Source organism: Capricornis sumatraensis, unplaced genomic scaffold (genome assembly GCF_032405125.1).
Source record: "Capricornis sumatraensis isolate serow.1 unplaced genomic scaffold, serow.2 scaffold7, whole genome shotgun sequence".
Taxonomy (NCBI): domain Eukaryota; kingdom Metazoa; phylum Chordata; class Mammalia; order Artiodactyla; family Bovidae; genus Capricornis; species Capricornis sumatraensis.
Window position 1 is genome coordinate 2,761,990 of NW_027184618.1, and position 71,898 is coordinate 2,833,887.

Genomic DNA, 71,898 nt, shown 5'->3' on the forward strand with positions numbered 1-71,898 from the left:
GAGAGGAAGCACGATGGTCCCGCCCACATCCAGAGGAGCCCCGTTTCCCCCTCGTAGCTCGAGATGAGGGATCCTTTCCCTGGTTTCACCGGGAAAGAATTCCCGGCGTTCCCGTCGCATCTCAAGAGGAGGCACTCTCAACAGGAAAGGCGAGAGGAACTCCATGGTCGTACCACCATTCCAAGAGTCCCCCTGATGTCTCAGTCCATTCCAGAGGAACCTCTTTGCCCTGCACTGGCTCATCTTTCACGCCGAGGATCGACTCACACCACGGTGGCACGTGGGACAGCCCTGTGGGAAAGCCTCGAGGGAAAGCCTCGAGGGAAAACCACAGATCCTTTGATCCACGCGACGGGAAGCGTGACATTGCTGCTACAGCCTGGAAGGAAAGCGCACGTGCATGCCCCCACTCGAGACGAGGCCTGACTCCCCTGGGGAGACTCCAGAAGTACCCAAAGATCCATGTCAGCCCCTGAGAGGAATCCTCGGTTCCGGCCCTGACTCCACACAAGCTTTTTGGCCCCGGTATCGACGGGAGAGGAATCCCGAGAGGCCCCCTAGCAACTCGCATGGGGACTGGCCTCTCCTGAGGCCACCAGGGCCGGTCCCTGAGGTCCCCGTCGTAATTCGAGAACACCTGCCACAACTCGAGAAAATCCAGGAAGTTCTCCCTTCCAGGCGAGATGAGGCTTATTTCCGATGAGGCGTCTGGAGACTAATGACACCTAAACTCTGGAACTTCGAAAGGGTCTTTCACACCCTTGCTGCAACTCAAGAAGTTCACCACCATACCCGTCTCCACTCGAGAGGAAGCACGATGGTCTCGACCACATCCAGAGGAGCCCCGTTTCCCCCTCGTAGCTCGAGATGAGGGATCCTTTCCCTGCTTTCAACGGGAAAGAATTCCCTGCGTTCCCGTCGCATCTCAAGAGGAGGCACTCTCAACAGGAAAGGCGAGAGGAACTCCATGGTCGTGCCACCATTCCAAGAGTCCCCCAGATGTCTCAGTCCATTCCAGAGGAACCTCTTTGCCCTGCACTGGCTCATCTTTCACGCCCAGGATTGACTCACACCACGGTGGCACGTGGGACAGCCCTGTGGGAAAGCCTCGAGGGAAAGCCTCGAGGGAAAACCACAGATCCTTTGATCCATGCGACGGGAAGAGTGACATTGCTGCTACAGCCTGGAAGGAAAGCGCACGTGCATGCCCCCACTCGAGACGAGGCCTGACTCCCCTGGGGAGACTCCAGAAGTACCCAAAGATCCATGTCTGCCCCTGAGAGGAATCCTCGGTTCCGGCCCTGACTCCACACAAGGTTTTTGGCCCCGGTATCAACGGGAGAGGAATCCCGAGAGGCCCCCTCGCAACTCGCCTAGGGACTGGCCTCTCCTGAGGCCACCAGGGCGGGTCCCTGAGGTCCCCGTCGTAACTGGAGAACACCTGCCGCAACTCGAGAAAATCCAGGAAGTTCTCCCTTCCAGGCGAGATGAGGCCTATTTCCGATGAGGCCTCTGGAGACTAATGACACCTAACCTCTGGAACTTCGAAAGGGTCTTTCACACCCTTGCTGCAACTCAAGAAGTTCACCGCCATACCCGTCTCCACTCGAGAGGAAGCACGATGGTCCCGCCCACATCCAGAGGAGCCCCGTTTCCCCCTCGTAGCTCGAGATGAGGGATCCTTTCCCTGCTTTCCACGGGAAAGAATTCCCGGCGTTCCCGTCGCATCTCAAGAGGAGGCACTCTCAACAGGAAAGGCGAGAGGAACTCCATGGTCGCACCACCATTCCAAGAGTCCCCCAGATGTCTCAGTCCATTCCAGAGGAACCTCTTTGCCCTGCACTGGCTCATCTTTCACGCCGAGGATCGACTCACACCACGGTGGCACGTGGGACAGCCCTGTGGGAAAGCCTCGAGGGAAAACCACAGATCCTTTGATCCACGCGACGGGAAGTGTGACATTGCTGCTACAGCCTGGAAGGAAAGTGCACGTGCATGCCCCCACTCGAGACGAGGCCTGACTCCCCTGGGGAGACTCCAGAAGTACCCAAAGATCCATGTCAGCCCCTGAGAGGAATCCTCGGTTCCGGCCCTGACTCCACACAAGGTTTTTGGCCCCGGTATCGACGGGAGAGGAATCCCGAGAGGCCCCCTAGCAACTCGCATGGGGACTGGCCTATCCTGAGGCCACCAGGGCGGGTCCCTGAGGTCCCCGTCGTAACTCGAGAACACCTGCCGCAACTCGAGAAAATCCAGGAAGTTCTCCCTTCCAGGCGAGATGAGGCCTATTTCCGATGAGGCGTCTGGAGACTAATGACACCTAACCTCTGGAACTTCGAAAGGGTCTTTCACACCCTTGCTGCAACTCAAGAAGTTCACCGCCATACCCGTCTCCACTCGAGAGGAAGCACGATGGTCCCGCCCACATCCAGAGGAGGCCCGTTTCCCCCTCGTAGCTCGAGATGAGGGATCCTTTCCCTGCTTTCAACGGGAAAGAATTCCCGGCGTTCCCGTCGCATATCAAGAGGAGGCACTCTCAACAGGAAAGGCGAGAGGAACTCCATGGTCGTACCACCATTCCAAGAGTCCCCCAGATGTCTCAGTCCATTCCAGAGGAAACTCTTTGCCCTGCACTGGCTTATCTTTCACGCCGAGGATCGACTCACACCACGGTGGCACGTGGGACAGCCCTGTGGGAAAGCCTCGAGGGAAAGCCTCGAGGGAAAACCACAGATCCTTTGATCCACGTGACGGGAAGCGTGACATTGCTGCTACAGCCTGGAAGGAAAGCGCACGTGCATGCCCCCACTCGAGACGAGGCCTGACTCCCCTGGGGAGACTCCACAAGTACCCAAAGATCCATGTCAGCCCCTGAGAGGAATCCTCGGTTCCGGCACTGACTCCACTCAAGGTTTTTAGCCCCGGTATCGACGGGAGAGGAATCCCGAGAGGCCCCCTAGCAACTCGCATGGGGACTGGCCTCTCCTGAGGCCACCAGGGCGGGTCCCTGAGTTCCCCGTCGTAACTTAAGAACACCTGCCGCAACTCGAGAAAATCCAGGAAGTTCTCCCTTCCAGGCGAGATGAGGCCTATTTCCGATGAGGCGTCTGGAGACTAATGACACCTAACCTCTGGAACTTTGAAAGGGTCTTTCACACCCTTGCTGCAACTCAAGAAGTTCTCCGCCATACCCGTCTCCACTCGAGAGGAAGCACGATGGTCCCGCCCACATCCAGAGGAGCCCCGATTTCCCCTCGGTGCTCGAGATGAGGGATCCTTTCCCTGCTTTCAACGGGAAAGAATTCCCGGCGTTCCCGTCGCATCTCAAGAGGAGGCACTCTCAACAGGAAAGGTGAGAGGATCTCCATGTTCGTACCACCATTCCAAGAGTCCACCAGATGTCTCAGTCCATTCCAGAGGAACCTCTTTGCCCTGCACTGGCTCATCTTTCACGCCGAGGATCGACTCACACCACGGTGGCACGTGGGACAGCCCTGTGGGAAAGCCTCGAGGGAAAGCCTCGAGGGAAAACCACAGATCCTTTGATCCACGCGACGGGAAGCGTGACATTGCTGCTACAGCCTGGAAGGAAAGCGCACGTGCATGCCCCCACTCGAGACGAGGCCTGACTCCCCTGGGGAGACTCCACAAGTACCCAAAGATCCATGTCAGCCCCTGAGAGGAATCCTCGGTTCCGGCCCTGACTCCACACAAGGTTTTTGGCCCCGGTATCGACGGGAGAGGAATCCCGAGAGGCCCCCTAGCAACTCGCATGGGGACTGGCCTCTCCTGAGGCCACCAGGGCGGGTCCCTGAGGTCCCCGTCGTAACTCGAGAACACCTGCCGCAACTCGAGAAAATCCAGGAAGTTCTCCCTTCCAGGCGAGATGAGGCCTATTTCCGATGAGGCCTCTGGAGACTAATGACACCAAACCTCTGGAACTTCGAAAGGGTCTTTCACACCCTTGGTGCAACTCAAGAAGTTCACCGCCATACCCGTCTCCACTCGAGAGGAAGCACGATGGTCCCGCCCACATCCAGAGGAGCCCCGTTTCCCCCTCGTAGCTCGAGATGAGGGATCCTTTCCCTGCTTTCAACGGGAAAGAATTCCCGGCGTTCCCGTCGCATCTCAAGAGGAGGCACTCTCAACAGGAAAGGCGAGAGGAACTCCATGGTCGTACCACCATTCCAAGAGTCCCCCAGATGTCTCAGTCCATTCCAGAGGAACCTCTTTGCCCTGCACTGGCTCATCTTTCACGCCGAGGATCGACTCACACCACGGTGGCACGTGGGACAGCCCTGTGGGAAAGCCTCGAGGGAAAGCCTCGAGGGAAAACCACAGATCCTTTGATCCCCGTGACGGGAAGCGTGACATTGCTGCTACAGACTGGAAGGAAAGCGCACGTGCATGCCCCCACTCGAGACGAGGCCTGACTCCCCTGGGGAGACTCCAGAAGTACCCAAAGATCCATGTCAGCCCCTGAGAGGAATCCTCGGTTCCGGCCCTGACTCCACTCAAGGTTTTTGGCCCCGGTATCGACGGGAGAGGAATCCCGAGAGGCCCCCTAGCAACTCGCATGGGGACTGGCCTCTCCTGAGGCCACCAGGGCGGGTCCCTAAGTTCCCCGTCGTAACTTAAGAACACCTGCCGCAACTCGAGAAAATCCAGGAAGTTCTCCCTTCCAGGCGAGATGGGGCCTATTTCCGATGAGGCGTCTGGAGACTAATGACACCTAACCTCTGGAACTTCGAAAGGGTCTTTCACAGCCTTGCTGCAACTCAAGAAGTTCACCACCATACCCGTCTCCACTAGAGAGGAAGCACGATGGTCCCGCCCACATCCAGAGGAGCCCCGATTCCCCCTCGTAGCTCGAGATGAGGGATCCTTTCCCTGCTTTCAACGGGAAAGAATTCCCGGCGTTCCCGTTGCATCTCAAGAGGAGACACTCTCAACAGGAAAGGCGAGAGGAACTCCATGGTCGTACCACCATTCCAAGAGTCCCCCAGATGTCTCATTCCATTCCAGAGGAACCTCTTTGCCCTGCACTGGCTCATCTTTCACGCCGAGGATCGACTCACACCACGGTGGCACGTGGGACAGCCCTGTGGGAAAGCCTCGAGGGAAAGCCTCGAGGGAAAACCACAGATCCTTTGATCCACGCGACGGGAAGCGTGACATTGCTGCTACAGCCTGGAAGGAAAGCGCACGTGCATGCCCCCACTCGAGACGAGGCCTGACTCCCCTGGGGAGACTCCAGAAGTACCCAAAGATCCATGTCAGCCCCTGAGAGGAATCCTCGGTTCCGGCCCTGACTCCACACAAGGTTTTTGGCCCCGGTATCAACGGGAGAGGAATCCCGAGAGGCCCCCTAGCAACTCGCCTAGGGACTGGCCTTTCCTGAGGCCACCAGGGCGGTTCCCTGAGGTCCCCTTCGTAACTCGAGAACACCTGCCGCAACTCGAGAAAATCCAGGAAGTTCTCCCTTCCAGGCGAGATGAGGCCTATTTCCGATGAGGCGTCTGGAGACTAATGACACCTAACCTCTGGAACTTCGAAAGGGTCTTTCCCACCCTTGCTGCAACTCAAGAAGTTCACCGCCATACCCGTGTCCACTCAAGAGGAAGCACGATGGTCCCGCCCACATCCAGAGGAGCCCCGTTTCCCCCTCGTAGCTCGAGATGAGGGATCCTTTCCCTGCTTTCAACGGGAAAGAATTCCCGGCGTTCCCGTCGCATCTCAAGAGGAGGCACTCTCAACAGGAAAGGCGAGAGGAACTCCATGGTCGTACCACCATTCCAAGAGTCCCCCAGATGTCTCAGTCCATTCCAGAGGAACCTCTTTGCCCTGCACTGGCTCATTTTTCACGCCGAGAATCGACTCACACCACGGTGTCACGTGGGACAGCCCTGTGGGAAAGCCTCGAGGGAAAGCCTCGAGGGAAAACCGCAGATCCTTTGATCCACGCGACGGGAAGCGTGACATTGCTGCTACAGCCTGGAAGGAAAGTGCACGTGCATGCCCCCACACGAGACGAGGCCTGTCTCCCCTGGCGAGACTCCAGAAGTACCCAAAGATCCATATCAGTCCCTGAGAGGAATCCTCGGTTCCGGCCCTGACTCCACACAAGGTTTTTGGCCCCGGTATCGACGGGAGAGGAATCCCGAGGGGCCCCCTAGCAACACGCATAGGGACTGGCCTCTTCTGAGGCCACCAGGGCGGGTCCCTGAGGTCCCCGTCGTAACTCGAGAACACCTGCCGCAACTCGAGAAAATCAAGGAAGTTCTCCCTTCCAGGCGAGATGAGGCCTATTTCCGATGAGGCGTCTGGAGACTAATGACACCTAACCTCTGGAACTTCGAAAGGGTCTTTCACAGCCTTGCTGCAACTCAAGAAGTTCACCGCCATACCCGTCTCCACTCGAGAGGAAGCACGATGGTCCCGCCCACATCCAGAGGAGCCCCGTTTCCCCCTCGTAGCTCGAGATGAGGGATCCTTTCCCTGCTTTCAACGGGAAAGAATTCCCGGCGTTCCCGTCGCATCTCAAGAGGAGGCACTCTCAACAGGAAAGGCGAGAGGAACTCCATGGTCGTACCACCATTCCAAGAGTCCCCCAGATGTCTCAGTCCATTCCAGAGGAACCTCTTTGCCCTGCACTGGCTCATCTTTCACGCCCAGGATTGACTCACACCACGGTGGCACGTGGGACAGCCCTGTGGGAAAGCCTCGAGGGAAAGCCTCGAGGGAAAACCACAGATCCTTTGATCCACGCGACGGGAAGAGTGACATTGCTGCTACAGCCTGGAAGGAAAGCGCACGTGCATGCCCCCACTCGAGACGAGGCCTGACTCCCCTGGGGAGACTCCAGAAGTACCCAAAGATCCATGTCAGCCCCTGAGAGGAATCCTCGGTTCCGGCCCTGACTCCACACAAGGTTTTTGGCCCCGGTATCAACGGGAGAGGAATCCCGAGAGGCCCCCTCGCAACTCGCCTAGGGACTGGCCTCTCCTGAGGCCACCAGGGCGGGTCCCTGAGGTCCCCGTCGTAACTCGAGAACACCAGCCGCAACTCGAGAAAATCCAGGAAGTTCTCCCTTCCAGGCGAGATGAGGCCTATTTCCGATGAGGCCTCTGGAGACTAATGACACCTAACCTCTGGAACTTCGAAAGGGTCTTTCACACCCTTGCTGCAACTCAAGAAGTTCACCGCCATACCCGTCTCCACTCGAGAGGAAGCACGATGGTCCCGCCCACATCCAGAGGAGCCCCGTTTCCCCCTCGTAGCTCGAGATGAGGGATCCTTTCCCTGCTTTCCACGGGAAAGAATTCCCGGCGTTCCCGTCGCATCTCAAGAGGAGGCACTCTCAACAGGAAAGGCGAGAGGAACTCCATGGTCGCACCACCATTCCAAGAGTCCCCCAGATGTCTCAGTCCATTCCAGAGGAACCTCTTTGCCCTGCACTGGCTCATCTTTCACGCCGAGGATCGACTCACACCACGGTGGCACGTGGGACAGCCCTGTGGGAAAGCCTCGAGGGAAAACCACAGATCCTTTGATCCACGCGACGGGAAGCGTGACATTGCTGCTACAGCCTGGAAGGAAAGTGCACGTGCATGCCCCCACTCGAGACGAGGCCTGACTCCCCTGGGGAGACTCCAGAAGTACCCAAAGGTCCATGTCAGCCCCTGAGAGGAATCCTCGGTTCCGGCCCTGACTCCACACAAGGTTTTTGGCCCCGGTATCGACGGGAGAGGAATCCCGAGAGGCCCCCTAGCAACTCGCATGGGGACTGGCCTCTCCTGAGGCCACCAGGGCGGGTCCCTGAGGTCCCCGTCGTAACTCGAGAACACCTGCCGCAACTCGAGAAAATCCAGGAAGTTCTCCCTTCCAGGCGAGATGAGGCCTATTTCCGATGAGGCGTCTGGAGACTAATGACACCTAACCTCTGGAACTTCGAAAGGGTCTTTCACACCCTTGCTGCAACTCAAGAAGTTCACCGCCATACCCGTCTCCACTCGAGAGGAAGCACGATGGTCCCGCCCACATCCAGAGGAGGCCCGTTTCCCCCTCGTAGCTCGAGATGAGGGATCCTTTCCCTGCTTTCAACGGGAAAGAATTCCCGGCGTTCCCGTCCCATATCAAGAGGAGGCACTCTCAACAGGAAAGGCGAGAGGAACTCCATGGTCGTACCACCATTCCAAGAGTCCCCCAGATGTCTCAGTCCATTCCAGAGGAAACTCTTTGCCCTGCACTGGCTCATCTTTCACGCCGAGGATCGACTCACACCACGGTGGCACGTGGGACAGCCCTGTGGGAAAGCCTCGAGGGAAAGCCTCGAGGGAAAACCACAGATCCTTTGATCCACGTGACGGGAAGCGTGACATTGCTGCTACAGCCTGGAAGGAAAGCGCACGTGCATGCCCCCACTCGAGACGAGGCCTGACTCCCCTGGGGAGACTCCACAAGTACCCAAAGATCCATGTCAGCCCCTGAGAGGAATCCTCGGTTCCGGCACTGACTCCACTCAAGATTTTTGGCCCCGGTATCGACGGGAGAGGAATCCCGAGAGGCCCCCTAGCAACTCGCATGGGGACTGGCCTCTCCTGAGGCCACCAGGGCGGGTCCCTGAGTTCCCCGTCGTAACTTAAGAACACCTGCCGCAACTCGAGAAAATCCAGGAAGTTCTCCCTTCCAGGCGAGATGAGGCCTATTTCCGATGAGGCGTCTGGAGACTAATGACACCTAACCTCTGGAACTTTGAAAGGGTCTTTCACACCCTTGCTGCAACTCAAGAAGTTCTCCGCCATACCCGTCTCCACTGGAGAGGAAGCACGATGGTCCCGCCCACATCCAGAGGAGCCCCGTTTTCCCCTCGGTGCTCGAGATGAGGGATCCTTTCCCTGCTTTCAACGGGAAAGAATTCCCGGCGTTCCCGTCGCATCTCAAGAGGAGGCACTCTCAACAGGAAAGGCGAGAGGATCTCCATGTTCGTACCACCATTCCAAGAGTCCCCCAGATGTCTCAGTCCATTCCAGAGGAACCTCTTTGCCCTGCACTGGCTCATCTTTCACGCCGAGGATCGACTCACACCACGGTGGCACGTGGGACAGCCCTGTGGGAAAGCCTCGAGGGAAAGCCTCGAGGGAAAACCACAGATCCTTTGATCCACGCGACGGGAAGCGTGACATTGCTGCTACAGCCTGGAAGGAAAGCGCACGTGCATGCCCCCACTCGAGACGAGGCCTGACTCCCCTGGGGAGACTCCACAAGTACCCAAAGATCCATGTCAGCCCCTGAGAGGAATCCTCGGTTCCGGCCCTGACTCCACACAAGGTTTTTGGCCCCGGTATCGACGGGAGAGGAATCCCGAGAGGCCCCCTAGCAACTCGCATGGGGACTGGCCTCTCCTGAGGCCACCAGGGCGGGTCCCTGAGGTCCCCGTCGTAACTCGAGAACACCTGCCGCAACTCGAGAAAATCCAGGAAGTTCTCCCTTCCAGGCGAGATGAGGCCTATTTCCGATGATGCCTCTGGAGACTAATGACACCAAACCTCTGGAACTTCGAAAGGGTCTTTCACACCCTTGGTGCAACTCAAGAAGTTCACCGCCATACCCGTCTCCACTCGAGAGGAAGCACGATGGTCCCGCCCACATCCAGAGGAGCCCTGTTTCCCCCTCGTAGCTCGAGATGAGGGATCCTTTCCCTGCTTTCAACGGGAAAGAATTCCCGGCGTTCCCGTCGCATCTCAAGAGGAGGCACTCTCAACAGGAAAGGCGAGAGGAACTCCATGGTCGTACCACCATTCCAAGAGTCCCCCAGATGTCTCAGTCCATTCCAGAGGAACCTCTTTGCCCTGCACTGGCTCATCTTTCACGCCGAGGATCGACTCACAACACGGTGGCACGTGGGACAGCCCTGTGGGAAAGCCTCGAGGGAAAACCACAGATCCTTTGATCCACGCGACGGGAAGCGTGACATTGCTGCTACAGCCTGGAAGGAAAGTGCACGTGCATGCCCCCACTCGAGACGAGGCCTGACTCCCCTGGGGAGACTCCAGAAGTACCCAAAGATCCATGTCAGCCCCTGAGAGGAATCCTCGGTTACGGCCCTGACTCCACACAAGGTTTTTGGCCCCGGTATCGACGGGAGAGGAATCCCGAGAGGCCCCCTAGCAACTCGCATGGGGACTGGCCTCTCCTGAGGCCACCAGGGCGGGTCCCTGAGGTCCCCGTCGTAACTCGAGAACACCTGCCGCAACTCGAGAAAATCCAGGAAGTTCTCCCTTCCAGGCGAGATGAGGCCTATTTCCGATGAGGCGTCTGGAGACTAATGACACCTAACCTCTGGAACTTCGAAAGGGTCTTTCACACCCTTGCTGCAACTCAAGAAGTTCACCGCCATACCCGTCTCCACTCGAGAGGAAGCACGATGGTCCCGCCCACATCCAGAGGAGCCCCGTTTCCCCCTCGTAGCTCGAGATGAGGGATCCTTTCCCTGCTTTCAACGGGAAAGAATTCCCGGCGTTCCCGTCGCATATCAAGAGGAGGCACTCTCAACAGGAAAGGCGAGAGGAACTCCATGGTCGTACCACCATTCCAAGAGTCCCCCAGATGTCTCAGTCCATTCCAGAGGAACCTCTTTGCCCTGCACTGGCTCATCTTTCACGCCGAGGATCGACTCACACCACGGTGGCACGTGGGACAGCCCTGTGGGAAAGCCTCGAGGGAAAGCCTCGAGGGAAAACCACAGATCCTTTGATCCCCGTGACGGGAAGCGTGACATTGCTGCTACAGCCTGGAAGGAAAGCGCACGTGCATGCCCCCACTCGAGACGAGGCCTGACTCCCCTGGGGAGACTCCAGAAGTACCCAAAGATCCATGTCAGCCCCTGAGAGGAATCCTCGGTTCCGGCCCTGACTCCACTCAAGGTTTTTGGCCCCGGTATCGACGGGAGAGGAATCCCGAGAGGCCCCCTAGCAACTCGCATGGGGACTGGCCTCTCCTGAGGCCACCAGGGCGGGTCCCTGAGTTCCCCGTCGTAACTTAAGAACACCTGCCGCAACTCGAGAAAATCCAGGAAGTTCTCCCTTCCAGGCGAGATGAGGCCTATTTCCGATGAGGCGTCTGGAGACTAATGACACCTAACCTCTGGAACTTCGAAAGGGTATTTCACAGCCTTGCTGCAACTCAAGAAGTTCACCACCATACCCGTCTCCACTAGAGAGGAAGCACGATGGTCCCGCCCACATCCAGAGGAGCCCCGATTCCCCCTCGTAGCTCGAGATGAGGGATCCTTTCCCTGCTTTCAACGGGAAAGAATTCCCGGCATTCCCGTTGCATCTCAAGAGGAGGCACTCTCAACAGGAAAGGCGAGAGGAACTCCATGGTCGTACCACCATTCCAAGAGTCCCCCAGATGTCTCAGTCCATTCCAGAGGAACCTCTTTGCCCTGCACTGGCTCATCTTTCACGCCGAGGATCGACTCACACCACGGTGGCACGTGGGACAGCCCTGTGGGAAAGCCTCGAGGGAAAGCCTCGAGGGAAAACCACAGATCCTTTGATCCACGCGACGGGAAGCGTGACATTGCTGCTACAGCCTGGAAGGAAAGCGCACGTGCATGCCCCCACTCGAGACGAGGCCTGACTCCCCTGGGGAGACTCCAGAAGTACCCAAAGATCCATGACAGCCCCTGAGAGGAATCCTCGGTTCCGGCCCTGACTCCACACAAGGTTTTTGGCCCCGGTATCAACGGGAGAGGAATCCCGAGAGGCCCCCTAGCAACTCGCCTAGGGACTGGCCTTTCCTGAGGCCACCAGGGCGGTTCCCTGAGGTCCCCCGTCGTAACTTGAGAACACCTGCCGCAACTCGAGAAAATCCAGGAAGTTCTCCCTTCCAGGCGAGATGAGGCCTATTTCCGATGAGGCGTCTGGAGACTAATGACACCTAACCTCTGGAACTTCGAAAGGGTCTTTCACACCCTTGCTGCAACTCAAGAAGTTCACCGCCATACCCGTGTCCACTCAAGAGGAAGCACGATGGTCCCGCCCACATCCAGAGGAGCCCCGTTTCCCCCTCGTAGCTCGAGATGAGGGATCCTTTCCCTGCTTTCAACGGGAAAGAATTCCCGGCGTTCCCGTCGCATCTCAAGAGGAGGCACTCTCAACAGGAAAGGCGAGAGGAACTCCATGGTCATACCACCATTCCAAGAGTCCCCCAGATGTCTTAGTCCATTCCAGAGGAACCTCTTTGCCCTGCACTGGCTCATTTTTCACGCCGAGAATCGACTCACACCACGGTGTCACGTGGGACAGCCCTGTGGGAAAGCCTCGAGGGAAAGCCTCGAGGGAAAACCGCAGATCCTTTGATCCACGCGACGGGAAGCGTGACATTGCTGCTACAGCCTGGAAGGAAAGTGCACGTGCATGCCCCCACACGAGACGAGGCCTGTCTCCCCTGGCGAGACTCCAGAAGTACCCAAAGATCCATATCAGTCCCTGAGAGGAATCCTCGGTTCCGGCCCTGACTCCACACAAGGTTTTTGGCCCCGGTATCGACGGGAGAGGAATCCCGAGGGGCCCCCTAGCAACACGCATAGGGACTGGCCTCTCCTGAGGCCACCAGGGCGGGTCCCTGAGGTCCCCGTCGTAACTCGAGAACACCTGCCGCAACTCGAGAAAATCAAGGAAGTTCTCCCTTCCAGGCGAGATGAGGCCTATTTCCGATGAGGCGTCTGGAGACTAATGACACCTAACATCTGGAACTTCGAAAGGGTCTTTCACAGCCTTGCTGCAACTCAAGAAGTTCACCGCCATACCCGTCTCCACTCGAGAGGAAGCACGATGGTCCCGCCCACATCCAGAGGAGCCCCGTTTCCCCCTCGTAGCTCGAGATGAGGGATCCTTTCCCTGCTTTAAACGGGAAAGAATTCCCGGCGTTCCCGTTGCATCTCAAGAGGAGGCACTCTCAACAGGAAAGGCGAGAGGAACTCCATGGTCGTACCACCATTCCAAGAGTCCCCCAGATGTCTCAGTCCATTCCAGAGGAACCTCTTTGCCCTGCACTGGCTCATCTTTCACGCCGAGGATCGACTCACACCACGGTGGCACGTGGGACAGCCCTGTGGGAAAGCCTCGAGGGAAAACCACACATCATTTGATCCACGCGACGGGAAGCGTGACATTGCTGCTACAGCCTGGAAGGAAAGTGCACGTGCATGCCCCCACTCGAGACGAGGCCTGACTCCCCTGGGGAGACTCCAGAGGTACCCAAAGATCCATGTCAGCCCCTGAGAGGAATCCTCGGTTCCGGCCCTGACTCCACACAAGGTTTTTGGCCCCGGTATCGACGGGAGAGGAATCCCGAGAGGCCCCCTAGCAACTCGCATAGGGACTGGCCTCTCCTGAGGCCACCAGGGCGGGTCCCTGAGGTCCCCGTCGTAACTCGTGAACACCTGCCGCAACTCGAAAAAATCCAGGAAGTTCTCCCTTCCAGGCGAGATGAGGCCTATTTCCGATGAGGCGTCTGGAGACTAATGACACCTTACCTCTGGAACTTCGAAAGGGTCTTTCACAGCCTTGCTGCAACTCAAGAAGTTCACCACCATACCCGTCTCCACTAGAGAGGAAGCACGATGGTCCCGCCCACATCCAGAGGAGCCCCGTTTCCCCCTCGTAGCTCGAGATGAGGGATCCTTTCCCTGGTTTCAACGGGAAAGAATTCCCGGCGTTTCCGTCGCATCTCAAGAGGAGGCACTCTCAACAGGAAAGGCGAGAGGAACTCCATGGTCGTACCACCATTCCAAGAGTCCCCCAGATGTCTCAGTCCATTCCAGAGGAACCTCTTTGCCCTGCACTGGCTCATCTTTCACGCCGAGGATCGACTCACACCACGGTGGCACGTGGGACAGCCCTGTGGGAAAGCCTCGAGGGAAAGCCTCGAGGGAAAACCACAGATCCTTTGATCCACGCGACGGGAAGCGTGACATTGCTGCTACAGCCTGGAAGGAAAGCGCACGTGCATGCCCCCACTCGAAATGAGGCCTGACTCCCCTGGGGAGACTCCAGAAGTACCCAAAGATCCATGTCAGCCCCTGAGAGGAATCCTCGGTTCCGGCCCTGACTCCACACAAGCTTTTTGGCCCCGGTATCGACGGGAGAGGAATCCCGAGAGGCCCCCTAGCAACTCGCATGGGGACTGGCCTCTCCTGAGGCCACCAGGGCCGGTCCCTGAGGTCCCCGTCGTTACTCGAGAACACCTGCCACAACTCGAGAAAATCCAGGAAGTTCTCCCTTCCAGGCGAGATAAGGCTTATTTCCGATGAGGCGTCTGGAGACTAATGACACCTAACCTCTGGAACTTCGAAAGGGTCTTTCACACCCTTGCTGCAACTCAAGAAGTTCACCACCATACCCGTCTCCACTCGAGAGGAAGCACGATGGTCCCGACCACATCCAAAGGAGCCCCGTTTCCCCCTCGTAGCTCGAGATGAGGGATCCTTTCCCTGCTTTCAACGGGAAAGAATTCCCTGCGTTCCCGTCGCATCTCAAGAGGAAGCACTCTCAACAGGAAAGGCGAGAGGAACTCCATGGTTGTACCACCATTCCAAGAGTCCCCCAGATGTCTCAGTCCATTCCAGAGGAAGCTCTTTGCCCTGCACTGGCTCACCTTTCACGCCGAGGATCGACTCACACCACGGTGGCACGTGGGACAGCCCTGTGGGAAAGCCTCGAGGGAAAGCCTCGAGGGAAAACCACAGATCCTTTGATCCAAGCGACGGGAAGCGTGACATTGCTGCTACAGCCTGGAAGGAAAGCGCACGTGCATGCCCCCACTCGAGACGAGGCCTGACTCCCCTGGGGAGACTCCAGAAGTACCCAAAGATCCATGTCAGCCCCTGAGAGGAATCCTCGGTTCCGGCCCTGACTCCACTCAAGGTTTTTGGCCCCGGTATCGACGGGAGAGGAATCCCGAGAGGCCCCCTAGCAACTCGCATGGGGACTGGCCTCTCCTGAGGCCACCAGGGCGGGTCCCTGAGTTCCCCGTCGTAACTTAAGAACACCTGCCGCAACTCGAGAAAATCCAGGAAGTTCTCCCTTCCAGGCGAGATGAGGCCTATTTCCGATGAGGCGTCTGGAGACTAATGACACCTAACCTCTGGAACTTCGAAAGGGTCTTTCACAGCCTTGCTGCTACTCAAGAAGTTCACCACCATACCCGTCTCCACTAGAGAGGAAGCACGATGGTCCCGCCCACATCCAGAGGAGCCCCGTTTCCCCCTCGTAGCTCGAGATGAGGGATCCTTTCCCTGCTTTCAACGGGAAAGTATTCCCGGCGTTCCCGTCGCATCTCAAGAGGAGGCACTCTCAACAGGAAAGGCGAGAGGAACTCCATGGTCGTACCACCATTCCAAGAGTCCCCCAGATGTCTCAGTCCATTCCAGAGGAACCTCTTTGCCCTGCACTGGCTCATCTTTCACGCCGAGGATCGACTCACACCACGGTGGCACGTGGGACAGCCCTGTGGGAAAGCCTCGAGGGAAAGCCTCGAGGGAAAACCACAGATGCTTTGATCCACGCGACGGGAAGCGTGACATTGCTGCTACAGCCTGGAAGGAAAGCGCACGTGCATGCCCCCACTCGAGACGAGGCCTGACTCCCCTGGGGAGACTCCAGAAGTACCCAAAGATCCATGTCAGCCCCTGAGAGGAATCCTCGGTTCCGGCCCTGACTCCACACAAGGTTTTTGGCCCCGGTATCAACGGGAGAGGAATCCCGAGAGGCCCCCTAGCAACTCGCCTAGGGACTGGCCTTTCCTGAGGCCACCAGGGCGGGTCCCTGAGGTCCCCGTCGTAACTCGAGAACACCTGCCGCAACTCGAGAAAATCCAGGAAGTTCTCCCTTCCAGGCGAGATGAGGCCTATTTCCGATGAGGCCTCTGGAGACTAATGACACCTAACCTCTGGAACTTCGAAAGGGTCTTTCACACCCTTGCTGCAACTCAAGAAGTTCACCGCCATACCCGTCTCCACTAGAGAGGAAGCACGATGGTCCCGCCCACATCCAGAGGAGCCCCGTTTCCCCCTCGTAGCTCGAGATGAGGGATCCTTTCCCTGCTTTCAACGGGAAAGAATTCCCGGCGTTCCCGTCGCATCTCAAGAGGAGGCACTCTCAACAGGAAAGGCGAGAGGAACTCCATGGTCGTACCACCATTCCAAGAGTCCCCCAGATGTCTCAGTCCATTCCAGAGGAAACTCTTTGCCCTGCACTGGCTCATCTTTCACGCCGAGGATCGACTCACACCACGGTGGCACGTGGGACAGCCCTGTGGGAAAGCCTCGAGGGAAAGCCTCGAGGGAAAACCACAGATCCTTTGATCCACGTGACGGGAAGCGTGACATTGCTGCTACAGCCTGAAAGGAAAGCGCACGTGCATGCCCCCACTCGAGACGAGGCCTGACTCCACTGGGGAGATTCCAGAAGTACCCAAAGATCCATGTCAGCCCCTGAGAGGAATCCTCGGTTCCGGCCCTGACTCCACACAAGCTTTTTGGCCCCGGTATCGACGGGAGAGGAATCCCGAGAGGCCCCCTAGCAACTCGCATGGGGACTGGCCTCTCCTGAGGCCACCAGGGCGGGTCTCTGAGGTCCCCGTCGAAACTCGAGAACACCTGCCGCAATTCGAGAAAATCCAGGAAGTTCTCCCTTCCAGGCGAGATGAGGCTTATTTCCGATGAGGCGTCTGGAGACTAATGACACCTAACCTCTGGAACTTCGAAAGGGTCTTTCACACCCTTGCTGCAACTCAAGAAGTTCACCACCATACCCGTCTCCACTCGAGAGGAAGCACGATGGTCCCGACCACATCCAGAGGAGCCCCGTTTCCCCCTCGTAGCTCGAGATGAGGGATCCTTTCCCTGCTTTCAACGGGAAAGAATTCCCTGCGTTCCCGTCGCATCTCAAGAGGAAGCACTCTCAACAGGAAAGGCGAGAGGAACTCCATGGTCGTACCACCATTCCAAGAGTCCCCCAGATGTCTCAGTCCATTCCAGAGGAAGCTCTTTGCCCTGCACTGGCTCATCTTTCACGCCGAGGATCGACTCACACCACGGTGGCACGTGGGACAGCCCTGTGGGAAAGCCTCGAGGGAAAGCCTCGAGGGAAAACCGCAGATCCTTTGATCCACGTGACGGGAAGCGTGACATTGCTGCTACAGCCTGGAAGGAAAGCGCACGTGCATGCCCCCACTCGAGACGAGGCCTGACTCCCCTGGGGAGACTCCAGAAGTACCCAAAGATCCATGTCAGCCCCTGAGAGGAATCCTCGGTTCCGGCCCTGACTCCACTCAAGGTTTTTGGCCCCGGTATCGACGGGAGAGGAATCCCGAGAGGCCCCCTAGCAACTCGCATGGGGACTGGCCTCTCCTGAGGCCACCAGGGCGGGTCCCTGAGTTCCCCGTCGTAACTTAAGAACACCTGCCGCAACTCGAGACAATCCAGGAAGTTCTCCCTTCCAGGCGAGATGAGGCCTATTTCCGATGAGGCGTCTGGAGACTAATGACACCTAACCTCTGGAACTTCGAAAGGGTCTTTCACAGCCTTGCTGCAACTCAAGAAGTTCACCACCATACCCGTCTCCACTAGAGAGGAAGCATGATGGTCCCGCCCACATCCAGAGGAGCCCCGTTTCCCCCTCGTAGCTCGAGATGAGGGATCCTTTCCCTGCTTTCAACGGGAAAGAATTCCCGGCGTTCCCGTTGCATCTCAAGAGGAGGCACTCTCAACAGGAAAGGCGAGAGGAACTCCATGGTCGTACCACCATTCCAAGAGTCCCCCAAATGTCTCATTCCATTCCAGAGGAACCTCTTTGCCCTGCACTGGCTCATCTTTCACGCCGAGGATCGACTCACACCACGGTGGCACGTGGGACAGCCCTGTGGGAAAGCCTCGAGGGAAAGCCTCGAGGGAAAACCACAGATCCTTTGATCCACGCGACGGGAAGCGTGACATTGCTGCTACAGCCTGAAAGGAAAGCGCACGTGCATGCCCCCACTCGAGACGAGGCCTGACTCCACTGGGGAGACTCCAGAAGTACCCAAAGATCCATGTCAGCCCCTGAGAGGAATCCTCGGTTCCGGCCCTGACTCCACACAAGCTTTTTGGCCCCGGTATCGACGGGAGAGGAATCCCGAGAGGCCCCCTAGCAACTCGCATGGGGACTGGCCTCTCCTGAGGCCACCAGGGCGGGTCCCTGAGGTCCCCGTCGAAACTCGAAAACACCTGCCGCAACTCGAGAAAATCCAGGAAGTTCTCCCTTCCAGGCGAGATGAGGCCTATTTCCGATGAGGCCTCTGGAGACTAATGACACCTAACCTCTGGAACTTCGAAAGGGTCTTTCACACCCTTGCTGCAACTCAAGAAGTTCACCGCCATACCCGTCTCCACTCGAGAGGAAGCACGATGGTCCCGCCCACATCCAGAGGAGCCCCGTTTCCCCCTCGTAGCTCGAGATGAGGGATCCTTTCCCTGCTTTCAACGGGAATGAATTCCCGGCGTTCCCGTCGCATCTCAAGAGGAGGCACTCTCAACAGGAAAGGCGAGAGGAACTCCATGGTCGTACCACCATTCCAAGAGTCCCCCAGATGTCTCAGTCCATTCCAGAGGAACCTCTTTGCCCTGCACTGGCTCATTTTTCACGCCGAGAATCGACTCACACCACGGTGTCACGTGGGACAGCCCTGTGGAAAGCCTCGAGGGAAAGCCTCGAGGGAAAACCGCAGATCCTTTGATCCACGCGACGGGAATCGTGACATTGCTGCTACAGCCTGGAAGGAAAGTGCACGTGCATGCCCCCACACGAGACGAGACCTGTCTCCCCTGGCGAGACTCCAGAAGTACCCAAAGATCCATATCAGTCCCTGAGAGGAATCCTCGGTTCCGGCCCTGACTCCACACAAGGTTTTTGGCCCCGGTATCGACGGGAGAGGAATCCCGAGGGGCCCCCTAGCAACACGCATAGGGACTGGCCTCTCCTGAGGCCAACAGGGCGGGTCCCTGAGGTCCCCGTCGTAACTCGAGAACACCTGCCGCAACTCGAGAAAATCAAGGAAGTTCTCCCTTCCAGGCGAGATGAGGCCTATTTCCGGTGAGGCGTCTGGAGACTAATGACACCTAACCTCTGGAACTTCGAAAGGGTCTTTCACACCCTTGCTGCAACTCAAGAAGTTCACCGCCATACCCGTCTCCACTCGAGAGAAAGCACGATGGTCCCGCCCACATCCAGAGGAGCCCCGTTTCCCCTCGTAGCTCGAGATGAGGGATCCTTTCCCTGCTTTCAACGGCAAAAAATTCCCGGCGTTCCCGTCGCATCTCAAGAGGAGGCACTCTCAACAGGAAAGGCGAGAGGAACTCCATGGTCGTACCACCATTCCCAGAGTCCCCCAGATGTCTCAGTCCATTCCAGAGGAACCTCTTTGCCCTGCACTGGCTCATCTTTCACGCCGAGGATCGACTCACACCACGGTGGCACGTGGGACAGCCCTGTGGGAAAGCCTCGAGGGAAAACCACACATCATTTGATCCACGCGACGGGAAGCGTGACATTGCTGCTACAGCCTGGAAGGAAAGTGCACGTGCATGCCCCCACTCGAGACGAGGCCTGACTCCCCTGGGGAGACTCCAGAAGTACCCAAAGATCCATGTCAGCCCCTGAGAGGAATCCTCGGTTCCGGCCCTGACTCCACACAAGGTTTTTGGCCCCGGTATCAACGGGAGAGGAATCCCAAGAGGCCCCCTAGCAACTCGCCTAGGGACTGGCCTCTCCTGAGGCCACCAGGGCGGGTCCCTGAGGTCCCCGTCGTAACTCGAGAACACCTGCCGCAACTCGAGAAAATCCAGGAAGTTCTCCCTTCCAAGCGAGATGAGGCCTATTTCCGATGAGGCCTCTGGAGACTAATGACACCTAACCTCTGGAACTTCGAAAGGGTCTTTCACACCCTTGCTGCAACTCAAGAAGTTCACCGCCATACCCGTCTCCACTAGAGAGGAAGCACGATGGTCCCGCCCACATCCAGAGGAGCCCCGTTTCCCCCTCGTAGCTCGAGATGAGGGATCCTTTCCCTGCTTTCAACGGGAAAGAATTTCCGGCGTTCCCGTCGCATCTCAAGAGGAGGCACTCTCAACAGGAAAGGCGAGAGGAACTCCATGGTCGTACCACCATTCCAAGAGTCCCCCAAATGTCTCAGTCCATTCCAGAGGAACCTCTTTGCCCTGCACTGGCTCATCTTTCACGCCGAGGATCGACTCACACCACGGTGGCACGTGGGACAGCCCTGTGGGAAAGCCTCGAGGGAAAACCACAGATCCTTTGATCCACGCGACGGGAAGCGTGACATTGCTGCTACAGCCTGGAAGGAAAGTGCACGTGCATGCCCCCACTCGAGACGAGGCCTGACTCCCCTGGGGAAACTCCAGAAGTACCCAAAGATCCATGTCAGCCCCTGAGAGGAATCCTCGGTTCCGGCACTGACTCCACACAAGGTTTTTGGCCCCGGTATCGACGGGAGAGGAATCCCGAGAGGCCCCCTAGCAACTCGCATGGGGACTGGCCTCTCCTGAGGCCACCAGGGCGGGTCCCTGAGGTCCCCGTCGTAACTCGAGAACACCTGCCGCAACTCGAGAAAATCCAGGAAGTTCTCCCTTCCAGGCGAGATGAGGCCTATTTCCGATGAGGCGTCTGGAGACTAATGACACCTAACCTCTGGAACTTCGAAAGGGTCTTTCACACCCTTGCTGCAACTCAAGAAGTTCACCGCCATACCCGTCTCCACTCGAGAGGAAGCACGATGGTCCCGCCCACATCCAGAGGAGCCCCGTTTCCCCCTCGTAGCTCGAGATGAGGGATCCTTTCCCTGCTTTCAACGGGAAAGAATTCCCGGCGTTCCCGTCGCATATCAAGAGGAGGCACTCTCAACAGGAAAGGCGAGAGGAACTCCATGGTCGTACCACCATTCCAAGAGTCCCCCAGATGTCTCAGTCCATTCCAGAGGAAACTCTTTGCCCTGCACTGGCTCATCTTTCACGCCGAGGATCGACTCACGCCACGGTGGCACGTGGGACAGCCCTGTGGGAAAGCCTCGAGGGAAAGCCTCGAGGGAAAACCACAGATCCTTTGATCCACGTGACGGGAAGCGTGACATTGCTGCTACAGCCTGGAAGGAAAGCGCACGTGCATGCCCCCACTCGAGACGAGGCCTGACTCCCCTGGGGAGACTCCAGAAGTACCCAAAGATCCATGTCAGCCCCTGAGAGGAATCCTCGGTTCCGGCCCTGACTCCACTCAAGGTTTTTGACCCCGGTATCGACGGGAGAGGAATCCCGAGAGGCCCCCTAGCAACTCGCATGGGGACTGGCCTCTCATGAGGCCACCAGGGCGGGTCCCTGAGTTCCCCGTCGTAACTTAAGAACACCTGCCGCAACTCGAGAAAATCCAGGAAGTTCTCCCTTCCAGGCGAGATGAGGCCTATTTCCGATGAGGCGTCTGGAGACTAATGACACCTAACCTCTGGAACTTTGAAAGGGTCTTTCACACCCTTGCTGCAACTCAAGAAGTTCTCCGCCATACCCGTCTCCCCTCGAGAGGAAGCACGATGGTCCCGCCCACATCCAGAGGAGCCCCGTTTTCCCCTCGGTGCTCGAGATGAGGGATCCTTTCCCTGCTTTCAACCGGAAAGAATTCCCGGCGTTCCCGTCGCATCTCAAGAGGAGGCACTCTCAACAGGAAAGGCGAGAGGATCTCCATGGTCGTACCACCATTCCAAGAGTCCCCCAGATGTCTCAGTCCATTCCAGAGGAACCTCTTTGCCCTGCACTGGCTCATCTTTCACGCCGAGGATCGACTCACACCACGGTGGCACGTGGGACAGCCCTGTGGGAAAGCCTCGAGGGAAAACCACAGATCCTTTGATCCACGCGACGGGAAGCGTGACATTGCTGCTACAGCCTGGAAGGAAAGTGCACGTGCATGCCCCCACTCGAGACGAGGCCTGACTCCCCTGGGGAAACTCCAGAAGTACCCAAAGATCCATGTCAGCCCCTGAGAGGAATCCTCGGTTCCGGCACTGACTCAACACAAGGTTTTTGGCCCCGGTATCGACGGGAGAGGAATCCCGAGAGGCCCCCTAGCAACTCGCATGGGGACTGGCCTCTCCTGAGGCCACCAGGGCGGGTCCCTGAGGTCCCCGTCGTAACTCGAGAACACCTGCCGCAACTCGAGAAAATCCAGGAAGTTCTCCCTTCCAGGCGAGATGAGGCCTATTTCCGATGAGGCGTCTGGAGACTAATGACACCTAACCTCTGGAACTTCGAAAGGGTCTTTCACACCCTTGCTGCAACTCAAGAAGTTCACCGCCATACCCGTCTCCACTCGAGAGGAAGCACGATGGTCCCGCCCACATCCAGAGGAGCCCCGTTTCCCCCTCGTAGCTCGAGATGAGGGATCCTTTCCCTGCTTTCAACGGGAAAGAATTCCCGGCGTTCCCGTCGCATATCAAGAGGAGGCACTCTCAACAGGAAAGGCGAGAGGAACTCCATGGTCGTACCACCATTCCAAGAGTCCCCCAGATGTCTCAGTCCATTCCAGAGGAAACTCTTTGCCCTGCACTGGCTCATCTTTCACGCCGAGGATCGACTCACGCCACGGTGGCACGTGGGACAGCCCTGTGGGAAAGCCTCGAGGGAAAGCCTCGAGGGAAAACCACAGATCCTTTGATCCACGTGACGGGAAGCGTGACATTGCTGCTACAGCCTGGAAGGAAAGCGCACGTGCATGCCCCCACTCGAGACGAGGCCTGACTCCCCTGGGGAGACTCCAGAAGTACCCAAAGATCCATGTCAGCCCCTGAGAGGAATCCTCGGTTCCGGCCCTGACTCCACTCAAGGTTTTTGGCCCCGGTATCGACGGGAGAGGAATCCCGAGAGGCCCCCTAGCAACTCGCATGGGGACTGGCCTCTCCTGAGGCCACCAGGGCGGGTCCCTGAGTTCCCCGTCGTAACTTAAGAACACCTGCCGCAACTCGAGAAAATCCAGGAAGTTCTCCCTTCCAGGCGAGATGAGGCCTATTTCCGATGAGGCGTCTGGAGACTAATGACACCTAACCTCTGGAATTTTGAAAGGGTCTTTCACACCCTTGCTGCAACTCAAGAAGTTCTCCGCCATACCCGTCTCCCCTCGAGAGGAAGCACGATGGTCCCGCCCACATCCAGAGGAGCCCCGTTTTCCCCTCGGTGCTCGAGATGAGGGATCCTTTCCCTGCTTTCAACGGGAAAGAATTCCCGGCGTTCCCGTCGCATCTCAAGAGGAGGCACTCTCAACAGGAAAGGCGAGAGGATCTCCATGGTCGTACCACCATTCCAAGAGTCCCCCAGATGTCTCAGTCCATTCCAGAGGAACCTCTTTGCCCTGCACTGGCTCATCTTTCACGCCGAGGATCGACTCACACCACGGTGGCACGTGGGACAGCCCTGTGGGAAAGCCTCGAGGGAAAGCCTCGAGGGAAAACCACAGATCCTTTGATCCACGCGATGGGAAGCGTGACATTGCTACTACAGCCTGGAAGGAAAGCGCACGTGCATGCCCCCACTCGAGACGAGGTCTGACTCCACTGGGGAGACTCCAGAAGTACCCAAAGATCCATGTCAGCCCCTGAGAGGAATCCTCGGTTCCGGCCCTGACTCCACACAAGGTTTTTGGCCCCGGTATCGACGGGAGAGGAATCCCGAGAGGCCCGCTAGCAACTCGCATGGGGACTGGCCTCTCCTGAGGCCACCAGGGCGGGTCCCTGAGGTCCCCGTCGTAACTCGAGAACTCCTGCCGCAACTCGATAAAATCCAGGAAGTTCTCCTTTCCAGGCGAGATGAGGCCTATTTCCGATGAGGCCTCTGGAGACTATTGACACCAAACCTCTGGAACTTCGAAAGGGTCTTTCACACCCTTGGCGCAACTCAAGAAGTTCACCGCCATACCCGTCTCCACTCGAGAGGAAGCACGATGGTCCCGCCCACATCCAGAGGAGCCCCGTTTCCCCCTCGTAGCTCGAGATGAGGGATCCTTTCCCTGGTTTCAACGGGAAAGAATTCCCGGCGTTCCCGTCGCATCTCAAGAGGAGGCACTCTCAACAGGAAAGGCGAGAGGAACTCCATGGTCGTACCACCATTCCAAGAGTCCCCCAGATGTCTCAGTCCACTCCAGAGGAACCTCTTTGCCCTGCACTGGCTCATCTTTCACGCCGAGGATCGACTCACACCACGGTGGCACGTGGGACAGCCCTGTGGGAAAGCCTCGAGGGAAAGCCTCGAGCAAAAACCGCAGATCCTTTGATCCACGCGACGGGAAGCGTGACATTGCTGCTACAGCCTGGAAGGAAAGTGCACGTGCATGCCCCCACACGACACGAGGTCTGTCTCCCCTGGCGAGTCTCCAGAAGTACCCAAAGATCCATATCAGTCCCTGAGAGGAATCCTCGGTTCCGGCCCTGACTCCACACAAGGTTTTTGGCCCCGGTATCGACGGGAGACGAATCCCGAGGGGCCCCCTAGCAACACGCATAGGGACTGGCCTCTCCTGAGGCCAACAGGGCCGGTCCCTGAGGTCCCCGTCGTAACTCGAGAACACCTGCCGCAACTCGAGAAAATCCAGGAAGTTCTCCCTTCCAGGCGAGATGAGGCCTATTTCCGATGAGGCGTCTGGAGACTAATGACACCTACCTCTGGAACTTCGAAAGGGTCTTTCACACCCTTGCTGCAACTCAAGAAGTTCACCGCCATACCCGTCTCCACTCGAGAGAAAGCACGATGGTCCCGCCCACATCCAGAGGAGCCCCGTTTCCCCCTCGTAGCTCGAGATGAGGGATCCTTTCCCTGCTTTCAACGGCAAAAAATTCCCGGCGTTCCTGTCGCATCTCAAGAGGAGGCACTCTCAACAGGAAAGGCGAGAGGAACTCCATGGTCGTACCACCATTCCAAGAGTCCCCCAGATGTCTCAGTCCATTCCAGAGGAACCTCTTTGCCCTGCACTGGCTCCTCTTTCACGCCGAGGATCGACTCACACCACGGTGGCACGTGGGACAGCCCTGTTGGAAAGCCTCGAGGGAAAACCACACATCATTTGATCCACGCGACGGGAAGCGTGACATTGCTGCTACAGCCTGGAAGGAAAGTGCACGTGCATGCCCCCACTCGAGACGAGGCCTGACTCCCCTGGGGAGACTCCAGAAGTACCCAAAGATCCATGTCAGCCCCTGAGAGGAATCCTCGGTTCCGGCCCTGACTCCACACAAGGTTTTTGGCCCCGGTATCGACGGGAGAGGAATCCCGAGAGGCCCCCTAGCAACTCGCATAGGGACTGGCCTCTCCTGAAGCCACCAGGGCGGGTCCCTGAGGTCCCCGTCGTAACACGAGAACACCTGCCGCAACTCGAGAAAATCCAGGAAGTTCTCCCTTCCAGGCGAAATGAGGCCTATTTCCGATGAGGCGTCTGGAGACTAATGACACCTTACCTCTGGAACTTCGAAAGGGTCTTTCACAGCCTTGCTGCAACTCAAGAAGTTCACCACCATACCCGTCTCCACTAGAGAGGAAGCACGATGGTCCCGCCCACATCCAGAGGAGCCCCGTTTCCCCCTCGGAGCTCGAGATGAGGGATCCTTACCCTGCTTTAAACGGGAAAGAATTCCCGGCGTTCCCGTCGCATCTCAAGAGGAGGCCCTCTCAACAGGAAAGGCGAGAGGAACTCCATGGTCGTACCACCATTCCAAGAGTCCCCCAGATGTCTCAGTCCACTCCAGAGGAACCTCTTTGCCCTGCACTGGCTCATCTTTCACGCCGAGGATCGACTCACACCACGGTGGCACGTGGGACAGCCCTGTGGGAAAGCCTCGAGGGAAAGCCTCGAGCAAAAACCGCAGATCCTTTGATCCACGCGACGGGAAGCGTGACATTGCTGCTACAGCCTGGAAGGAAAGTGCACGTGCATGCCCCCACACGACACGAGGTCTGTCTCCCCTGGCGAGTCTCCAGAAGTACCCAAAGATCCATATCAGTCCCTGAGAGGAATCCTCGGTTCCGGCCCTGACTCCACACAAGGTTTTTGGCCCCGGTATCGACGGGAGACGAATCCCGAGGGGCCCCCTAGCAACACGCATAGGGACTGGCCTCTCCTGAGGCCAACAGGGCCGGTCCCTGAGGTCCCCGTCGTAACTCGAGAACACCTGCCGCAACTCGAGAAAATCCAGGAAGTTCTCCCTTCCAGGCGAGATGAGGCCTATTTCCGATGAGGCGTCTGGAGACTAATGACACCTACCTCTGGAACTTCGAAAGGGTCTTTCACACCCTTGCTGCAACTCAAGAAGTTCACCGCCATACCCGTCTCCACTCGAGAGAAAGCACGATGGTCCCGCCCACATCCAGAGGAGCCCCGTTTCCCCCTCGTAGCTCGAGATGAGGGATCCTTTCCCTGCTTTCAACGGCAAAAAATTCCCGGCGTTCCTGTCGCATCTCAAGAGGAGGCACTCTCAACAGGAAAGGCGAGAGGAACTCCATGGTCGTACCACCATTCCAAGAGTCCCCCAGATGTCTCAGTCCATTCCAGAGGAACCTCTTTGCCCTGCACTGGCTCCTCTTTCACGCCGAGGATCGACTCACACCACGGTGGCACGTGGGACAGCCCTGTTGGAAAGCCTCGAGGGAAAACCACACATCATTTGATCCACGCGACGGGAAGCGTGACATTGCTGCTACAGCCTGGAAGGAAAGTGCACGTGCATGCCCCCACTCGAGACGAGGCCTGACTCCCCTGGGGAGACTCCAGAAGTACCCAAAGATCCATGTCAGCCCCTGAGAGGAATCCTCGGTTCCGGCCCTGACTCCACACAAGGTTTTTGGCCCCGGTATCGACGGGAGAGGAATCCCGAGAGGCCCCCTAGCAACTCGCATAGGGACTGGCCTCTCCTGAAGCCACCAGGGCGGGTCCCTGAGGTCCCCGTCGTAACACGAGAACACCTGTCGCAACTCGAGAAAATCCAGGAAGTTCTCCCTTCCAGGCGAAATGAGGCCTATTTCCGATGAGGCGTCTGGAGACTAATGACACCTTACCTCTGGAACTTCGAAAGGGTCTTTCACAGCCTTGCTGCAACTCAAGAAGTTCACCACCATACCCGTCTCCACTAGAGAGGAAGCACGATGGTCCCGCCCACATCCAGAGGAGCCCCGTTTCCCCCTCGGAGCTCGAGATGAGGGATCCTTACCCTGCTTTAAACGGGAAAGAATTCCCTTCGTTCCCGTCGCATCTCAAGAGGAGGCCCTCTCAACAGGAAAGGCGAGAGGAACTCCATGGTCGTACCACCATTCCAAGAGTCCCCCAGATGTCTCAGTCCATTCCAGAGGAAACTCTTTGCCCTGCACTGGCTCATCTTTCACGCCCAGGATTGACTCACACCACGGTGGCACGTGGGACAGCCCTGTGGGAAAGCCTCGAGGGAAAGCCTCGAGGGAAAACCACAGATCCTTTGATCCACGCGACGGGAAGCGTGACATTGCTGCTACAGCCTGGAAGGAAAGCGAACGTGCATGCCCCCACTCGAGACGAGGCCTGACTCCCCTGGGGAGACTCCAGAAGTACCCAAAGATCCATGTCAGCCCCTGAGAGGAATCCTCGGTTCCGGCCCTGACTCCACACAATGTTTTTGGCCCCGGTATCAACGGGAGAGGAATCCGAGAGGCCCCCTAGCAACTCGCCTAGGGACTGGCCTCTCCTGAGGCCACCAGGGCGGGTCCCTGAGGTCCCCGTCGTAACTCGAGAACACCTGCCGCAACTCGAGAAAATCCAGGAAGTTCTCCCTTCCAGGCGAGATGAGGCCTATTTCCGGTGAGGCCTCTGGAGACTAATGACACCTAACCTCTGGAACTTCGAAAGGGTCTTTCACACCCTTGCTGCAACTCAAGAAGTTCACCGCCATACACGTCTCCACTAGAGAGGAAGCACGATGGTCCCGCCCACATCCAGAGGAGCCCCGTTTCCCCCTCGTAGCTCGAGATGAGGGATCCTTTCCCTGCTTTCAACGGGAAAGAATTCCCGGCGTTCCCGTCGCATCTCAAGAGGAGGCACTCTCAACAGGAAAGGCGAGAGGAACTCCATGGTCGTACCACCATTCCAAGAGTCCCCCAGATGTCTCAGTCCATTCCAGAGGAACCTCTTTGCCCTGCACTGGCTCATCTTTCACGCCGAGGATCGACTCACACCACGGTGGCACGTGGGACAGCCCTGTGGGAAAGCCTCGAGGTAAAGCCTCGAGGGAAAACCACAGATCCTTTGATCCACGCGACGGGAAGCGTGACATTGCTGCTACAGCCTGGAAGGAAAGTGCACGTGCATGCCCCCACTGGAGACGAGGCCTGACTCCCCTGGGGAGACTCCAGAAGTACCCAAAGATCCATGTCAGCCCCTGAGAGGAATCCTCGGTTCCGGCCCTGACTCCACACAAGGTTTTTGGCCCCGGTATCGACGGGAGAGGAATCCCGAGAGGCCCCCTAGCAACTCGCATGGGGACTGGCCTCTCCTGAGGCCACCAGGGCGGGTCCCTGAGGTCCCCGTCGTAACTCGAGAACACCTGCCGCAACTCGAGAAAATCCAGGAAGTTCTCCCTTCCAGGCGAGATGAGGCCTATTTCTGATGAGGCGTCTGGAGACTAATGACACATAACCTCTGGAACTTCGAAAGGGTCTTTCACACCCTTGCTGCAACTCAAGAAGTTCACCGCCATACCCGTCTCCACTCGAGAGGAAGCACGATGGTCCCGCCCACATGCAGAGGAGCCCCGTTTCCCCCTCGTAGCTCGAGATGAGGGATCCTTTCCCTGCTTTCAACGGGAAAGAATTCCCGGCGTTCCCGTCGCATATCAAGAGGAGGCACTCTCAACAGGAAAGGCGAGAGGAACTCCATGGTCGTACCACCATTCCAAGAGTCCCCCAGATGTCTCAGTCCATTCCAGAGGAAACTCTTTGCCCTGCACTGGCTCATCTTTCACGCCGAGGATCGACTCACACCACGGTGGCACATGGGACAGCCCTGTGGGAAAGCCTCGAGGGAAAGCCTCGAGGGAAAACCACAGATCCTTTGATCCACGTGACGGGAAGCGTGACATTGCTGCTACAGCCTGGAAGGAAAGCGCACGTGCATGCCCCCACTCGAGACGAGGCCTGACTCCCCTGGGGAGACTCCAGAAGTACCCAAAGATCCATGTCAGCCCCTGAGAGGAATCCTCGGTTCCGGCCCTGACTCCACTCAAGGTTTTTGGCCCCGGTATCGACGGGAGAGGAATCCCGAGAGGCCCCCTAGCAACTCGCATGGGGACTGGCCTCTCCTGAGGCCACCAGGGCGGGTCCCTGAGTTCCCCGTCGTAACTTAAGAACACCTGCCGCAACTCGAGAAAATCCAGGAAGTTCTCCCTTCCAGGCGAGATGAGGCCTATTTCCGATGAGGCGTCTGGAGACTAATGACACCTAACCTCTGGAACTTTGAAAGGGTCTTTCACACCCTTGCTGCAACTCAAGAAGTTCTCCGCCATACCCGTCTCCACTCGAGAGGAAGCACGATGGTCCCGCCCACATCCAGAGGAGTCCCGATTTCCCCTCGGTGCTCGAGATGAGGGATCCTTTCCCTGCTTTCAACGGGAAAGAATTCCCGGCGTTCCCGTCGCATCTCAAGAGGAGGCACTCTCAACAGGAAAGGCGAGAGGATCTCCATGGTCGTACCACCATTCCAAGAGTCCCCCAGATGTCTCAGTCCATTCCAGAGGAAGCTCTTTGCCCTGCACTGGCTCATCTTTCACGCCGAGGATCGACTCACACCACGGTGGCACGTGGGACAGCCCTGTGGGAAAGCCTCGAGGGAAAGCCTCGAGGGAAAACCACAGATCCTTTGATCCACGCGACGGGAAGCATGACATTGCTGCTACAGCATGGAAGGAAAGCGCACGTGCATGCCCCCACTCGAGACGAGGTCTGACTCCACTGGGGAGACTCCAGAAGTACCCAAAGATCCATGTCAGCCCCTGAGAGGAATCCTCGGTTCCGGCCCTGACTCCACACAAGGTTTTTGGCCCCGGTATCGACGGGAGAGGAATCCCGAGAGGCCCCCTAGCAACTCGCATGGGGACTGGCCTCTCCTGAGGCCACCAGGGCGGGTCCCTGAGGTCCCCGTCGTAACTCGAGAACACCTGCCGCAACTCGAGAAAATCCAGGAAGTTCTCCCTTCCAGGCGAGATGAGGCCTATTTCCGATGAGGCCTCTGGAGACTAATGACACCAAACCTCTGGAACTTCGAAAGGGTCTTTCACACCCTTGGTGCAACTCAAGAAGTTCACCGCCATACCCGTCTCCACTCGAGAGGAAGCACGATGGTCCCGCCCACATCCAGAGGAGCCACGTTTCCCCCTCGTAGCTCGATATGAGGGATCCTTTCCCTGCTTTCAACGGGAAAGAATTCCCGGCGTTCCCGTCGCATCTCAAGAGGAGGCACTCTCAACAGGAAAGGCGAGAGGAACTCCATGGTCGTACCACCATTCCAAGAGTCCCCCAGATGTCTCAGTCCATTCCAGAGGAACCTCTTTGCCCTGCACTGGCTCATCTTTCACGCCGAGGATCGACTCACACCACGGTGGCACGTGGGACAGCCCTGTGGGAAAGCCTCGAGGGAAAACCACAGATCCTTTGATCCACGCGACGGGAAGCGTGACATTGCTGCTACAGCCTGGAAGGAAAGTGCACGTGCATGCCTCCACTCGAGACGAGGCCTGACTCCCCTGGGGAGACTCCAGAAGTACCCAAAGATCCATGTCAGCCCCTGAGAGGAATCCTCGGTTCCGGCCCTGACTCCACACAAGGTTTTTGGCCCCGGTATCGACGGGAGAGGAATCCCGAGAGGCCCCCTAGCAACTCGCATGGGGACTGGCCTCTCCTGAGGCCACCAGGGCGGGTCCCTGAGGTCCCCGTCGTAACTCGAGAACACCTGCCGCAACTCGAGAAAATCCAGGAAGTTCTCCCTTCCAGGCGAGATGAGGCCTATTTCCGATGAGGCCTCTGGAGACTAATGACACCAAACCTCTGGAACTTCGAAAGGGTCTTTCACACCCTTGCTGCAACTCAAGAAGTTCACCGCCATACCCGTCTCCACTCGAGAGGAAGCACGATGGTCCCGCCCACATCCAGAGGAGCCCCGTTTCCCCCTCGTAGCTCGAGATGAGGGATCCTTTCCCTGCTTTCAACGGGAAAGAATTCCCGGCGTTCCCGTCGCATCTCAAGAGGAGGCACTCTCAACAGGAAAGGCGAGAGGAACTCCATGGTCGTACCACCATTCCAAGAGTCCCCCAGATGTCTCAGTCCATTTCAGAGGAAACTCTTTGCCCTGCACTGGCTCATCTTTCACGCCGAGGATCGACTCACAACACGGTGGCACGTGGGATAGCCCTGTGGGAAAGCCTCGAGGGAAAGCCTCGAGGGAAAACCACAGATCCTTTGATCCACGCGACCGGAAGCATGACATTGCTGCTACAGCCTGGAAGGAAAGCGCACATGCATGCCCCCACTCGAGACGAGGCCTGACTCCCCTGGGGAGACTCCAGAAGTACCCAAAGATCCATGTCAGCCCCTGAGAAGAATCCTCGGTTCCGGCCCTGACTCCACACAAGCTTTTTGGCCCCGGTATCGACGGGAGAGGAATCCCGAGAGACCCCCTAGCAAATCGCATGGGGACTGGCCTCTCCTGAGGCCACCAGGGCGGGTCCCTGAGGTCCCCGTCGTAACTCGAGAACACCTGCCGCAACTCGAGAAAATCCAGGAAGTTCTCCCTTCCAGGCGAGATGAGGCCTATTTCCGATGAGGCCTCAGGAGACTAATGACACCTAACGTCTGGAACTTCGAAAGGGTCTTTCACACCCTTGCTGCAACTCAAGAAGTTCACCGCCATACCCGTCTCCACTCGAGAGGAAGCACGATGGTCCCGCCCACATCCAGAGGAGCCCCGTTTCCCCCTCGTAGCTCGAGATGAGGGATCCTTTCCCTGCTTTCAACGGGAAAGAATTCCCGGCGTTCCCGTCGCATCTCAAGAGGAGGCACTCTAAACAGGAAAGGCGAGAGGAACTCCATGGTCGTACCACCATTCCAAGAGTCCCCCAGATGTCTCAGTCCATTCCAGAGGAAACTCTTTGCCCTGCACTGGCTCATCTTTCACGCCGAGGATCGACTCACAACACGGTGGCACGTGGGACAGCCCTGTGGGAAAGCCTCGAGGGAAAGCCTCGAGGGAAAACCACAGATCCTTTGATCCACGCGACGGGAAGCGTGACATTGCTGCTACAGCCTGGAAGGAAAGCGCACGTGCATGCCCCCACTCGAGACGAGGCCTGACTCCCCTGGGGAGACTCCAGAAGTACCCAAAGATCCATGTCAGCCCCTGAGAGGAATCCTCGGTTCCGGCCCTGACTCCACACAAGCTTTTTGGCCCCGGTATCGACGGGAGAGGAATCCCGAGAGGCCCCCTAGCAACTCGCATGGGGACTGGCCTCTCCTGAGGCCACCAGGGCCGGTCCCTGAGGTCCCCGTCGTAACTCGAGAACACCTGCCGCAACTCGAGAAAATCCAGGAAGTTCTCCCTTCCAGGCGAGATGAGGCCTATTTCCGATGAGGCGTCTGTAGACTAATGACACCTAACCTCTGGAACTTCGAAAGGGTCTTTCACACCCTTGCTGCAACTCAAGAAGTTCACCACCATACCCGTTTCCACTCGAGAGGAAGCACGATGGTCCCGACCACATCCAAAGGAGCCCCGTTTCCCCCTCGTAGCTCGAGATGAGGGATCCCTTCCCTGCTTTCAACGGGAAAGAATTCCCTGCGTTCCCGTCGCATCTCAAGAGGAGGCACTCTCAACAGGAAAGGCGAGAGGAACTCCATGGTCGTACCACCATTCCAAGAGTCCCCCAGATGTCTCAGTCCATTCCAGAGGAAGCTCTTTGCACTGCACTGGCTCATCTTTCACGCCGAGGATCGACTCACACCACGGTGGCACGTGGGACAGCCCTGTGGGAAAGCCTCGAGGGAAAGCCTCGAGGGAAAACCACAGATCCTTTGATCCAAGCGACGGGAAGCGTGACATTGCTGCTACAGCCTGGAAGGAAAGCGCACGTGCATGCCCCCACTCGAGACGAGGCCTGACTCCACTGGGGAGACTCCAGAAGTACCCAGAGATCCATGTCAGCCCCTGAGAGGAATCCTCGGTTCCGGCCCTGACTCCACACAAGGTTTTTGGCCCCGGTATCGACGGGAGAGGAATCCCGAGAGGCCCCCTAGCAACTCGCATGGGGACTGGCCTCTCCGGAGGCCACCAGGGCGGGTCCCTGAGGTCCCCGTCGTAACTCGAGAACACCTGCCGCAACTCGAGAAAATCCAGGAAGTTCTCCCTTCCAGGCGAGATGAGGCCTATTTCCGATGAGGCGTCTGGAGACTAATGACACCAAACCTCTGGAACTTCGAAAGGGTTTTTCACACCCTTGCTGCAACTCAAGAAGTTCACCGCCATACCCGTCTCCACTCGAGAGGAAGCACGGTGGTCCCGCCCACATCCAGAGGAGCCCCGTTTCCCCCTCGTAGCTCGAGATGAGGGATCCTTTCCCTGCTTTCAACGGGAAAGAATTCCCGGCGTTCCCGTCGCATCTCAAGAGGAGGCACTCTCAACAGGAAAGGCGAGAGGAACTCCATGGTCGTACCACCATTCCAAGAGTCCCTCAGATATCTCAGTCCATTCCAGAGGAAGCTCTTTGCCCTGCACTGGCTCATCTTTCACGCCGAGGATCGACTCACACCACGGTGGCACGTGGGACAGCCCTGTGGGAAAGCCTCGAGGGAAAGCCTCGAGGGAAAACCACAGATCCTTTGATCCAAGCGACGGGAAGCGTGACATTGCTGCTACAGCCTGGAAGGAAAGCGCACGTGCATGCCCCCACTCGAGACGAGGCCTGACTCCACTGGGAAGACTCCAGAAGTACCCAAAGATCCATGTCAGCCCCTGAGAGGAATCCTCGGTTCCGGCCCTGACTCCACACAAGGTTTTTGGCCCCGGTATCGACGGGAGAGGAATCCCGAGAGGCCCCCTAGCAACTCGCATAGGGACTGGCCTCTCCTGAGGCCACCAGGGCGGGTCCCTGAGGTCCCCGTCGTAACTCGAGAACACCTGCCGCAACTCGAGAAAATCCAGGAAGTTCTCCCTTCCAGGCGAGATGAGGCCTATTTCCGATGAGGCCTCTGGAGACTAATGACACCAAACCTCTGGAACTTCGAAAGGGTCTTTCACACCCTTGCTGCAACTCAAGAAGTTCACCGCCATACCCGTCTCCACTCGAGAGGAAGCACGATGGTCCCGCCCACATCCAGAGGAGCCCCGTTTCCCCCTCGTAGCTCGAGATGAGGGATCCTTTCCCTGGTTTCAACGGGAAAGAATTCCCGGCGTTCCCGTCGCATCTCAAGAGGAGGCACTCTCAACAGGAAAGGCGAGAGGAACTCCATGGTCGTACCACCATTCCAATAGTCCCCCAGATGTCTCAGTCCATTCCAGAGGAACCTCTTTGCCCTGCACTGGCTCATCTTTCACGCCGAGGATCGACTCACACCACGGTGGCACGTGGGGCAGCCCTGTGGGAAAGCCTCGAGGGAAAGCCTCGAGGGAAAACCACAGATCCTTTGATCCACGCGACGGGAAGCGTGACATTGCTGCTACAGCCTGGAAGGAAAGCGGACGTGCATGCCCCCACTCGAGACGAAGCCTGACTCCCCTGGGGAGACTCCAGAAGTACCCAAAGATCCATGTCAGCCCCTGAGAGGATTCCTCGGTTCCGGCCCTGACTCCACACAAGCTTTTTGGCCCCGGTATCGACGGGAGAGGAATCCCGAGAGGCCCCCTAGCAACTCGCATGGGGACTGGCCTCTCCTGAGGCCACCAGGGCGGGTCCCTGAGGTCCCCGTCGTAACTCGAGAACACCTGCCGCAACTCGAGAAAGTCCAGGAAGTTCTCCCTTCCAGGCGAGATGAGGCCTATTTCCGATGAGGCCTCTGGAGACTAATGACACCTAACCTCTGGAACTTCGAAAGGGTCTTTCACACCCTTGCTGCAACTCAAGAAGTTCACCGCCATACCCGTCTCCACTCGAGAGGAAGCACGATGGTCCCGCCCACATCCAGAGGAGCCCCGTTTCCCCCTCGTAGCTCGAGATGAGGGATCCTTTCCCTGCTTTCAACGGGAAAGAATTCCCGGCGTTCCCGTCGCATCTCAAGAGGAGGCACTCTCAACAGGAAAGGCGAGAGGAACTCCATGGTCGTACCACCATTCCAAGAGTCCCCCAGATGTCTCAGTCCATTCCTGAGGAACCTCTTTGCCCTGCACTGGCTCATCTTTCACGCCGAGGATCGACTCACACCACGGTGGCACGTGGGACAGCCCTGTGGGAAAGCCTCGAGGGAAAGCCTCGAGGGAAAACCACAGATCCTTTGATCCAAGCGACGGGAAGCGTGACATTGCTGCTAAAGCCTGGAAGGAAAGCCCACGCGCATGCCCCCACTCGAGACGAGGCCTGACTCCCCTGGGGAGACTCCAGAAGTACCCAAAGATCCATGTCAGCCCCTGAGAGGAATCCTCGGTTCCGGCCCTGACTCCACACAAGGTTTTTGGCCCCGGTATCGACGGGAGAGGAATCCCGAGAGGCCCCCTAACAACTCGCATGGGGACTGGCCTCTCCTGAGGCCACCAGGGCGGGTCCCTGAGGTCCCCGTCGTAACTCGAGAACACCTGCCGCAAATCGAGAAAATCCAGGAAGTTCTCCCTTCCAGGCGAGATGAGGCCTATTTCCGATGAGGCCTCTGGAGACTAATGACACCTAACCTCTGGAACTTCGAAAGGGTCTTTCACACCCTTGCTGCAACTCAAGAAGTTCACCGCCATACCCGTCTCCACTAGAGAGGAAGCACGATGGTCCCGCCCACATCCAGAGGAGCCCCGTTTCCCCCTCGTAGCTCGAGATGAGGGATCCTTTCCCTGCTTTCAACGGGAAAGAATTCCCGGCGTTCCCGTCGCATCTCAAGAGGAGGCACTCTCAACAGGAAAGGCGAGAGGAACTCCATGGTCGTACCACCATTCCAAGAGTCCCCCAGATGTCTCAGTCCATTCCAGAGGAACCTCTTTGCCCTGCACTGGCTCATCTTTCACGCCGAGGATCGACTCACACCACGGTGGCACGTGGGACAGCCCTGTGGGAAAGCCTCGAGGGAAAACCACAGATCCTTTGATCCACGCGACGGGAAGCGTGACATTGCTGCTACAGACTGGAAGGAAAGTGCACGTGCATGCCCCCACTCGAGACGAGGCCTGACTCCCCTGGGGAGACTCCAGAAGTACCCAAAGATCCATGTCAGCCCCTGAGAGGAATCCTCGGTTCCGGCCCTGACTCCACACAAGGTTTTTGGCCCCGGTATCGACGGGAGAGGAATCCCGAGAGGCCCCCTAGCACCTCGCATGGGGACTGGCCTCTCCTGAGGCGACCAGGGCGGATCCCTGAGGTCCCCGTCGTAACTCGAGAACACCTGCCGCAACTCGAGAAAATCCAGGAAGTTCTCCCTTCCAGGCGAGATGAGGCCTATTTCCGATGAGGCGTCTGGAGACTAATGACACCTAACCTCTGGAACTTCGAAAGGGTCTTTCACACCCTTGCTGCAACTCAAGAAGTTCACCGCCATACCCGTGTCCACTCAAGAGGAAGCCCGATGGTCCCGCCCACATCCAGAGGAGCCCCGTTTCCCCCTCGTAGCTCGAGATGAGGGATCCTTTCCCTGCTTTAAACGGGAAAGAATTCCCGGCGTTCCCGTCGCATCTCAAGAGGAGGCACTCTCAACAGGAAAGGCGAGAGGAACTCCATGGTCGTACCACCATTCCAAGAGTCCCCCAGATGTCTCAGTCCATTCCAGAGGAACCTCTTTGCCCTGCACTGGCTCATTTTTCACGCCGAGAATCGACTCACACCACGGTGTCATGTGGGACAGCCCTGTGGGAAAGCCTCGAGGGAAAGCCTCGAGCGAAAACCGCAGATCCTTTGATCCACGCGACGGGAAGCGTGACATTGCTGCTACAGCCTGGAAGGAAAGTGCACGTGCATGCCCCCACACGAGACAAGGCCTGTCTCCCCTGGCGAGACTCCAGAAGTACCCAAAGATCCATATCAGTCCCTGAGAGGAATTCTCGGTTCCGGCCCTGACTCCACACAAGGTTTTTGGCCCCTGTATCGACGGGAGAGGAATCCCGAGGGGCCCCCTAGCAACACGCATAGGGACTGGCCTCTCCTGAGGCCAACAGGGCGGGTTCCTGAGGTCCCCGTCGTAACTCGAGAACACCTGCCGCAACTCGAGAAAATCAAGGAAGTTCTCCCTTCCAGGCGAGATGAGGCCTATTTCCGATGAGGCGTCTGGAGACTAATGACACCTAACCTCTTGAACTTCGAAAGGGTCTTTCACACCCTTGCTGCAACTCAAGAAGTTCACCGCCATACCCGTCTCCACTCGAGAGAAAGCACGATGGTCCCGCCCACATCCAGAGGAGCCCCGTTTCCCCCTCGTAGCTCGAGATGAGGGATCCTTTCCCTGCTTTCAACGGCAAAAAATTCCCGGCGTTCCCGTCGCATCTCAAGAGGAGGCACTCTCAACAGGAAAGGCGAGAGGAACTCCATGGTCGTACCACCATTCCAAGAGTCCCCCAGATGTCTCAGTCCATTCCAGAGGAACCTCTTTGCCCTGCACTGGCTCATCTTTCACGCCGAGGATCGACTCACACCACGGTGGCACGTGGGACAGCCCTGTGGGAAAGCCTCGAGGGAAAGCCTCGAGGGAAAACCACAGATCCTTTGATCCACGCGACCGGAAGCGAGACATTGCTGCTACAGCCTGGAAGGAAAGCGCACGTGCATGCCCCCACTCGAGACGAGGTCTGACTCCACTGGGGAGACTCCAGAAGTACCCAAAGATCCATGTCAGCCCCTGAGAGGAATCCTCGGTTCCGGCCCTGACTCCACACAAGGTTTTTGGCCCCGGTATCGACGGGAGAGGAATCCCGAGAGGCCCCCTAGCAACTCGCATGGGGACTGGCCTCTCCGGAGGCCACCAGGGCGGGTCCCTGAGGTCCCCGTCGTAACTCGAGAACACCTGCCGCAACTCGAGAAAATCCAGGAAGTTCTCCCTTCCAGGCGAGATGAGGCCTATTTCCGATGAGGCCTCTGGAGACTAATGACACCAAACCTCTTGAACTTCGAAAGGGTCTTTCACACCCTTGGTGCAACTCAAGAAGTTCACCGCCATACCCGTCTCCACTCGAGAGGAAGCACGATGGTCCCGCCCACATCCAGAGGAGCCCCGTTTCCCCCTCGTAGCTCGAGATGAGGGATCCTTTCCCTGCTTTCAACGGGAAAGAATTCCCGGCGTTCCCGTCGCATCTCAAGAGGAGGCACTCTCAACAGGAAAGGCGAGAGGAACTCCATGGTCGTACCACCATTCCAAGAGTCCCCCAGATGTCTCAGTCCATTTCAGAGGAACCTCTTTGCCCTGCACTGGCTCATCTTTCACGCCGAGGATCGACTCACACCACGGTGGCACGTGGGACAGCCCTGTGGGAAAGCCTCGAGGGAAAGCCTCGAGGGAAAACCACAGATCCTTTGATCCACGCGACGGGAAGCATGACATTGCTGGAACAGCCTGGAAGGAAAGCGCACATGCATGCCCCCACTCGAGACGAGGCCTGACTCCCCTGGGGAGACTCCAGAAGTACCCAAAGATCCATGTCAGCCCCTGAGAAGAATCCTCGGTTTCGGCCCTGACTCCACACAAGCTTTTTGGCCCCGGTATCGACGGGAGAGGAATCCCGAGAGACCCCCTAGCAACTCGCATGGGGACTTGCCTCTCCTGAGGCCACCAGGGCGGGTCCCTGAGGTCCCCGTCGTAACTCGAGAACACCTGCCGCAACTCGAGAAAATCCAGGAAGTTCTCCCTTCCAGGCGAGATGAGGCCTATTTCCGATGAGGCGTCTGGAGACTAATGACACCTAACCTCTGGAACTTCGAAAGGGTCTTTCACACCCTTGCTGCAACTCAAGAAGTTCACCGCCATACCCGTCTCCACTCGAGAGAAAGCACGATGGTCCCGCCCACATCCAGAGGAGCCCCGTTTCCCCCTCGTAGCTCGAGATGAGGGATCCTTTCCCTGCTTTCAACGGCAAAAAATTCCCGGCGTTCCCGTCGCATCTCAAGAGGAGGCACTCTCAACAGGAAAGTCGAGAGGAACTCCATGGTCGTACCACCATTCCAAGAGTCCCCCAGATGTCTCAGTCCATTCCAGAGGAACTTCTTTGCCCTGCACTGGCTCATCTTTCAGGCCGAGGATCGACTCACACCACGGTGGCACGTGGGACAGCCCTGTGGGAAAGCCTCGAGGGAAAGCCTCGAGGGAAAACCACAGATCCTTTGATCCAAGCGACGGGAAGCGTGACATTGCTGCTACAGCCTGGAAGGAAAGCGCACGTGCATGCCCCAACTCGAGACGAGGTCTGACTCCACTGGGGAGACTCCAGAAGTACCCAAAGATCCATGTCAGCCCCTGAGAGGAATCCTCGGTTCCGGCCCTGACTCCACACAAGGTTTTTGGCCCCGGTATCGACGGGAGAGGAATCCCGAGAGGCCCCCTAGCAACTCGCATGGGGACTGGCCTCTCCGGAGGCCACCAGGGCGGGTCCCTGAGGTCCCCGTCGTAACTCGAGAACACCTGCCGCAACTCGAGAAAATCCAGGAAGTTCTCCCTTCCAGGCGAGATGAGGCCTATTTCCGATGAGGACTCTGGAGACTAATGACACCAAACCTCTTGAACTTCGAAAGGGTCTTTCACACCCTTGGTGCAACTCAAGAAGTTCACCGCCATACCCGTCTCCACTCGAGAGGAAGCACGATGGTCCCGCCCACATCCAGAGGAGCCCCGTTTCCCCCTCGTAGCTCGAGATGAGGGATCCTTTCCCTGCTTTCAACGGGAAAGAATTCCCGGCGTTCCCGTCGCATCTCAAGAGGAGGCACTCTCAACAGGAAAGGCGAGAGGAACTCCATGGTCGTACCACCATTCCAAGAGTCCCCCAGATGTCTCAGTCCATTTCAGAGGAACCTCTTTGCCCTGCACTGGCTCATCTTTCACGCCGAGGATCGACTCACAACACGGTGGCACGTGGGACAGACCTGTGGGAAAGCCTCGAGGGAAAGCCTCGAGGGAAAACCACAGATCCTTTGATCCACGCGACGGGAAGCATGACATTGCTGGAACAGCCTGGAAGGAAAGCGCACATGCATGCCCCCACTCGAGACGAGGCCTGACTCCCCTGGGGAGACTCCAGAAGTACCCAAAGATCCATGTCAGCCCCTGAGAAGAATCCTCGGTTCCGGCCCTGACTCCACACAAGGTTTTTGGCCCCGGTATCGACGGGAGAGGAATCCCGAGAGACCCCCTAGCAACTCGCATGGGGACTGGCCTCTCCTGAGGCCACCAGGGCGGGTCCCTGAGGTCCCCGTCGTAACTCGAGAACACCTGCCGCAACTCGAGAAAATCCAGGAAGTTCTCCCTTCCAGGCGAGATGAGGCCTATTTCCGATGAGGCCTCTGGAGACTAATGACACCAAACCTCTGGAACTTCGAAAGGGTCTTTCACACCCTTGCTGCAACTCAAGAAGTTCACCGCCATACCCGTCTCCACTCGAGAGGAAGCACGATGGTCCCGCCCACATCCAGAGGAGCCCCGTTTCCCCCTCGTAGCTCGAGATGAGGGATCCTTTCCCTGGTTTCAACGGGAAAGAATTCCCGGCATTCCCGTCGCATCTCAAGAAGAGGCACTCTCAACAGGAAAGGCGAGAGGAACTCCATGGTCGTACCACCATTCCAAGAGTCCCCCAGATGTCTCAGTGCATTCCAGAGGAACCTCTTTGCCCTGCACTGGCTCATCTTTCACGCCGAGGATCGACTCACAACACGGTGGCACGTGGGACAGCCCTGTGGGAAAGCCTCGAGGGAAAGCCTCGAGGAAAAACCACAGATCCTTTGATCCACGCGACGGGAAGCGTGACATTGCTGCTACAGCCTGGAAGGAAAGCGCACGTGCATGCCCCCACTCGAGACGAGGCCTGACTCCCCTTGGGAGACTCCAGAAGTACCCAAAGATCCATGTCAGCCCCTGAGAGGAATCCTCGGTTCCGGCCTTGACTCCACACAAGCTTTTTGGCCCCGGTATCGACGGGAGAGGAATCCCGAGAGGCCCCCTAGCAACTCGCATGGGGACTGGCCTCTCCTGAGGCCACCAGGGCGGGTCCCTGAGGTCCCCGTCGTAACTCGAGAACACCTGCCGCAACTCGAGAAAATCCAGGAAGTTCTCCCTTCCAGGCGAGATGAGGCCTATTTCCGATGAGGCCTCTGGAGACTAATGACACCTAACCTCTGGAACTTCGAAAGGGTCTTTCACACCCTTGGTGCAACTCAAGAAGTTCACCGCCATATCCGTCTCCACTCGAGAGGAAGCACGATGGTCCCGCCCACATCAAGAGGAGCCCCGTTTCCCCCTCGGAGCTCGAGATGAGAGATCCTTTCCCTGCTTTCAACGGCAAAAAATTCCCGGCGTTCCCGTCGCATCTCAAGAGGAGGCACTCTCAACAGGAAAGGCGAGAGGAACTCCATGGTCGTACCACCATTCCAAGAGTCCCCCAGATGTCTCAGTCCATTCCAGAGGAACCTCTTTGCCCTGCACTAGCTCATCTTTCACGCCGAGGATCGACTCACACCACGGTGGCACGTGGGACAGCCCTGTGGGAAAGCCTCGAGAGAAAACCACACATCATTTGATCCACGCGACGGGAAGAGTGACATTGCTGCTACAGCCTGGAAGGAAAGTGAACGTGCATGCCCCCACTCGAGACGAGGCCTGACTCCCCTGGGGAGACTCCAGAAGTACCCAAAGATCCATGTCAGCCCCTGAGAGGAATCCTCGGTTCCGGCTCTGACTCCACACAAGGATTTTGGCCCCGGTATCGACGGGAGAGGAATCCCGAGAGGCCCCCTAGCAACTCGCATAGGGACTGGCCTCTCCTGAGGCCACCAGGGCGGGTCCCTGAGGTCCCCGTCGTAACTCGAGAACACCTGCCGCAACTCGAGAAAATCCAGGAAGTTCTCCCTTCCAGGCGAGATGAGGCCTATTTCCGATGAGGCGTCTGGAGACTAATGACACCTAACCTCTGGAACTTCGAAAGGGTCTTTCACACCCTTGCTGCAACTCAAGAAGTTCACCACCATACCCGTCTCCACTAGAGAGGAAGCACGATGGTCCCGCCCACATCCAGAGGAGCCCCGTTTCCCCCTCTTAGCTCGAGATGAGGGATCCTTTCCCTGCTTTCAACGGGAAAGAATTCCCGGCGTTCCCGTCGCATCTCAAGAGGAGGCACTCTCAACAGGAAAGGCGAGAGGAACTCCATGGTCGTACCACCATTCCAAGAGTCCCCCAGATGTCTCAGTCCATTCCAGAGGAACCTCTTTGCCCTGAACTGTCTCATCTTTCACGCCGAGGATCGACTCACACCACGGTGGCACGTGGGACAGCCCTGTGGGAAAGGCTCGAGGGAAAGCCTCGAGGGAAAACCACAGATCCTTTGATCCACGCGACGGGAAGCGTGACATTGCTGCTACAGACTGGAAGGAAAGCGCACGTGCATGCCCCCACTAGAGACGAGGCCTGACTCCCCTGGGGAGACTCCAGAAGTACCCAAAGATCCATGTCAGCCCCTGAGAGGAATCCTCGGTTCCGGCCCTGACTCCACACAAGGATTTTGGCCCCGGTATCGACGGGAGAGGAATCCCGATAGGCCCCCTAGCAACTCGCATAGGGACTGGCCTCTCCTGAGGCCACCAGGGCGGGTCCCTGAGGTCCCCGTCGTAACTCGAGAACACCTGCCGCAACTCGAGAAAATCCAGGAAGTTCTCCCTTCCAGGCGAGATGAGGCCTATTTCCGATGAGGCGTCTAGAGACTAATGACACCTAACCTCTGGAACTTCGAAAGGGTCTTTCACACCCTTGCTGCAACTCAAGAAGTTCACCACCATACCCGTCTCCACTAGAGAGGAAGCACGATGGTCCCGCCCACATCCAGAGGAGCCCCGTTTCCCCCTCGTAGCTCGAGATGAGGGATCCTTTCCCTGCTTTCAACGGGAAAGAATTCCCGGCGTTCCCGTCGCATCTCAAGAGGAGGCACTCTCAACAGGAAAGGCGAGAGGAACTCCATGGTCGTACCACCATTCCAAGAGTCCCCCAGATGTCTCAGTCCATTCCAGAGGAACCTCTTTGCCCTGCACTGGCTCATCTTTCACGCCGAGGATCGACTCACACCACGGTGGCACGTGGGACAGCCCTGTGGGAAAGGCTCGAGGGAAAGCCTCGAGGGAAAACCACAGATCCTTTCATCCACGCGACGGGAAGCGTGACATTGCTGCTACAGCCTGGAAGGAAAGCGCACGTGCATGCCTCCACTCGAGACGAGGCCTGACTCCCCTGGGGAGACTCCACAAGTACCCAAAGATCCATGTCAGCCCCTGAGAGGAATCCTCGGTTCCGGCCTTGACTCCACACAAGGTTTTTGGCCCCGGTATCAACGGGAGAGGAATCCCGAGAGGCCCCCTAGCAACTCGCCTAGGGACTGGCCTCTCCTGAGGCCACCAGGGCGGGTCCCTGAGGTCCCCGTCGTAACTCGAGAACACCTGCCGCAACTCGAAAAAATCCAGGAAGTTCTCCCTTCCAGGCGAGATGAGGCCTATTTCCGATGAGGCGTCTGGAGACTAATGACACCTAACCTCTGGAACTTCGAAAGGGTCTTTCACACCCTTGCTGCAACTCAAGAAGTTCACCGCCATACCCGTCTCCACTCGAGAGGAAGCACGATGGTCCCGCCCACATCCAGAGGAGCCCCGTTTCCCCCTCGTAGCTCGAGATGAGGGATCCTTTCCCTGCTTTCAACGGGAAAGAATTCCCGGCGTTTCCGTCGCATCTCAAGAGGAGGCACTCTCAACAGGAAAGGCGAGAGGAACTCCATGGTCGTACCACCATTCCAAGAGTCCCCCAGATGTCTCAGTCCATTCCAGAGGAACCTCTTTGCCCTGCACTGGCTCATCTTTCACGCCGAGGATCGACTCACACCACGGTGGCACGTGGGACAGCCCTGTGGGAAAGCCTCGAGGGAAAGCCTCGAGGGAAAACCACAGATCCTTTGATCCACGTGACGGGAAGCGTGACATTGCTGCTACAGCCTGGAAGGAAAGCGCACGTGCATGCCCCCACTCGAGACGAGGCCTGACTCCCCTTGGGAGACTCCAGAAGTACCCAAAGATCCATGTCAGCCCCTGAGAGGAATCCTCGGTTCCGGCCTTGACTCCACACAAGCTTTTTGGCCCCGGTATCGACGGGAGAGGAATCCCGAGAGGCCCCCTAGCAACTCGCATGGGGACTGGCCTCTCCTGAGGCCACCAGGGCGGGTCCCTGAGGTCCCCGTCGTAACTCGAGAACACCTGCCGCAACTCGAGAAAATCCAGGAAGTTCTCCCTTCCAGGCGAGATGAGGCCTATTTCCGATGAGGCCTCTGGAGACTAATGACACCTAACCTTTGGAACTTCGAAAGGGTCTTTCACACCCTTGGTGCAACTCAAGAAGTTCACCGCCATATCCGTCTCCACTCGAGAGGAAGCACGATGGTCCCGCCCACATCAAGAGGAGCCCCGTTTCCCCCTCGTAGCTCGAGATGAGAGATCCTTTCCCTGCTTTCAACGGCAAAAAATTCCCGGCGTTCCCGTCGCATCTCAAGAGGAGGCACTCTCAACAGGAAAGGCGAGAGGAACTCCATGGTCGTACCACCATTCCAAGAGTCCCCCAGATGTCTCAGTCCATTCCAGAGGAACCTCTTTGCCCTGCACTAGCTCATCTTTCACGCCGAGGATCGACTCACACCACGGTGGCACGTGGGACAGCCCTGTGGGAAAGCCTTGAGAGAAAACCACACATCATTTGATCCACGCGACGGGAAGCGTGACATTGCTACTACAGCCTGGAAGGAAAGTGAACGTGCATGCCCCCACTCGAGACGAGGCCTGATTCCCCTGGGGAGACTCCAGAAGTACCCAAAGATCCATGTCAGCCCCTGAGAGGAATCCTCGGTTCCGGCTCTGACTCCACACAAGGATTTTGGCCCCGGTATCGACGGGAGAGGAATCCCGAGAGGCCCCCTAGCAACTCGCATAGGGACTGGCCTCTCCTGAGGCCACCAGGGCGGGTCCCTGAGGTCCCCGTCGTAACTCGAGAACACCTGCCGCAACTCGAGAAAATCCAGGAAGTTCTCCCTTCCAGGCGAGATGAGGCCTATTTCCGATGAGGCGTCTGGAGACTAATGACACCTAACCTCTGGAACTTCGAAAGGGACTTTCACACCCTTGCTGCAACTCAAGAAGTTCACCACCATACCCGTCTCCACTAGAGAGGAAGCACGATGGTCCCGCCCACATCCAGAGGAGCCCCGTTTCCCCCTCTTAGCTCGAGATGAGGGATCCTTTCCCTGCTTTCAACGGGAAAGAATTCCCGGCGTTCCCGTCGCATCTCAAGAGGAGGCACTCTCAACAGGAAAGGCGAGAGGAACTCCATGGTCGTACCACCATTCCAAGAGTCCCCCAGATGTCTCAGTCCATTCCAGAGGAACCTCTTTGCCCTGCACTGTCTCATCTTTCACGCCGAGGATCGACTCACACCACGGTGGCACGTGGGACAGCCCTGTGGGAAAGGCTCGAGGGAAAGCCTCGAGAGAAAACCACAGATCCTTTGATCCACGCGACGGGAAGCGTGACATTGCTGCTACAGACTGGAAGGAAAGCGCACGTGCATGCCCCCACTAGAGACGAGGCCTGACTCCCCTGGGGAGACTCCAGAAGTACCCAAAGATCCATGTCAGCCCCTGAGAGGAATCCTCGGTTCCGGCCCTGACTCCACACAAGGATTTTGGCCCCGGTATCGACGGGAGAGGAATCCCGATAGGCCCCCTAGCAACTCGCATAGGGACTGGCCTCTCCTGAGGCCACCAGGGCGGGTCCCTGAGGTCCCCGTCGTAACTCGAGAACACCTGCCGCAACTCGAGAAAATCCAGGAAGTTCTCCCTTCCAGGCGAGATGAGGCCTATTTCCGATGAGGCGTCTGGAGACTAATGACACCTAACCTCTGGAACTTCGAAAGGGTCTTTCACACCCTTGCTGCAACTCAAGAAGTTCACCACCATACCCGTCTCCACTAGAGAGGAAGCACGATGGTCCCGCCCACATCCAGAGGAGCCCCGATTCCCCCTCGTAGCTCGAGATGAGGGATCCTTTCCCTGCTTTCAACGGGAAAGAATTCCCGGCGTTCCTGTCGCATCTCAAGAGGAGGCACTCTCAACAGGAAAGGCGAGAGGAACTCCATGGTCGTACCACCATTCCAAGAGTCCCCCAGATGTCTCAGTCCATTCCAGAGGAACCTCTTTGCCCTGCACTGGCTCATCTTTCACGCCGAGGATCGACTCACACCACGGTGGCACGTGGGACAGCCCTGTGGGAAAGCCTCGAGGGAAAGCCTCGAGGGAAAACCACAGATCCTTTGATCCACGCGACGGGAAGCGTGACATTGCTGCTACAGCCTGGAAGGAAAGCGCACGTGCATGCCTCCACTCGAGACGAGGCCTGACTCCCCTGGGGAGACTCCACAAGTACCCAAAGATCCATGTCAGCCCCTGAGAGGAATCCTCGGTTCCGGCCTTGACTCCACACAAGGTTTTTGGCCCCGGTATCAACGGGAGAGGAATCCCGAGAGGCCCCCTAGCAACTCGCCTAGGGACTGGCCTCTCCTGAGGCCACCAGGGCGGGTCCCTGAGGTCCCCGTCGTAACTCGAGAACACCTGCCGCAACTCGAAAAAATCCAGGAAGTTCTACCTTCCAGGCGAGATGAGGCCTATTTCCGATGAGGCGTCTGGAGACTAATGACACCTAACCTCTGGAACTTCGAAAGGGTCTTTCACACCCTTGCTGCAACTCAAGAAGTTCACCGCCATACCCGTCTCCACTCGAGAGGAAGCACGATGGTCCCGCCCACATCCAGAGGAGCCCCGTTTCCCCCTCGTAGCTCGAGATGAGGGATCCTTTCCCTGCTTTCAACGGGAAAGAATTCCCGGCGTTCCCGTCGCATATCAAGAGGAGGCACTCTCAACAGGAAAGGCGAGAGGAACTCCATGGTCGTACCACCATTCCAAGAGTCCCCCAGATGTCTCAGTCCATTCCAGAGGAACCTCTTTGCCCTGCACTGGCTCATCTTTCACGCCGAGGATCGACTCACACCACGGTGGCACGTGGGACAGCCCTGTGGGAAAGCCTCGAGGGAAAGCCTCGAGGGAAAACCACAGATCCTTTGATCCACGTGACGGGAAGCGTGACATTGCTGCTACAGCCTGAAAGGAAAGCGCACGTGCATGCCCCTACTCGAGACGAGGCCTGACTCCACTGGGGTGACTCCAGAAGTACCCAAAGATCCATGTCAGCCCCTGAGAGGAATCCTCGGTTCCGGCCCTGACTCCACACAAGGATTTTGGCCCCGGTATCGACGGGAGAGGAATCCCGAGAGGCCCCCTAGCAACTCGCATGGGGACTGGCCTCTCCGGAGGCCACCAGGGCGGGTCCCTGAGGTCCCCGTCGTAATTCGAGAACACCTGCCGCAACTCGAGAAAATCCAGGAAGTTCTCCCTTCCAGGCGAGATGAGGCCTATTTCCGATGAGGCCTCTGGAGACTAATGACACCAAACCTCTGGAACTTCGAAAGGGTCTTTCACACCCTTGCTGCAACTCAAGAAGTTCACCGCCATACCCGTCTCCACTCGAGAGGAAGCACGATGGTCCCGCCCACATCCAGAGGAGCCCCGTTTCCCCCTCGTAGCTCGAGATGCGGGATCCTTTCCCTGGTTTCAACGGGAAAGAATTCCCGGCGTTCCCGTCGCATCTCAAGAGGAGGCACTCTCAACAGGAAAGGCGAGAGGAACTCCATGGTCGTACCACCATTCCAAGAGTCCCCCAGATGTCTCAGTCCATTCCAGAGGAACCTCTTTGCCCTGCACTGGCTCATCTTTCACGCCGAGGATCGACTCACACCACGGTGGCACGTGGGACAGCCCTGTGGTAAAGCCTCGAGGGAAAGCCTCGAGGGAAAAACACAGATCCTTTGATCCACGCGACGGGAAGCGTGACATTGCTGCTACAGCCTGGAAGGAAAGCGCACGTGCATGCCCCCACTCGAGACGAGGCCTGACTCCCCTGGGGAGACTCCAGAAGTACCCAAAGATCCATGTCAGCCCCTGAGAGGAATCCTCGGTTCCGGCCCTGACTCCACACAAGCTTTTTGGCCCCGGTATCGACGGGAGAGGAATCCCGAGAGGCCCCCTAGCAACTCGCATGGGGACTGGCCTCTCCTGAGGCCACCAGGGCGGGTCCCTGAGGTCCCCGTCGTAACTCGAGAACACCTGCCGCAACTCGAGAAAATCCAGGAAGTTCTCCCTTCCAGGCGAGATGAGGCCTATTTCCGATGAGGCGTCTGGAGACTAATGACACCTAACCTCTGGAACTTCGAAAGGGTCTTTCACACCCTTGCTGCAACTCAAGAAGTTCACCACCATACCCGTCTCCACTAGAGAGGAAGCACGATGGTCCCGCCCACATCCAGAGGAGCCCCGATTCCCCCTCGTAGCTCGAGATGAGGGATCCTTTCCCTGCTTTCAACGGGAAAGAATTCCCGGCGTTCCTGTCGCATCTCAAGAGGAGGCACTCTCAACAGGAAAGGCGAGAGGAACTCCATGGTCGTACCACCATTCCAAGAGTCCCCCAGATGTCTCAGTCCATTCCAGAGGAACCTCTTTGCCCTGCACTGGCTCATCTTTCACGCCGAGGATCGACTCACACCACGGTGGCACGTGGGACAGCCCTGTGGGAAAGCCTCGAGGGAAAGCCTCGAGGGAAAACCACAGATCCTTTGATCCACGCGACGGGAAGCGTGACATTGCTGCTACAGCCTGGAAGGAAAGCGCACGTGCATGCCTCCACTCGAGACGAGGCCTGACTCCCCTGGGGAGACTCCACAAGTACCCAAAGATCCATGTCAGCCCCTGAGAGGAATCCTCGGTTCCGGCCTTGACTCCACACAAGGTTTTTGGCCCCGGTATCAACGGGAGAGGAATCCCGAGAGGCCCCCTAGCAACTCGCCTAGGGACTGGCCTCTCCTGAGGCCACCAGGGCGGTCCCTGAGGTCCCCGTCGTAACTCGAGAACACCTGCCGCAACTCGAAAAAATCCAGGAAGTTCTACCTTCCAGGCGAGATGAGGCCTATTTCCGATGAGGCGTCTGGAGACTAATGACACCTAACCTCTGGAACTTCGAAAGGGTCTTTCACACCCTTGCTGCAACTCAAGAAGTTCACCGCCATACCCGTCTCCACTCGAGAGGAAGCACGATGGTCCCGCCCACATCCAGAGGAGCCCCGTTTCCCCCTCGTAGCTCGAGATGAGGGATCCTTTCCCTGCTTTCAACGGGAAAGAATTCCCGGCGTTCCCGTCGCATATCAAGAGGAGGCACTCTCAACAGGAAAGGCGAGAGGAACTCCATGGTCGTACCACCATTCCAAGAGTCCCCCAGATGTCTCAGTCCATTCCAGAGGAACCTCTTTGCCCTGCACTGGCTCATCTTTCACGCCGAGGATCGACTCACACCACGGTGGCACGTGGGACAGCCCTGTGGGAAAGCCTCGAGGGAAAGCCTCGAGGGAAAACCACAGATCCTTTGATCCACGTGACGGGAAGCGTGACATTGCTGCTACAGCCTGAAAGGAAAGCGCACGTGCATGCCCCTACTCGAGACGAGGCCTGACTCCACTGGGGTGACTCCAGAAGTACCCAAAGATCCATGTCAGCCCCTGAGAGGAATCCTCGGTTCCGGCCCTGACTCCACACAAGGATTTTGGCCCCGGTATCGACGGGAGAGGAATCCCGAGAGGCCCCCTAGCAACTCGCATGGGGACTGGCCTCTCCGGAGGCCACCAGGGCGGGTCCCTGAGGTCCCCGTCGTAATTCGAGAACACCTGCCGCAACTCGAGAAAATCCAGGAAGTTCTCCCTTCCAGGCGAGATGAGGCCTATTTCCGATGAGGCCTCTGGAGACTAATGACACCAAACCTCTGGAACTTCGAAAGGGTCTTTCACACCCTTGCTGCAACTCAAGAAGTTCACCGCCATACCCGTCTCCACTCGAGAGGAAGCACGATGGTCCCGCCCACATCCAGAGGAGCCCCGTTTCCCCCTCGTAGCTCGAGATGCGGGATCCTTTCCCTGGTTTCAACGGGAAAGAATTCCCGGCGTTCCCGTCGCATCTCAAGAGGAGGCACTCTCAACAGGAAAGGCGAGAGGAACTCCATGGTCGTACCACCATTCCAAGAGTCCCCCAGATGTCTCAGTCCATTCCAGAGGAACCTCTTTGCCCTGCACTGGCTCATCTTTCACGCCGAGGATCGACTCACACCACGGTGGCACGTGGGACAGCCCTGTGGTAAAGCCTCGAGGGAAAGCCTCGAGGGAAAAACACAGATCCTTTGATCCACGCGACGGGAAGCGTGACATTGCTGCTACAGCCTGGAAGGAAAGCGCACGTGCATGCCCCCACTCGAGACGAGGCCTGACTCCCCTGGGGAGACTCCAGAAGTACCCAAAGATCCATGTCAGCCCCTGAGAGGAATCCTCGGTTCCGGCCCTGACTCCACACAAGCTTTTTGGCCCCGGTATCGACGGGAGAGGAATCCCGAGAGGCCCCCTAGCAACTCGCATGGGGACTGGCCTCTCCTGAGGCCACCAGGGCGGGTCCCTGAGGTCCCCGTCGTAACTCGAGAACACCTGCCGCAACTCGAGAAAATCCAGGAAGTTCTCCCTTCCAGGCGAGATGAGGCCTATTTCCGATGAGGCGTCTGGAGACTAATGACACCTAACCTCTGGAACTTCGAAAGGGTCTTTCACACCCTTGCTGCAACTCAAGAAGTTCACCGCCATACCCGTCTCCACTCGAGAGGAAGCACGATGGTCCCGCCCACATCCAGAGGAGCCCCGTTTCCCCCTCGTAGCTCGAGATGAGGGATCCTTTCCCTGCTTTCAACGGGAAAGAATTCCCGGCGTTCCCGTCGCATCTCAAGAGGAGGCACTCTCAACAGGAAAGGCGAGAGGAACTCCATGGTCGTACCACCATTCCAAGAGTCCCCCAGATGTCTCAGTCCATTCCAGAGGAACCTCTTTGCCCTGCACTGGCTCATCTTTCACGCCGAGGATCGACTCACACCACGGTGGCACGTGGGACAGCCCTGTGGGAAAGCCTCGAGGGAAAACCACAGATCCTTTGATCCACGCGACGGGAAGCGTGACATTGCTGCTACAGCCTGGAAGGAAAGTGCACGTGCATGCCCCCACTCGAGACGAGGCCTGACTCCCCTGGGGAGACTCCAGAAGTACCCAAAGATCCATGTCAGCCCCTGAGAGGATTCCTCGGTTCCGGCCCTGAATCCACACAAGGTTTTTGGCCCCGGTATCGACGGGAGAGGAATCCCGAGAGGCCCCCTAGCAACTCGCATGGGGACTGGCCTCTCCTGAGGCCACCAGGGCGGGTCCCTGAGGTCCCCGTCGTAACTCGAGAACACCTGCCGCAACTCGAGAAAATCCAGGAAGTTCTCCCTTCCAGGCGAGATGAGGCCTATTTCCGATGAGGCCTCTGGAGACTAATGACACCTAACCTCTGGAACTTCGAAAGGGTCTTTCACACCCTTGCTGCAACTCAAGAAGTTCACCGCCATACCCGTCTCCACTCGAGAGGAAGCACGATGGTCCCGCCCACATCCAGAGGAGCCCCGTTTCCCCCTCGTAGCTCGAGATGAGGGATCCTTTCCCTGCTTTCAACGGGAAAGAATTCCCGGCGTTCCCGTCGCATCTCAAGAGGAGGCACTCTCAACAGGAAAGGCGAGAGGAACTCCATGGTCGTACCACCATTCCAAGAGTCCCCCAGATGTCTCAGTCCATTTCAGAGGAACCTCTTTGCCCTGCACTGGCTCATCTTTCACGCCGAGGATCGACTCACACCACGGTGGCACGTGGGACAGCCCTGTGGGAAAGCCTCGAGGGAAAGCCTCGAGGGAAAACCACAGATCCTTTGATCCACGCGACGGGAAGCATGACATTGCTGGAACAGCCTGGAAGGAAAGCGCACATGCATGCCCCCACTCGAGACGAGGCCTGACTCCCCTGGGGAGACTCCAGAAGTACCCAAAGATCCATTTCAGCCCCTGAGAAGAATCCTCGGTTCCGGCCCTGACTCCACACAAGCTTTTTGGCCCCGGTATCGATGGGATAGGAATCCCGAGAGACCCCCTAGCAACTCGCATGGGGACTGGCCTGTCCTGAGGCCAACAGGGCGGGTCCCTGAGGTCCCCGTCGTAACTCGAGAACACCTGCCGCAACTCGAGAAAATCCAGGAAGTTCTCCCTTCCAGGCGAGATGAGGCCTATTTCCGATGAGGCCTCTGGAGACTAATGACACCAAACCTCTGGAACTTCGAAAGGGTGTTTCACACCCTTGCTGCAACTCAAGAAGTTCACCGCCATACCCGTCTCCACTCGAGAGGAAGCACGATGGTCCCGCCCACATCCAGAGGAGCCCCGTTTCCCCCTCGTAGCTCGAGATGAGGGATCCTTTCCCTGGTTTCAACGGGAAAGAATTCCCGGCGTTCCCGTCGCATCTCAAGAGGAGGCACTCTCAACAGGAAAGGCGGGAGGAACTCCATGGTCGTACCACCATTCCAAGAGTCCCCCAGATGTCTCAGTCCATTCCAGAGGAACCTCTTTGCCCTGCACTGGCTCATCTTTCACGCCGAGGATCGACGCACAACACGGTGGCACGTGGGACAGCCCTGTGGGAAAGCCTCGAGGGAAAGCCTCAAGGAAAAACCACAGATCCTTTGATCCACGCGACGGGAAGCGTGACATTGCTGCTACAGCCTGGAAGGAAAGCGCACGTGCATGCCCCCACTCGAGACGAGGCCTGACTCCCCTGGGGAGACTCCAGAAGTACCCAAAGATCCATGTCAGCCCCTGAGAGGAATCCTCGGTTCCGGCCCTGACTCCACACAAGGTTTTTGGCCCCGGTATCGACGGGAGAGGAATCCCGAGAGGCCCCCTAGCAACTCGCATGGGGACTGGCCTCTCCGGAGGCCACCAGGGCGGGTCCCTGAGGTCCCCGTCGTAATTCGAGAACACCTGCCGCAACTCGAGAAAATCCAGGAAGTTCTCCCTTCCAGGCGAGATGAGGCCTATTTTCGATGAGGCCTCTGGAGACTAATGACACCAAACTTCTGGAACTTCGAAAGGATCTTTCACACCCTTGCTGCAACTCAAGAAGTTCACCGCCATACCCGTCTCCACTGGAGAGGAAGCACGATGGTCCCGCCCACATCCAGAGGAGCCCCGTTTCCCCCTCGTAGCTCGAGATGAGGGATCCTTTCCCTGCTTTCAACGGGAAAGAATTCCCGGCGTTCCCGTCGCATCTCAAGAGGAGGCACTCTCAACAGGAAAGGCGAGAGGAACTCCATGGTCGTACCACCATTCCAAGAGTCCCCCAGATGTCTCAGTCCATTCCAGAGGAACCTCTTTGCCCTGCACTGGCTCATCTTTCACGCCGAGGATCGACTCACAACACGGTGGCACGTGGGACAGCCCTGTGGGAAAGCCTCGAGGGAAAGCCTCGAGGGAAAACCACGGATCCTTTGATCCACGCGACGGGAAGCGTGACATTGCTGCTACAGCCTGGAAGGAAAGCGCAAGTGCATGCCCCCACTCGAGACGAGGCCTGACTCCCCTGGGGAGACTCCAGAAGTACCCAAAGATCCATGTCAGCCCCTGAGAGGAATCCTCGGTTCCGGCCTTGACTCCACACAAGCTTTTTGGCCCCGGTATCAACGGGAGAGGAATCCCGAGAGGCCCCCTAGCAACTCGCATGGGGACTGGCCTCTCCTGAGGCCACCAGGGCGGGTCCCTGAGGTCCCCGTCGTAACTCGAGAGCACCTGCCGCAACTCGAGAAAATCCAGGAAGTTCTCCCTTCCAGGCGAGATGAGGCCTATTTCCGATGAGGCCTCTGGAGACTAATGACACCTAACCTCTGGAACTTCGAAAGGGTCTTTCACACCCTTGCTGCAACTCAAGAAGTTCACCGCCATATCCGTCTCCACTCGAGAGGAAGCACGATGGTCCCGCCCACATCCAGAGGAGCCCCGTTTCCCCCTCGTAGCTCGAGATGAGGGATCCTTTCCCTGCTTTCAACGGGAAAGAATTCCCGGCGTTCCCGTCGCATCTCAAGAGGAGGCACTCTCAACAGGAAAGGCGAGAGGAACTCCATGGTCGTACCACCATTCCAAGAGTCCCCCAGATGTCTCAGTCCATTCCAGAGGAACCTCTTTGCCCTGCACTGGCTCATCTTTCATGCCGAGGATCGACTCACACCACGGTGGCACGTGGGACAGCCCTGTGGGAAAGCCTCGAGGGAAAACCACACATCATTTGATCTACGCGACGGGAAGCGTGACATTGCTGCTACAGCCTGGAAGGAAAGTGCACGTGCATGCCCCCACTGGAGACGAGGCCTGACTCCCCTGGGGAGACTCCAGAAGTACCCAAAGATCCATGTCAGCCCCTGAGAGGAATCCTCGGTTCCGGCCCTGACTCCACACAAGGTTTTTGGCCCCGGTATCGACGGGAGAGGAATCCCGAGAGGCCCCCTAGCAACTCGCATGGGGACTGGCCTCTCCTGAGGCCACCAGGGCGGGTCCCTGAGGTCCCCGTCGTAACTCGAGAACACCTGCCGCAACTCGAGAAAATCCAGGAAGTTCTCCCTTCCAGGCGAGATGAGGCCTATTTCCGATGAGGCCTCTGGAGACTAATGACACCAAACCTCTTGAACTTCGAAAGGGTCTTTCACACCCTTGGTGCAACTCAAGAAGTTCACCGCCATACCCGTCTCCACTCGAGAGGAAGCACGATGGTCCCGCCCACATCCAGAGGAGCCCCGTTTCCCCCTCGGAGCTCGAGATGAGGGATCCTTTCCCTGCTTTCAACGGGAAAGAATTCCCGGCGTTCCCGTCGCATCTCAAGAGGAGGCACTCTCAACAGGAAAGGCGAGAGGAACTCCATGGTCGTACCACCATTCCAAGAGTCCCCCAGATGTCTCAGTCCATTTCAGAGGAACCTCTTTGCCCTGCACTGGCTCATCTTTCACGCCGAGGATCGACTCACACCACGGTGGCACGTGGGACAGCCCTGTGGGAAAGCCTCGAGGGAAAGCCTCGAGGGAAAACCACAGATCCTTTGATCCACGCGACGGGAAGCATGACATTGCTGGAACAGCCTGGAAGGAAAGCGGACATGCATGCCCCCACTCGAGACGAGGCCTGACTCCCCTGGGGAGACTCCAGAAGTACCCAAAGATCCATTTCAGCCCCTGAGAAGAATCCTCGGTTCCGGCCCTGACTCCACACAAGCTTTTTGGCCCCGGTATCGACGGGATAGGAATCCCGAGAGACCCCCTAGCAACTCGCATGGGGACTGGCCTCTCCTGAGGCCACCAGGGCGGGTCCCTGAGGTCCCCGTCGTAACTCGAGAACACCTGCCGCAACTCGAGAAAATCCAGGAAGTTCTCCCTTCCAGGCGAGATGAGGCCTATTTCCGATGAGGCCTCTGGAGACTAATGACACCAAACCTCTGGAACTTCGAAAGGGTCTTTCACACCCTTGCTGCAACTCAAGAAGTTCACCGCCATACCCGTCTCCACTCGAGAGGAAGCACGATGGTCCCGCCCACATCCAGAGGAGCCCCGTTTCCCCCTCGTAGCTCGAGATGAGGGATCCTTTCCCTGGTTTCAACGGGAAAGAATTCCCGGCGTTCCCGTCGCATCTCAAGAGGAGGCACTCTCAACAGGAAAGGCGGGAGGAACTCCATGGTCGTACCACCATTCCAAGAGTCCCCCAGATGTCTCAGTCCATTCCAGAGGAACCTCTTTGCCCTGCACTGGCTCATCTTTCACGCCGAGGATCGACTCACAACACGGTGGCACGTGGGACAGCCCTGTGGGAAAGCCTCGAGGGAAAGCCTCGAGGGAAAACCACAGATCCTTTGATCCACGCGACGGGAAGCGTGACATTGCTGCTACAGCCTGAAAGGAAAGCGCACGTGCATGCCCCCACTTGAGACGAGGCCTGACTCCCCTGGGGAGACTCCAGAAGTACCCAAAGATCCATGTCAGCCCCTGAGAGGAATCCTCGGTTCCGGCCCTGACTCCACACAAGCTTTTTGGCCCCGGTATCGACGGGAGAGGAATCACGCGAGGCCCCCTAGCAACTCGCATGGGGACTGACCTCTCCTGAGGCCACCAGGGCGGGTCCCTGAGGTCCCTGTCGTAACTCGAGAACACCTGCCGCAACTCGAGAAAATCCAGGAAGTTCTCCCTTCCAGGCGAGATGAGGCCTATTTCCGATGAGGCGTCTGGAGACTAATGACACCTAAACTCTGGAACTTCGAAAGGGTCTTTCACACCCTTGCTGCAACTCAAGAAGTTCACCGCCATACCCGTCTCCACTCGAGAGGAAACACGATGGTCCCGCCCACATCCAGAGGAGCCCCGTTTCCCCCTCGTAGCTCGAGATGAGGGATCCTTTCCCTGCTTTTAACGGGAAAGAATTCCCGGTGTTCCCGTCGCTTCTCAAGAGGAGGCACTCTCAACAGGAAAGGCGAGAGGAACTCCATGGTCGTACCACCATTCCAAGAGTCCCCCAGATGTCTCAGTCCATTCCAGAGGAACCTCTTTGCCCTGCACTGGCTCATCTTTCACGCCGAGGATCGACTCACACCACGGTGGCACGTGGGACAGCCCTGTTGGAAAGCCTCGAGGGAAAACCACAGATCCTTTGATCCACGCGACGGGAAGCGTGACATTGCTGCTACAGCCTGGAAGGAAAGTGCACGTGCATGCCCCCACTCGAGACGAGGCCTGACTCCCCTGGGGAGACTCCAGAAGTACCCAAAGATCCATGTCAGCCCCTGAGAGGAATCCTCGGTTCCGGCCCTGACTCCACACAAGGTTTTTGGCCCCGGTATCGACGGGAGAGGAATCCCGAGAGGCCCCCTAGCAACTCGCATGGGGACTGGCCTCTCCTGAGGCCACCGGGGCGGGTCCCTGAGGTCCCCGTCGTAACTCGAGAACACCTGCCGCAACTCGAGAAAATCAAGGAAGTTCTCCCTTCCAGGCGAGATGAGGCCTATTTCCGATGAGGCGTCTGGAGACTAATGACACCTAACCTCTGGAACTTCGAAAGGGTCTTTCACACCCTTGCTGCAACTCAAGAAGTTCACCGCCATACCCGTCTCCACTCGAGAGAAAGCACGATGGTCCCGCCCACATCCAGAGGAGCCCCGTTTCCCCCTCGTAGCTCGAGATGAGGGATCCTTTTCCTGCTTTCAACGGGAAAGAATTCCCGGCGTTCCCGTCGCATCTCAAGAGGAGGCACTCTCAACAGGAAAGGCGAGAGGAACTCCATGGTCGTACCACCATTCCAAGAGTCCCCCAGATGTCTCAGTCCATTCCAGAGGAACCTCTTTGCCCTGCACTGGCTCATCTTTCACGCCGAGGATCGACTCACACCACGGTGTTACGTGGGACAGCCCTGTGGGAAAGCCTCGAGGGAAAGCCTCGAGGGAAAACCACAGATCCTTTGATCCACGCGACGGGAAGCGTGACATTGCTGCTACAGCCTGAAAGGAAAGCGCACGTGCATGCCCCCACTCGAGACGAGGCCTGACTCCCCTGGGGAGACTCCAGAAGTACCCAAAGATCCATGTCAGCCCCTGAGAGGAATCCTCGGTTCCGGCCCTGACTCCACACAAGCTTTTTGGCCCCGGTATCGACGGGAGAGGAATCCCGAGAGGCCCCCTAGCAACTCGCATGGGGACTGGCCTCTCCTGAGGCCACCAGGGCGGGTCCCTGAGGTCCCCGTCGTAACTCGAGAACACCTGCCGCAACTCGAGAAAATCCAGGAAGTTCTCCCTTCCAGGCGAGATGAGGCCTATTTCCGATGAGGCGTCTGGAGACTAATGACACCTAACCTCTGGAACTTGGAAAGGGTCTTTCACACCCTTGCTGCAACTCAAGAAGTTCACCGCCATACCCGTCTCCACTCGAGAGGAAGCACGATGGTCCCGCCCACATCCAGAGGAGCCCCGTTTCCCCCTCGTAGCTCGAGATGAGGGATCCTTTCCCTGCTTTCAACGGGAAAGAATTCCCGGCGTTCCCGTCGCATCTCAAGAGGAGGCACTCTCAACAGGAAAGGCGAGAGGAACTCCATGGTCGTACCACCATTCCAAGAGTCCCCCAGATGTCTCAGTCCATTCCAGAGGAACCTCTTTGCCCTGCACTGGCTCATTTTTCACGCCGAGAATCGACTCACACCACGGTGTCACGTGGGACAGCCCTGTGGGAAAGCCTCGAGGGAAAGCCTCGAGGGAAAACCGCAGATCCTTTGATCCACGCGACGTGAAGCGTGACATTGCTGCTACAGCCTGGAAGGAAAGTGCACGTGCATGCCCCCACACGAGACGAGGCCTGTCTCCCCTGGCGAGACTCCAGAAGTACCCAAAGATCCATATCAGTCCCTGAGAGGAATCCTCGGTTCCAGCCCTGTCTCCACACAAGGTTTTTGGCCCCGGTATCGACGGGAGAGGAATCCCGAGGGGCCCCCTAGCAACACGCATAGGGACTGGCCTCTCCTGAGGCCAACAGGGCGGGTCCCTGAGGTCCCCGTCGTAACTCGAGAACACCTGCCGCAACTCGAGAAAATCAAGGAAGTTCTCCCTTCCAGGCGAGATGAGGCCTATTTCCGATGAGGCGTCTGGAGACTAATGACACCTAACCTCTGGAACTTCGAAAGGGTCTTTCACACCCTTGCTGCAACTCAAGAAGTTCACCGCCATACCCGTCTCCACTCGAGAGAAAGCACGATGGTCCCGCCCACATCCAGAGGAGCCCCGTTTCCCCCTCGTAGCTCGAGATGAGGGATCCTTTCCCTGCTTTCAACGGGAAAATATTCCCGGCGTTCCCGTCGCATCTCAAGAGGAGGCACTCTCAACAGGAAAGACGAGAGGAACTCCATGGTCGTACCACCATTCCAAGAGTCCCCCAGATGTCTCAGTCCATTCCAGAGGAACCTCTTTGCCCTGCACTGGCTCATCTTTCACGCCGAGGATCGACTCACACCACGGTGGCACGTGGGACAGCCCTGTGGGAAAGCCTCGAGGGAAAACCACAGATCATTTGATCCACGCGACAGGTAGCGTGACATTGCTGCTACAGCCTGGAAGGAAAGTGCACGTGCATGCCCCCACTCGAGACGAGGCCTGACTCCCCTGGGGAGACTCCAGAAGTACCCAAAGATCCATGTCAGCCCCTGAGAGGAATCCTCGGTTCCGGCCCTGACTCCACACAAGGTTTTTGGCCCCGGTATCGACGGGAGAGAAATCCCGAGAGGCCCCCTAGCAACTCGCATAGGGACTGGCCTCTCCTGAGGCCACCAGGGCGGGTCCCTGAGGTCCCCGTCGTAACTCGAGAACACCTGCCGCAACTCGAGAAAATCCAGGAAGTTCTCCCTTCCAGGCGAGATGAGGCCTATTTCCGATGAGGCGTCTGGAGACTAATGACACCTTACCTCTGGAACTTCGAAAGGGTCTTTCACAGCCTTGCTGCAACTCAAGAAGTTCACCACCATACCCTGCCGGAAGCCAGTGTGAGGAATCCCGCCCGTGACAAGGTCATGAGGAAGGAAGCTGACATACGCAAGGCGTGCTCAGACTTCAGGGACCCCTCTGGATATTCCTAAGCATGTACCCCAGCAAAAATCTGCTGGCTTTTGTGCTCTGCTTTTCCACTTTTCTGATATTCTCTGGAAAAAAGTCAATTCAGGGTTTTAGTCTTCTGCATTTGAAAGGGATGTTTCAGTTAAACCCCTCTGATAGCTCTCTAGTCTGCCTAACAGGTTCCCCAGACCTCTTACAGCTTGTGAATTGCTTACAGCCCCCCAACCGCGAGAGGCACAAAGCTTACAGCTTGTGAATTGCTTACAGCCCCCTAACCGCGGGAGGCACAAAGCTTAAAAGCATCTTAAAGATACAGAGCCTTTTCTAAAGAGTTAAAAATTATATTGGTAGAGGGTTTTCACTGTTGACTCAAGGATTGCTGCCAGACCTCCTTATTCTTTATCTTTTAGGCACCTGGAAGGATGTTAATGTAAGCAGGATGTAGAAAAAGATACATAGTAGTTTTGATGTTAGCAACACTAGACTTTTGAGTTAATTGCTTCTCTTTTGCTATAAATCACTGCACTCCCTCTACTTGTTATAAGTTGCTGTATCCTTGCTGTCTAAGAATGTAACTTTCTTTAGTGCTTTCCGAGAGTGGCACCAGACCTTGGGAAGATCAACACAAATAAGTCTTGTGGTTGACAAACCCTTATCAGAAAAAAGGCTGTAAAATGTTAATTGGCCCTTTTGGTTGGAAGATGATGTAAATTACCTAAGACTTGTGTATACAATTAGGTATGCAGAGAGAAAAGCCTGGTTTTGATAAGAGTCTGGACTGCTAACGCTGCATAACTTTGTGTTACCCATTGATCTCCATGTTTTATCAAAAGTATAAAAGGCCTTCTGAACAATAAAGGACGGGACCAGATTCTCAGACCAGTTTCTCGGACTAGTCTCGGCCTGGTTTCTTGGGAATCTGGCTCCCCCCCTGTCTCTCTCTCTCTCTCTTTTTCTCTCCCTTTTCTTCCCTCTGCTCTTTACTTTAATTTCAGGCTGAATTTCCATCTGGGGCGCGGAGGCTCGCCAGGTCTACTTATTTGCCCTGGTTATTAAGATCCGCGAGAAAGGGAGCTTAAGGCGAGGCACCCTTAGATATTCAAGCGGGCACCGGTGGCCCAACGTAGATGGTGCAAATTCCTTGTCTGGAATTTTATTGGTCTTCCGCGTAAACCAAGCTATTCAGCCCTCTTTCTCCACTTAATCTTCCTACTGCACTACAGTTTCTTAATCTAATCTTATATTAATAAATAAACAAGTCTTTCCACGCCAACGCCGTCCACCCTTCGAATTCCCTGGATCCACCGGGGCTGGACCCCGGCAAGTGGCGCCCGGAACAGGCTATTCGAAGGTAGGTTCCTCGGAGCAAAAGCTCCCCCCGGAGCACTCTCTGTAGCTCCCCCCGGAGCACTCTCTGTTGCTCCCCCCGGAGCACTCTCTGTTGCTCCCCCCCGGAGTGACTTAATCACTCCCCCCGGAGTACTTTCGGGTACTCCCCCAGTGTTGAGTGTTCGGGACGGCTAGGACCCCACTCAGGGTGCCGCGGACCCCCCTGTAGGATAGACAGGGTGAGGAGGAGTGGGAAGTGTTCAAGGGTTTAAGAGAAACCTGGTGCTCTAGAGGTTGAAAAGAAACCTGCTATCTTAGGGTTGAAAACAAAACCCCCCTCGCCAAAGGTAAAACCTTTTTGTTGAGGTAGACTTTTCTATAAGACTTAATTTTCTGACATGGGTAACAGTGAATCAATAGAAAGACAGCTTTTTACAGGAGTAATCTTGCAGTTACTAACTAAACGAGGAATTAAAGTTAAAAAATCCAATATTCATTCATTTTTTTCCTTTGTACAAGAACAGTGTCCCTGGTTTCCAGAAGAAGGCACTGTTAACTTAGACACCTGGGAGAGAGTAGGAAAACAACTAAAAACTTACCATGCTGAACATGGCTCACAAAAGGTGCCTACTGACGCCTTTTCCTTATGGAATATAATTAGGGACGCTCTAGACCCTGCCCCTGAATCTGAAAAGGTACATCTTAAAGAGGAAAGTGCAGAGAAAAAGGTATCTATCGAAGAGGAGAGTGATGAAAAGGAGGCTACACCTAACTATCGGCAGTTGAGTCAAATGATAGCTGCAATGACTGCCCAAGAAAAGGTAATAGATAGAGATGACAAAAAAGAGCAGCTTTCAGATGAGGAAGATTTGGAAGAGGAAGTAAGTCAAGATCATTCTGATGAGGACTGGTCTTTATTAAATAAAGATGCTCCAAGGAGTTTAAGAGAAACTTCTCCAATTAGATTATCTGCTCCAAAGAGCTTAATAAAAACTTCCCCAACCAGACCACCTGCTTCCACAAATTCAAGAGAAATTTCCTTAATTAAGCCTTCTGCTTCCAGAGGCTCAAGACAAATGTCCCCCATCAGATTATATGCACCTGAGAGTTTAAGGCCAGATTCCCCAGATAAAACATCCGTAAGACCTAAACACAGAACGGATAAAAAATTCCCAAAGTACGAAGAAAGTGACATAGGACACCCCTTGCCCCCCCCTCCCTATAAGGGTGAGGGGCCTCCACTAGAAGCTCCCCGAAGAAGAGTTTTCTCTAGCCCAGATGATGAACTTGATCCCCACCTTGAGGCTTGTTTCCCCATAATATTTGGTGGAAGTGGTGGGAGAACAGCCCCCCACTGGGAACCCATTCCAATGAAAATGATTAAAGAACTCAAACAGGCTTGTGCTTTGTATGGGCCTAAAGCCCCGTACACTGTATCATTGGTGGAAGCTTTAGCGGGCAGATGGATGACACCCCATGACTGGAAGACAGTCGCTAAAGCTTGTCTGTCTGGAGGTCAATATGTACTTTGGAGAACTGAATATGAAGATCTAGCCCAAAAACAGGCTGATGCTAACCAAAAATATGGCCCAAGATATATTATAAAAAATATGTTGGCAGGGACTAATGATTTTGGAACACTTAGAGATCAAATGGGATTAGATAAAACCACTTTAGATCAAGTAACCGCCTGCGCCCTTGGGGCTTGGCGTTTGTTGCCTGAAGGGAAAGAATCTACCTCTTCCTTCTCAAATGTTAAACAAAAACCAGAAGAGCCATATGAAGACTTTATATCAAGACTTGCAGAGGCAGTCAACAGAGTAATTTCCAACACTGAGGCAGCTAGTATATTGATAAAACAACTGGCATTTGAAAATGCTAATTCTACCTGCCAGGCCATTTTACGTCCTATTAAAAAAACTGGGGAAATAATAGATTATATCAGGCAATGTGCAGATGTAGGACCAGCGATGATGCAGGGCGTTGCCATAGCTGCAGCCATAAAGGGAAATTCTTACCAGCAGGCAGTACAGTCCTTTTTTACAAATAGAAATAACCCGTCAAAGAGTCATTCCAGTAGTCCAGGCCAGAATATTGGTTTATCCAAGGCCTGCTTCTCTTGCGGACGGGAAGGGCACCTTATGCGAGCTTGTCCCCAAAAAGCAGCCGGTTCTTCTCTGCCGAATTCTCCCTCCCCGGCTGTGCCTACTAATCTCCCTAGATCTCTCTGCCCTCGTTGTCAAAAAGGATATCACTGGGCAAAAGAATGTAGGTCACAATTCCATAGAAATGGAGCCTTTTTGGGCCCCGACCAGCAGTCGGGAAACGGATTGAGGGGCCAGCCTCAGGCCCCGACAACAATTGGGGCAGCCTCACTGAACCCATTCATTCCCTTCGTCCCATCGCAGAACTCATCAGAGCAACCCCAGGCAGCGCAGGACTGGACCTCAGTTCCACCACCTCAGCAATATTAACACCAGATAGCCCCACTGTAAAAATACCTACAGGAGTTAAAGGCCCATTACCAACAGGTTTAGTAGGAATTATACTAGGCAGAAGTTCCTTAGCTATGCAAGGTCTCACAATCATCCCTGGAGTAATTGACTCAGATTATACAGGAGAAATCCAGATAATGATTTCACCCCCAACTAAAACTTTCCAAATACATCAGGGACAAAGAACAGCCCAACTTTTGCTTTTGCCTTACCACACTGCAATTGGGCGCACAGCTACTCAAAATGAAAGGCAGGATAAAGGATTTGGGTCTAGTGATATGGTTTTTTGGATAACAGAAATTACTCAGAAACGTCCTATGAAGACTATCCTGATTAATGGCAAGTCTATTGTGGGGTTATTAGACACAGGAGCAGATGTTTCTTGCATTTCAGGAAAAGACTGGCCCAGCTCCTGGCCCACACATACTACTGAAAATAACTTGGTGGGGATAGGAAGAGCCCCCACAATAGCCAAAAGTGCAAAAATTTTAGATTGGCAATTTGAGGATACCCGTGGAACTTTCCAACCTTATGTCGTTCCTTCGCTCCCCCTTACCCTTTGGGGGAGGGACGTGCTATCTCAAATGGGAGTGTTACTTTTTAGCCCTGATGATAAAGTGACCTCTCAGATGTTGCAGATGGGCTATGATCCATCAAAAGGATTGGGTAAACAACAGACAGGAATAATTGAGCCAATTTGCCCAACTCCTCGCAAGCTACGTGCTGGATTGGGATATCCAAATTTATAATTGAGGCCATTGTTTTTGCTGCCGACCCCATCACATGGAAATCTCAAGATCCGGTGTGGGTAGAACAGTGGCCTCTGCATAAGGAAAAATTATTGGCAGCTAAAGCATTAATCTTTGAACAATTAGAATTGGGACATATTGAGCCCTCCAATAGCCCCTGGAACACTCCTATTTTTGTCATTAAGAAAAAATCTGGTAAATGGCGACTTTTACAGGATTTGAGAGCTATTAATGCCACCATGGAGGACATGGGGGCCTTACAGCCTGGGCTCCCTTCCCCAGTAGCCGTTCCAGAGGGATATAATATAATTGTTATTGATTTACAAGATTGTTTTTTCACTATTCCCTTAAATCCTGAGGATAAAAAGCGATTTGCCTTTAGTCTGCCATCAGAAAATCTTAAACAGCCTTATTTACGGTTTCAGTGGAAGGTTCTGCCTCAGGGAATGAAAAATAGCCCTACTTTATGCCAAAAATTTGTTAATGCCGCTCTAGAAGATACTAGGGCTAAATATGAACACGTGTATATGATTCACTATATGGATGATATTTTAATAGCTCATCCTGATAGAGTTCACCTGCAGACTGTGCTCCAGGACCTGACCCAGGCATTGACAGACAGAGGCCTAAAAATTGCCCCAGAAAAAATTCAAATCAATCCGCCCATAACTTACTTAGGAAGAGTCATAAATTCGGAAACGGTGACTCATACCCCGCTGCAATTGAGAAAAGACCATCTTATTACTTTAAATGATTATCAAAAACTCTTAGGTGATATTAATTGGATTAGACCATATTTAAAATTAACCACTGCCGAATTAAAACCTCTTTTTAACACTTTACGCGGGGATCCTGATCCAACCTCAAAAAGACAATTAACAGCTGAGGCTCAAGAAGCCCTAGGCAAAGTAGAAGCAGCCTTATCAAATAGCTATGTAAAAAGAATTGATTTGACGATGACGTGGCAGTTCCTTTGCCTAGCTACTCCAATGGCGCCTACGGGAGTTCTGTGGCAACGCGGCCCTTTAGAATGGATCCATCTTCCTACCCAAGCTAAAAAAGTCGTGGCTTCTTATCCTGGTTTAATTGCCACATTAATGCTAAAAGGAAGGAAGCGGAGCATTGAATTGTTTGGTAAAGAGCCATCAGAGATTGTAATTCCATATAATAAGGAGCAGCTTGATGCTCTTTTAATGTTTGATGAAGACTGGCAGATTGCCATAGGGAATTACTGTGGTCAAATTTTGCATCATTTACCCTCGCATGTTTTACCAAATTTTATGTCTAACCATCCAGTTATTTTTCCTGTCCGGTGTAAACAGTTCCCTATTTCAGATGCTCAGGTAGTCTTTACTGATGGATCGGCTAACGGTAGAGCCTCTATAGTCACAAGAGATCATCAAAAACTTTTGGAAACACAAGAAACTTCAGCTCAAAGGGCTGAAATCACAGCTGTTATTGAGGCCTTTGTTATGTTTGCGGAGAAAGAATTTAACCTTTATTCTGACTCTCAGTATGTGGTCAGGCTGTTTCCACACATTGAGACTGCAGTTTTGCCTGAAAACAAAACTGCTATCTTCCATTTGTTAACTAAACTGCAGCAGCAAATATGGAAAAGAAATCGGGCGTTCTTTATCGGCCACATTCGGGCTCATTCCGGCCTGCCTGGCCCTTTAAATGCTCTCAATGAATTGGCAGATTCGTTAACCAGGATTTCAGTGGCTTCTGTTTTTGAAGAAGCTCGAGCTTCTCACTCACTTCATCACCAAAATGCCACTGCCTTACGATACCAGTTTCAAATTCCTCGAGAATCTGCCCGAGAGATTGTTCGTTCTTGTTCACATTGTCCTACTACCGTGAATGCTTTGCCTCTGGGAGTTAACCCTCGCGGTCTCAAACCTAATGCACTCTGGCAAATGGATGTAACCCATGTCTCTTCATTTGGAAAACTGTCTTTTGTTCATGTAACTGTAGATACCTTCTCTCATGTTATTATTGCCACTGCTCGTACAGGGGAAGCAGTTAAAGATGTAATACAACATCTTTTTACATGCTTTTCCTATCTGGGCTTGCCAAAAGCTTTAAAAACTGATAATGCTCCTGCTTACACTTCTAAATCTTTTCAGCAATTCTGTACAAGATTTCAAATTAAACATAACACCGGCATCCCTTATAACCCACAAGGACAAGCCATTGTGGAAAGAGCACATCAAACACTGAAAATCCATATTCAAAAACTAAAAGAAGGGGAATTTAAATATAGTTCCCCCCATCAGATTTTGCAACATGCTCTTTTCGTAATAAATAACTTAAATGCTGATTCATCCGGAAACACTGCAATGCTTCGCCATTGTTGCCCAGAGCAATTGAATGCAAAACCATTAGTAAAATGGAGGGACCTTCTTTCCGGACAATGGAAAGGTCCTGACCCCTTATTAACCAATGGGCGAGGGTATGCTTGTGTTTTTCCACAGGACGCGGACGCTCCGATTTGGGTTCCAGACAGACTAATTCGCCATGTCTCAGCTCCCCGGATACCAGAATCCCCCGCCACCGCGATCTCTAAAAAGGAAGAAACTCCCTCTTCCCCCGCTCCCTCCGCCAGCACGGGAAACGCCGCTGACCCCAGGACAGCTGACATTGGAGATCCCGGATAGGCGCGGATCGGAGCCACCCACTGGACAGATGTCACGACTTCAGATACAGGATATTGCACCCCCTGATTTTTTGCCTCGCAGGAATCCATTAGGACGCCCAGCTCAGTCAACCCAACAAGCCTCCTTGCCCACCTGGGGACAGATTAAAGCTCTCTGTCGCCAGGCACAGGGGATAGCTACCCTACAGGGATCGTCAGTCTCTCCTGAAAAGGTGTTTATTGCCATGCTTGCCTTGCTCTCTTGCCAGGTAAGCGCTGCTCCCATTCCAACCAAATATTGGGCGTTTCTCCCGGATCCTCCAACTTTCCAAGTTGTTACTTGGAACAGTGACCCCATACGAGTTAGTACAGACCAGCCTCGCCTTTTGGGAGGATCTTATACTTCCTATACAAAAGACCAATACCCTATTAATTTCAATTATACCTTTAAAGGACTAGCAGATGATTTTCCTGTCTGCTTTAATTTTCCTCCTGGCCTTACAGGAGACTTCTTTACCAAGACAGGATGCATTGGAGCCTCCACAAAAGCAGTTATGACAGATTCCCCAACCTCTAAATTTGCATCTATAGGGGATCGGTCTGCTTGGATATTACGAGCCCGTATGCCTGGGGTCCTTGGCCCCTATAAGTCTTTGTCTCTCAAAACTCCATCAGAATATCCAAATTGTGATGATGTTGCTCCCTCAGATGTTATTTGGAAAACTATAGATGATCATTCAGGATATCCGATTTGGAAATCTTGTATTTATAATTCGAGAGTAGATTACAATATGCCGGGAGGAAGAAATTGTGCGATTCAGGACTGGAGCAACCCAAATCCAGGTCAAGACCCTGAGTCTGACGATGACTTTATCAATAGATTGGATAATTGGAAAGAATATTCAATTTCTTGGCCGTTAGTTGCCACCAGACGGCATCATAACCAATTTGTTCCCCCTATGCTGTCTTATATAACTAGAGGTAAAACCTTTTGGCAGCCAGAAATTTGGAGAGCCCTTGCGGCTACCGCCCCTATTATTTTAATCCGACCAAAAAATACCTCTATTTACTCTATTTTAGCTTGTCTACCCTCTCCTTATGTTTTTCTTTTCACTAATGATTCTGAAAGACTTAACATACAATTGAATTATACAGGTGGACCCCATGTAGTGTCTTGTGAACAATGTATGCTTTCATCCTGTTTAACTCCTCAATATAAAGTTTGCTCTTTCATGGTTTTAAAACGTCCGCCCTATCTCATGGTACCTGTAACTGTAGCCACGTATTGGTATGATAACCATGGCCTAGCTGTACTGCAACAGCTACAAGATTTAATGCGAACACGACGGTTTGTGGGCTTACTTGTTTTGGGAATATCAGCTTTGATAACCGCAATTACTTCTGTTACTGTGGCGGCATTATCATTGTCTCAACAAGTGTATACTGCCCAATATGTTGACACCGTATCCAAAAATGTTTCTCTAACGCTGGCAACCCAGGAAATTATAGATAGGAAGCTAGAAATAAGGATTGATGCCTTAGAAGAAGCAGTAATGCATATTGGGAATGAATTACAGAGTCTGAAAATGAAATTGGCTCTTTCATGTCATGCCGATTACCGGTGGATATGTGTTACATCCCTGAAAGTAAATGAGACAGATTTTAAATGGGAGAGGGTCAAAAATCATATTTTAGGTGTCTGGAACAGCTCAGATATTAGTTTAGATTTAGGGAAACTTCATAATCAGATTCAGACCTTGGAACACTCCCGATTAGATTTTACCGCCGCAGGAGAAGCCAATGACTTTTTCCACACCTTCTCTGACTTCATTTCTGGAAAAACTCTTCTGACTACTGTCTCTAGCTATGCTGCTGTGGGTGCCATAATCCTGCTCCTTGTAATCGTGCTTCCTTGTGTTGTCAGGACTCTTCGGCAGAGCATTCGGAATCTCGCGACTGAACTGCACCTAATTTTTTTAAAAAACTAATAAAGAAGGGGGAGTTGCCGGAAGCCAGTGTGAGGAATCCCGCCCGTGACAAGGTCATGAGGAAGGAAGCTGACATACGCAAGGCGTGCTCAGACTTCAGGGACCCCTCTGGATATTCCTAAGCATGTACCCCAGCAAAAATCTGCCGGCTTTTGTGCTCTGCTTTTCCACTTTTCTGATATTCTCTGGAAAAAAGTCAATTCAGGGTTTTAGTCTTCTGCATTTGAAAGGGATGTTTCAGTTAAACCCCTCTGATAGCTCTCTAGTCTGCCTAACAGGTTCCCCAGACCTCTTACAGCTTGTGAATTGCTTACAGCCCCCCAACCGCGAGAGGCACAAAGCTTACAGCTTGTGAATTGCTTACAGCCCCCCAACCGCGGGAGGCACAAAGCTTAAAAGCATCTTAAAGATACAGAGCCTTTTCTAAAGAGTTAAAAATTATATTGGTAGAGGGTTTTCACTGTTGACTCAAGGATTGCTGCCAGACCTCCTTATTCTTTATCTTTTAGGCACCTGGAAGGATGTTAATGTAAGCAGGATGTAGAAAAAGATACATAGTAGTTTTGATGTTAGCAACACTAGACTTTTGAGTTAATTGCTTCTCTTTTGCTATAAATCACTGCACTCCCTCTACTTGTTATAAGTTGCTGTATCCTTGCTGTCTAAGAATGTAACTTTCTTTAGTGCTTTCCGAGAGTGGCACCAGACCTTGGGAAGATCAACACAAATAAGTCTTGTGGTTGACAAACCCTTATCAGAAAAAAGGCTGTAAAATGTTAATTGGCCCTTTTGGTTGGAAGATGATGAAAATTACCTAAGACTTGTGTATACAATTAGGTATGCAGAGAGAAAAGCCTGGTTTTGATAAGAGTCTGGACTGCTAACGCTGCATAACTTTGTGTTACCCATTGATCTCCATGTTTTATCAAAAGTATAAAAGGCCTTCTGAACAATAAAGGACGGGACCAGATTCTCAGACCAGTTTCTCGGACTAGTCTCGGCCTGGTGTCTTGGGAATATGGCTCCCCCCGTGTCTCTCTCTCTCTCTCTTTTTCTCTCCCTTTTCTTCCCTCTGCTCTTTACTTTAATTTCAGGCTGAATTTCCATCTGGGGCGCGGAGGCTCGCCAGGTCTACTTATTTGCCCTGGTTATTAAGATCCGCGAGAAAGGGAGCTTAAGGCGAGGCACCCTTAGATATTCAAGCGGGCACCGGTGGCCCAACGTAGATGGTGCAAATTCCTTGTCTGGAATTTATTGGTCTTCCGCGTAAACCAAGCTATTCAGCCCTCTTTCTCCACTTAATCTTCCTACTGCACTACAGTTTCTTAATCTAATCTTATATTAATAAATAAACAAGTCTTTCCACGCCAACGCCGTCCACCCTTCGAATTCCCTGGATCCACCGGGGCTGGACCCCGGCAATACCCGTCTCCACTAGAGAGGAAGCACGATGGTCCCGCCCACATCCAGAGGAGCCCCGTTTCCCCCTCGGAGCTCGAGATGAGGGATCCTTTCCCTGCTTTCAACGGGAAAGAATTCCCGGCGTTCCCGTCGCATCTCAAGAGGAGGCACTCTCAACAGGAAAGGCGAGAGGAACTCCATGGTCGTACCACCATTCCAAGAGTCCCCCAGATGTCTCAGTCCATTCCAGAGGAACCTCTTTGCCCTGCACTGGCTCATCTTTCACGCCGAGGATAGACTCACACCACGGTGGAACGTGGGACAGCCCTGTGGGAAAGCCTCGAGGGAAAACCACAGATCCTTTGATCCACGCGACGGGAAGCGTGACATTGCTGCTACAGCCTGGAAAGAAAACGCACGTGCATGCCCCCACTCGAGACGAGGCCTGACTCCCCTGCGGAGACTCCAGAAGTACCCAAAGATCCATGTCAGCCCCTGAGAGGAATCCTCGTTTCCGGCCCTGACTCCACACAAGGTTTTTGGCCCCGGTATCGACGGGAGAGGAATCCCGCGAGGCCTCCTAGCAACTCGCATGTGGACTGGCCTCTCCTGAGGCCACCAGGGCGGGTCCCTGAGGTCCCCGTCGTAACTCGAGAACACCTGCCGCATCTCGAGAAAATCCAGGAAGTTCTCCCTTCCAGGCGAGATGAGGCCTATTTCCGATGAGGCGTCTGGAGACTAATGACACCTAACCTCTGGAACTTCGAAAGGGTCTTTCACACCCTTGCTGCAACTCAAGAAGTTCACTTCCATACCCGTCTCCACTCGAGAGGAAGCAGGATGGTCCCGCCCACATCCAGAGGAGCCCCGTTTCCCCCTCGTAGCTCGAGATGAGGGATCCTTTGCCTGCTTTCAACGGGAAAGAATTCCCGGCGTTCCCGTCGCATCTCAAGAGGAGGCACTCTCAACAGGAAAGGCGAGAGGAACTCCATGGTCGTACCACCATTCCAAGAGTCCCCCAGATGTCTCAGTCCATTCCAGAGGAAGCTCTTTGCCCTGCACTGGCTCATCTTTCACGCCGAGGATCGACTCACACCACGGTGGCACGTGGGACAGCCCTGTGGGAAAGCCTCGAGGGAAAGCCTCGAGGGAA